The following is a 72,089-nucleotide window of genomic DNA, read 5'->3' on the forward strand; positions in this document are numbered from 1 at the left end:
AGTGTAGGGTTCACAAATTCTCTGGACTTCTTCCGGCATTCTGCCCCTCCAAACAGGCGCTGCCAGTATGGCTGAAACCTGCTTCACTACACGCTGTTTAAATTTGTGAGTGTCCCGGTTGGGCTGTCTTCCTATTGGGTTGTTGTGAACTGTCTTTGCTTTATTTCAATGCAAGTTTTTACATTGCACCTTGACTGTGTATTGCCGCCGCACCATGCTGCACCCCACCTACACCTGGCAGCAGGATATGTCCTTTGCAGCAGGTGTGGAAGATCGACTGTGCTCTAACATGGCTCTGCTAGGATCAGCCTTAGCCCTAATATTGACATTTAATGGCGCTAACATTCCCCTGGCAGAGCGGGAGGAGAAGCTGGAGAGTGCCACCCACCTGGTGGTGTTGCTGGCCATTAAACGCCTTAGAGGCTTTTTTTTTCAATAAATGTTCTTTACATTGCACCTGGAGGACTGTGTGTGTTATTGTACCTCTCGCCTCGACTACTGCAACTCCCTTCTCATTGGCTTACCTCTACATAGTCTATCACCTCTTCAATCCATTATGAATGCCGCTGCCAGACTCATCCACCTTACCAAGCGCTCGGTGTCTGCCACTCCTCTCTGTCAATCCCTCCACTGGCTTCCGCTCAGCCAAAGAATTAAATTCAAAATACTAACAATTACATACAAAGCCATCCACAACTCTGCCCCCAGCTACATCACTAGCTTAGTCTCTAAATACCAACCTACTCGTTCTCTTCGTTCCTCTCAAGACCTCCTGCTCTCTAGCTCCCTCATCACCTCCTCCCATACTCGTCTCCAGGACTTTTCCAAAGCCTCTCCAATCCTATGGAATGCCCTACCCCAATCTGTCCGCCTATCTCCTACTTTATTAGCTTTTAGACGATCCCTGAAAACACTTCTCTTCAGAGAAGCCCACCCCACCCACACCTAACTGTATTTTCATTTTCTCCATCAACTCACCCCCCCCCCCCCACAGTTATTACCTTTTGTTTCAACTTGACCCTCCCTTCTAGATTGTAAGCTCTAACGCACAGGGCCCTCTGATCCCTCCTGTATTGATTTGTATTGTAAGTGTACTGTCTGCCCTCATATTGTAAAGCGCTGCGCAAACTGTTGGCGCTATATAAATCCTGAATAATAATAATAATAATAATAATAATTGTTGGTGCACCATGCTGAATACCACCTTCAGAAAAAGAAGAAGTGTGTGTGTGTATGGGGGGGGGGGGGGCATACAGCGTATGGGTACCCATATATACCCTCAGTTCAATTACCCACTCACTAAATATTAAAGTGCGGCTCTATGGCCAGAGTTAAAGTGGTTGAAAAGGCAGAAGGTCTTTTTTATCTTTATGCATTCTATGTACAGCAGCCCCCTTAATACTTACCTGAGGTCCCTCTCTGTCCAGCGATGTCCCCAAGTGTCTCAGCCATCCCAGATTCTTCTTCCTGATTGGCTGAGACACAGCAGCGGTGCCATTTGCTCCCACTGCTTTCAATCAAAGTCAGCTAGCCAATCAGAGGAGAGAGGGGACGAGGCCTGGCCAGGGCTCCGTGTCTGAATGGATACAGGGAACTGTGACTCGGCTCGGGTGCCGCCATAGCAAGCTGCTTGCTGTGGGAGCACTGAACTGGAGGGAGGAGCTAGGATCACAGAAGAGGGACCCGAGACGAGAAGGATCCAGGCTGCTCTGTGTAAAACCACTGCAACAGAGGAGGTAAGTATAACATGTTTATTATTTTTATAGAAAAAAAATAGACTTTACAATCACCTGATGAGCACGTGCTATATGGTTTTTGAAAATGAATATTCCTAAAACCATAGTTGGGTTTTAGGGCTAATTTTTCCAAACGATGGTTTCAGTGCCAGTCTAGCTGGAGTTCTCCTTGGCTGCGGGTGTCGCTGTCACTGCCAGCAAGTGGTAGAACGCAGTCTAGTTGGGTGTATTGAGTACCATCATTGTCTCGGAACCAGCCTAGTGGGAGTGTTTTCCTGCTGTGCATTCTGGGAGGTGGTATTTAAGGTTCTGCGATCACTTGCTTCATGGTTCCGGTCCAGAAGAGATTTTCTATCTGTTTGGTCCTGGTCCTCCTGAACAGCCCACATGGCCCATCTGGCATGGGGTGCAGATCCATGCAATTCCGAGCCTCGGGGCTGGATAGCCCGAGGCGAAGCAACTGCAGGGACAGGCCTGAATGGATATGAGGCCATAATGATTCAAAGGTGGTCCGGTGCCGTCTCATCTAGGGAGAGGCCCAGCAACTGGAGAAGCATCCAGGGGAGGACTCTTCGGGAGAAGACCATGCGCAAGGCTGGTTTCTCAGAAGGAGCCTGGAGGCTCAGCTGAAGGACACTTTGTGGATCTATATTCATACGGTATCGCCGGATTGGCTGAGAGATACTGGTACCGTATGATAGTTCTCTAAATTTCTCTACGTCCCTCAGTTACATCAAAGTCTGTGGCAGAGACTTTGCTTTACTTAACGCCCTACTGGCTGCTAGGCCTAGTGAGAGGAGGTCTATCCAGAGGTTGTGAGAATCCAGCTGTGAAACGGTTATTCTCTGGATTTTGCAGTTCCAAAAGTACCTGAACTTCTTTTCTAACCCTCTAAACTTTTATTAAGAAACTGTTGTTATCTTCTAAAATAAATAACCCAAAAGAGGATCCAGTGTCAGTTTCTGCATTTCTTTGGACTATCTACCACGGGAACCCCTTGACGGAGGCGAGGTCAAGAAGGTAAAGGTGAGCAAACAACACCATCTGTGTGTGTGTGTGTGTGTGTGTGTGTGTGTGTGTGTGTGTGTGTGTGTAAACACACAGATCACGGTTCTCTCAGGGGAGAGGAGACAGATCATGTGTTCATACTAAGTATGAACACCGATCTCTGTCCTCCCCTCGTCAGTCCCATCCCCCTACAGTTAGAACACACACAAGGAAACACATTTAACCCCTCGATCGCTATCCTAGTTTTAACCCCTTCTCTGTCAGTGACATTTATACAGTAGTCAGTGCATTTTTATAGCACTGATCGCTGTATAATTGTCATTGGTCCCAAAAATGTGTCTAATTTGTCCGCCGCCATTACTAGTAAAAAAATAACTAATAATAAAAATGCCATAAATATATTCTCTATTTTTAGATGCTATAACTTTTGCACAAACCAATCGATATACGCTTATTGCGATTTTCTTTACCAAAAATATGTAGAATACATATCGGCCTAAACTGAGGAAATTTTTTTTTTTTTTTTTTTTTTAATTGGGATATTTATTATAGCAAAAATGAAAAGATATTGTATTTTTTTTCAATACATATATAAAATGTTTACTACTTCTATATATATTTATTATGTACTTTGTTGTCTTTATATGTGGTCATATTGATGAATTTCAAACACATGTAAACAAAAAAATCTTTTTATAGCACCCCAATCTTCTAAAGAAGAAATGGTGGGGTCGAAATGTGAATCATCTTACCCCAGCGCTTAATTATTTTGTATCACTGTGTTTGGTTGTATTTGTGTTATTGTGTTCTTATCTACTTTATTCTTTGTAATACAGCTCATATTTTAATCTTTGCTGTCAATTTTTGAGATCTTGTCTTAATAATGCCATTTAATCCCAAATCACACGGTACAATTCTTCCACCTTTTTGCTGCCTTGAAAACCCCATTTGGGGGACAATTCCCTTTTTTCGATTTTGACACCCTTTTTGAACTCCTCTGGTCTAAAACACATTTCTCAGATAAGGTCAGTACCTGACCACTAAGGATAAATAAGGTTTAGACAGAACTCAGAAGTTTGGCCTCAACCCACGATGAAAGTGTGACCTGATCGCAGGTCATCTGCCCAATCAGCTACCGCCATAGAATTCTCTGCACTGTTGACCCAGTTTGGCTACATGGCCCTATTTGGTCATACCATTGTCCAAATGTGGTCACATTTGGTCAATGATGTCTCCAGCATCTCTGACCCTTTGTTATGAGCAGTTGTGGTGCAGGGAATTCCTTGGCTGATTTGGCTGGCGGCCTGCTATCAGGTGACAGTTTTCTATGTATTCAGGCCAAACTTTATCCCATCCTTGCCTACCACATGCATCATCTCAGCTACCTGACCTCTAAAGAATATAAGTTAGTCGTAACTGGCAACAAAAACTGACAAAGCCCACATCTCAGCATAGCAGCGTTTTTTAATGAAACAGCACAAAATATAAAAAGCTGCCACCAACACATCCAAAATTTAAATTTGTAACATTGTTCTTTTGTAAAGAAAACTACGACAAGGGAAATATATATTTAGGGCACCAGCATTGACCATTCTTAGGGTCTGTGTGGTCATCACTTGAGTCCAAGGGATGAGGGTTGAGTTGATGGGATCAGATCCTTCAGAACTCATTGACAGATGCATTTGGCTTTACTTATTTTCTGGAGTTAATTAGCTGCAACTTCACTGGCTGCATGAAAATTTTTACGCCAGAAGATCAGTATAACTGTGATGCCACGTACACACGATCGGAAATTCGACCAGAAAAAGACTGATGAGAGCTTTTGGTCGGAAAATACGACCGTGTGTATGCTCCAAATTCCCGCCAGCAAAAGATTGATAGCAGGTTCTCAATTATTTGGTCGGAATAAAGTTCCGATCGTAAATTCCGATCGTCTGTACCAATTCCGACGTGCAAAATTTCTACGAATGCTTGGAAACAATTTGACGCATGCTCGGAAGCATTGAGCTTCTTTTTCTCGGTTTGTCATAGTGTTATACATCACCAAGTTCTTGATGGTCGAAAGTTCTGCAAACTTTTGTGTGACCATGGGTGTGCAAGCCAAGCTTGAGTGGAATTCTGTTGGAAAAAAACATCCAAGATTTTTCCAACGTAAAATTAGGTAACTATCATTTTTACAAGGAAGCCTACGATGTGTTTCAGTGGGCTCTATTTGTATTTTTTTTTTTTGTAGCAAGAAGCATGAGAAGATCATCAGATGGAGATACAGTAGGTGGTGTTTCCTGAGCTTCAGCAGAACAATTTAGAGTAATCTCTTTTCACAGATGTACTTATGGTGCTGGGAACAGTAACCATTGGTAAGGCCAGTTCCATGTTTTAAATAGTTGCAATCTTCTCCTTTGAGATCCTGACTGGTACCATTATTGAACCTGCAGGAAAAAAGTGCCATTAGTGACCATGGTTGAAGTCCATACTCAACAGAATAAGAGCGGGTGATTCGTAAAATAGAACTTGAATAAAAATGTGGAATTGAGTGAAGGAGCTGCTGGTGACATTTTCAATGTGTAGACAAATGAAACAGATGACATGTCTGTGACTTGCTGTTTCTGGAGCAATTCCACCCAGTATCTTACCATGTTGTGTTATCGGAAGTCCTGTCCACCCAATCTTCAGGCTTCACCTCTCTGAGACCAATCCACCAGTCCTGATTATTCGAAAATGTATTCAGAAAATGCTTTAAAAAGATAAAAAAAAGTTTTTTTTTTATCATCATCTGTTTTAATATAATTGACATACCACAGTGCTGTACAGAGAACACAACGCCATTCAAAAATATTTACAATAAAGGATTTTTGGGGGATTTTTTCATAGTAGTAGACTTGTCAAACAGTCTGGTGTCTTTATTTATAGGTTATATCTTTTACCCCATACTTGTTCACACGATTGGGGGGGGGGGGCAGTATCTGTGGGGCTCCTTCTTATTTAAGGGAGCTTCCAGATTCCAATAAGCCTCCCACCCACAGGTGCCCACAATCACCGGCCAGGGTTGTGGGGATGAGGCTCTTGTCCTGATCAATATAGGGACAAGTTGCTCCAATGTCAAGGGCATGTGACCTGATATGGTCCGGGGGTGGAGGGCATGCTCATTCTTTTTTTTCCTGTCCAGTTAGGCTGCATGTTCTGCTTCGTAATTCATGACATTTCATTGCTAGCTTCTTAAATACCAAAGCAGAAAATAGACCCCTCCAAAGATCCTCCAAAATACATCCTGGTCCTGATTTAATGAGTGCTGTCTTTGTGTGTGACAACATCAGTGATGTTCCTGCTATAGAGGCCATCACTTCCAGGTCATACATGAGTCCCTCTATTCACCATAATGGTTCCTGGTACTCTTACCATCTCATCATCTCCATTAATTATAACCAGATCAGCCTTCATTTTCTTACAGTCTTCTTTGGCAGAATCCCATGGTTGTGTAATTGTAGACTTGTAGTAACAACTGAGGTTATAGAACTTCCAGTCTTTACCACACAACAGACCGGCAGTGCCTGAGAGAGGGATAGAGAGAGAGAGGATGATGAGACTTGTACTGAACTGTCACCTTATCCCAGGTGGACCAATTTATTAGGATTGTCAAAACCAAAAACAGCTATTGAAGTGGTCACACCTCAAATTAATGGGGGTCTTTTCCTACTGAAACAATCACCATATTCCGAACGCACACATCCCTGGAAATGGCTGTTTGATGTCAGCGGGTGCTGCAGTGACTATTGGCTGGAAAGTGAAGATATTTAAAGCAGAAAATATGTCACCAGCATGGATTCTCCAAACTGGTCCAAAGATTTATTCAGAAGTCACATAATCTTTACAAATGCAATTTTTTTCAGTGCCGCACAGGGCCCTTTCAGGGCTGGTGTCTGATGAAGAGACCTTGCTTACACTTGTGACATATGTTCTGCTTGTTTTCCTACTGAAAGGAACTGCTCAAACTATGCTCTGCATAAAGTACTAGTTCTGTTTCAAATTCCACTTTACTCATTGACATACCTCCGAGTCCTTAGACTCAGTCTGTCCAGACAGTATGGTTACCTGCTGACTTGGCACCATCCACAGACAGTTTAACACAGAGGTTAGACCACAAAATCCTATCCTTCTCATATTCCACATAACACAGAGGAACAAGGATTTCGGGACCCAGATCTGAACCTGCAACCTTTGCTGTGTCTCTTTTTACTGAGCTACCTGAGAAGCTGGACAGCTTCCTGGGCAATTCCTTGGACAATCTTGCCTTGTACCTTTTTTCTGGCAAACTATGAACTCTTTGCTCCTCCCATGAACTTCCTATTTAATCCATTCTTTTGTACTTCCTGTTTTGCCAGACTACTGTGCTCTCTCCAGCCAATATCTCACTCTGTTAACTCCTACCGCCATCCATATGTTCACTACCAATCATTACCAACCTTTGGCTTGTTCCTGAACTACGTTTCTGCTTGATCCCTACCTGCTATATCTGCTACTGGACTAGCTTGCTCACCTCCTGGTGAAACTCTCCTGAGGACCACAATCTGGTACTAGAACGCAATAAATTCCAACTCCACCATCAGGATCTCTGTTGAATACTGATTAGTGTTTAGAACCCCCACCCCGGATGAGCCCTCGTCATCTGCTCGGGTGTCCTGCTTGTATGCGTATCCAACTGATCAATGGGAGCCTCTCTATTGCTATAGCTGCTGGACTCTGAGCCTGACCCCTGATGGTGACAGCAGTTCTGTAATCATTAGAATTGTCTCAGAATATATTGTAATTGATAACAGTCAGCAGGATAGAAGGTTATCAGCTCACCAGCTTTCTAGCAGGATCATCAGGTCATTTCTTATTTGGAGCTGATCAAACAGATATAACATAACACTACAGTATATTTAACTTCTTCAGATCTGCGCTATAGCGGAATGACGGCTACAGCATGGATCTGCTTTGCCGGGAGGCCATTAATAGACGTCCTCCCCTTTGCAGTCTTGCCAGCCCCTTACCACATGATCAACTGTCAGCCAATGACAGCTAATCATGTGATGTAAACAGAAGATCGGTAATCATTTTTTTTTTCTGCTCACGCTGACCGCATTAGGAGAAAAAATGCAGATCACCGGCTTCTGTTTGAAGGGACATTGGTCCCTAGGAGGAAGAGGCAAAGCCGCCTTATATGTGCCCACCAGTACCGCCTGCCAGTGCCACCTGCCAGTGCCACAAATCAGTGCCCACAGTACATAAGTGCCAGCAATCAGTGCCACCTATCAGTGCCCACCAGTGGTGCCAATCAGTGCCACCTAGCAGTGCTGCCTATCACGGTCATCTACCAGTGCCGATCAGTGCCCATCACTGCCACCCAGTGCCTATCACTGACACCCATCAGTGCCCATCAGTGCCAGCTATCAGTGCCACCTATCAGTGCCCTTCAGTGCCACCTATAAATGCCCATCAGTGCCACCTATCAGTGCACACCAGTGCCACCTATCAATGCCGACCAGTGCCACCTCATCAGTACCCAACAGTGCCCCCTATTAGTGGCCATCAGTGCTGCCTTATCAGTGCCCATCAGTGTTGCCTTATCAGTGCCCATCAGTGTCGCCTTATCAGTGCCCATCAATGCAGCCTTTTCAGTGCCCATCAGTGCAGCCTATCAAAAATTTAATTTGGGTACATTGTTGTATGGCCGCGCAATTGTCATTCTTATGTCGCGTACACACGATCGGACATACCAACAATAAAATCCTGGATTTATTTCCAAAGGATGTTGGCTCAAACTTGTCTTGCATACACACGGTCACACAAATGTTGTTGAAAATTCCAAACGTCAAGAATGCGGTGACGTACAAGATGTATGACGAGCCGAGAAAAATTAAGTTTGATGGCCAGTGTGGCTCTTCTGCTTGATTCCAAGCATGTGTGGAATTTTGTGCTTCGGAATTGTGTACATACGATTGGAATTTCTGACAGCACATTTTGTTGTCTGAAAATTTGAGAACCAGCTCTTAAATATTTGTTGGAAATTTCAGACAAAAAATGTCCGATGGAGCCTACACACGGTCAGAATTTCCGACAACAAGCTTCCATCGCACATTTGTTGCCGGAAATTCCAATCATGTGTACGCGGCAACAGAGTGACAATGCTAAAAGCTGGAAATTGGTCTGGGCAGGAGGGGGGTTTAGGTGCCCAGTAAACAAGTGGTTAACAAACCAAAAGAGACCCAGTCAGAGAATTTTTTAGAATTTAAATATATTTTAAGGTCACCTTTCATATATATGGTTTTTGGAAAACAGCTTATTTTGCCCTGTGTCTCCACATATAATTATAATTGAGCTGCCATCAAATTGTGGTGCCCCTGTGGAGTACACAATTATACCTAAGAGCTCTAGCATTTATTTCTTAGGAATGATGGTGCCTCAAATCTCAAAATTTAGGTCAGTTGGTGTCACCTGAAATGTAGTGTCACAGCCCAACTTCTACCCACCATGCTTCCATCATTATACTGGAGAACTGAATCACTAGTCTTTAAAAACAATTAGGGATATGGGGTGGGTGCAAAGAAATTGGAGCTGTGATATTTCTGGTGTACCTGAGCCCCTCTATTCTCCTTAATGGTTCCTGGTACCTTTTCACCATCTCCATTAATGATCACAGTCTTCTTTGGCAGGGTTCCCATGGTTGTGTAATTGTAGACAAGAGATTTTAGAACTTCCAACTGCCACTTTTTACTTATCCAGCTTACACACGACCAGTTTTCTCATCCCCTTCAAATGACCCCTTTTTGGAAAACAGACATTCCAAAGTATTTAGAAAGAGGCATGGTGAGGTTTTTGAAGTTGTAACTTTTCCCATGATTCTTTGCAATATCAAGTTATTTTCTTGTTTTGTTTTTCACAAAATTGTCATATTATCAGGTTATTTCTCACACACAGCATATGCATACCACAAATTACACCCCAAAACACATTCTGCTACTCCTGAGTATGTCGATGCAACATGTGTGAGACTTTTACACAGACTGGCCACATACAGAGGCCCAACATGCAGGGAGCGCCAGCAGGCGTTCTAGGGGCATAAATTTCAAGGCTAATTTGACTATCTAATTACACTTTGAGGCACTGTAGTGGCATGGATGAGCCATGGATGTGGATGTCTGGGTGGGTATGGGCAGAGTATGGGCATAGTATTGACAGAGTATGAGCAGAGTATGGATGTAGCTGGAATGGGCACAGAGCAGTGCTGTGGGCACTACACATCCAGCCCACAGCGTTGCTGCAAACAATCTCTCTCCCTCTTCCCTCACACTGTACCGATCGGTACAGAGAGAGGAGAGAGGAACCGGACATGACGTTGATTTGTTGTTGGTGTGATAAGGTCATTTCTCACACACAGCATATGCATACCACAAATTACAGCCCAAAATACATTCTGCTATTCCTCCTGAGTATGGCGATACCACATGTGTGAGACTTTTACACAGCCTGGCCACATACAGAGGCCCAACATTCAGGGAGCGCCAGCAGGCGTTCTAGGGGCATAAATTTCAAGTCTAATTTGACTATCTAATTACACTTTGAAGCACTGTAGTAGCATGGATGCGAACTGACGTGGCATGGATAAGCCGTGGATGTGGATGGCTGGGTATGGCTGGGTGGGTATGGCTGAGTGTGGGTGGGATGGCTGGGTATGGCTTAGTAAAGTTAGGTATGGCTGAGTATGGATGGGTGGATGAATATTGCAGAGGATGGATGAGTATGGGCAGAGTATTGTCAGAGTATTGTTGTGGGTGGAATGGGCACTGAGCAGCGCTGTGGGCACTACACATCCAGCCCACAGCGCTGCTACAAATGATCTTGCCCCCTCTCCCTCACACTGTACAGATCGGTACAGAGTGGGGAGAGAGGAACCGGAAGTGACTCCGGTTTGTTATTGTGATCACTCTGTCATTTGATGGAGAGATCACGTGGTAAATGGCCGCTATCAGTGGCCATTTACCATTATCCATGATGCACCAGGTCTTCTGGACCCAGCGGTTATGGATATTTCCGAGTGCATGCCCCACGGGGCACGTGGGAGCAACATTCTTCGAGGACGTCCATGGACCCCCTCCCAGAATAAGCCGAGCACGCTGTAGCCGTCTCTATGGCCCGGTCGGCACGTGGTTAATGCACAATAAAATAATTGTGTAGAATAATACTTGGCTATGTGTTTTACTTCAAATGACAGTTTGGGAGTAGGCAGTTACATTTTATAAAATAAAATACAATGCAAAATTGACAAGGGACACCAACATAGTTGTATCTTTGATCTTAAAAACTACGGGATAATGGTGTTGTGGTTCAGTTTACCGTTTGCCAAAATATAATTCATGGTGGTATTGATCTCGGCCAGTTTATTGGTCATATTGAAATCTGCAGAAACAGGAAAACAAATATCATCTATAAAGAAAATCACCAAAATCATTGATCAGTCTATTAACTATACACATGGTTCTTTTATGTTAAAGAGGGGCTTTTTTTTTTTCTTTAAGCAGATCTTCACCACATCTGAGCACCAAAATCCAAAAACAGCATTTAGTTAATTTTTAATATTCAACGCAAACTCCCCCATCTATCCAAATCTCCATTATTTATTTTGTTGAGAAATCGTTTTGAAAAATACTCCCCCCTAGCATTTCTAGTGAGTAAGGGCAGATGATTAATTTAGCATTTACTTCTTGGAACCCATCTGCCCTTAGCTCCACATGCATGCAGAAGGGCGTGCTTAGCTAAGAAAACCCCTCCTTCTCTCCTCCCCTCTTGAAGACTCCAGGGATGGATGACATAATTGACCTTGGCAAAACCGCAAATAGTTTAAAACAAGTAGATACAAGTAAACATTTTCTCTAAACCCCAACAATATATAAATAAAATTGATATAAAGTGAATATTAAAAAAGGTGCAGCATCTTAAAAAAACAGAATATCCAGCTCATAAAAATGTACAAAAAGAAAAAATGCGCAAACCAAAAAAAAATTGTGAAAAAGGGAGAATTGAGTAGTGAAAAAAAACACAAAATTATTTTTGCAGTTAACTACGGCAATCAAATACTGTGATTAAATAAAAGGAATGTTCAAGTGATAAAATATCCCATATAGTATAGTCCACAAAATGCTGAAAAACGTAGCACACGAATACAAACGTCATAGGACATCAAAAAAATTATTTTTGTGGTGAATGAGTAGGGATATCATGTACTGTACCTCTTACTTTCAGTATTCATGCTAAGAGGGATGGTATTTTGGGGTCCTCCTCTTTTCCAGATTTTGATAAGCTTCTTATCTGAAAACCCCCACAACTCCCAGCCTGGGTGGTAGGGAAGAGACCCTTGTCCTCATTGGAAAGTATCCTCCCTGTGTTGGGAACATGGGGTCTGTTTAATGGGGAGGAGGGCACATGCTTGTGGTGAGAGGTAGGTTCCAGGGACAGTGGTGGAAAAAGGTAGTGCAGGTGGCGAGAGACAAGGAATGCAGGTGTGGAGACCAATGCTATGCATGCACAGTAATGAGATATACTGTAGGTCTCCATTCACACGGGTTCTCTTTGAAGCTCAATGAATATGGCGGGGAAATCTCGTGAGTATTCAGGAGTTTAAAACCAGTCCGGCACATGTGTAGGATCTTTCTGGCACACAAATAGGTTTGAAAAATGGTGGAGGTATATTGTGAATGCTTGTGAGTGTCTCTGCCCTACCACATATGTGTGAGATCTAGCCACAATATTCATCCACGGGTCAAAGAGGGCGGAAGCATCAAGATCAATGAAGCCACAATGTAGTACCCATGCATGGGGATCTATAAAGGGTGGGACACATTGTTCTGTCATTGGGCCATACTACTGCTGGAACATATCATTGTGTGATGTATGTAGGGATGGGCCGAACAACTCCCCCGGTTCGGTTCGCAGCAGAACATGTGAACAGGCAAAAAAGTCTATGGGACACGAACATGAAAAATCAAAAGTGCTCATTGTAAAGGCATATTTGGAAGCTATTGGCATAGAAAGTGTTTGGGGACCAGGGGACATGTATCAATGCAAAAAAAAGTGAAACAATAAAAATGAAATATTCCTTTAAATATCGTGCCCGGGGGGTCCCTTTAGTCTGACTGTAAAGTAGTGCATCTTTCCGATGTTTATTACAGTACTGCAGCAAAATGACATTTCTAAAGGAAAAAAATATAATTTAAAATTGCTTGCGGCTGTAATGTATTGTCAGATCCCAGCAATGTAGATAAAAAACATTGAGAAAAATGGCACGTGGCCCCATCCCACGCCAAAATGTGGAAAAGAAAAATCGCGTGGGGTTCCCCCCAAAATCCATACCAGGCCCTTCTGGTCTGATAATACATTTGTAAGATTTATACAATTGGTACAAATATAAGTATAGGTATAAGTGCTCTCCAAACGTATGGCATTGATATTAAAATGACCGCAGCACCAAGAAGGGAGTGAAGATGAAACACCCTACAATGATTGTGCGGTGAAGCCAGATTCATGAGCTTGGTCTGATGGACGTCAATTGTATAAATCTTATATATATATTATGAATAAATGAATTGATATTGATACTAATGGTATAGTAACGGTTGAAGAAGCAGACAAGAAGTCTGAGAAATGCGTAATTTTTTCACATATACATGCTGCCTTGTATATTGATTATCAACTATGGTCAACCATTAATGACCAAATGTTACTGTATCTCTATTTTTAACTTGAACATTTTGTAATAAATCGAAAATGTTATGAACCTTTCTGTGGTTGTGCTTACCTTAGTAACAGTAAAACATATCCGTTAAAATAAGGTGATGGGAGTGGTGCGCTCTCACCAATCTTTCTCTATATATTTACTAGGGATGTGGATGTGTTAATCTGTCCCTAGAAAGTTTCCAACAAACTGCATATATATACCCTGCCTAATCTCTCTCCACTATATCACTCTATATACAGCCGCCGTTGGAAGCAGCCTTATATAGTGTGGGGCGTGGACTTAGCCCCTGAGCCATGATTGGCCAAAAGCACCCTGCCTTTGGCCAATCATGGTTCTGACAGTACATCGCGCTGTGATAGGCCAAAGCATAAAGGTGAGGTGCATGCTTTGGTCAATCAGCAACCATCAATGCACTTGTGGTTCTGTTCTAAGAACAAACGAACACCTGATGTCCGAGTCGAACTTAAGTTCAACTCAAACATCGGGCCCATCCCTACAGATTGCGGGTAGGTGAAACATGCTAGGTGAGCGGGACCCCTGGAGGAAACAAGCTGAAGCCATTTCTTCATAGACCTTGTGACAGACCTAGCTGGGGCTGAGGCTCTTGGAGGGGACTGAACGCGAGCCTCTTGCCTTGTGATTATGAACCCCCGCATTTGGGGGAACGGTGCTCTTTGTGAGCTGTATGCCTGGGGACCCCTGAGGTGGTGTTACTTGGATTCAGGTCCGTACTCCCCCAAGACGCACAGACTCTGGATATGTAAATGCCATGTTAGCAATAGACTGAATCACACTATTGGGACACAAACTCTTAGATGCTAATATCATCACCTCCAGCCACCTTCTGTGTCTTGTCTAATGTAAATGAGTCTAGTTTGGCTTGACACAGATTCTAAAGAGTATTTCACCTATTGTTGTTTTGTTGTTTGTGCTAATTAACCTGCAATTGAATTGTTAGTGAGCTAGGAGCTGAAAAGTCTTATCCCTCAGCCAACTAGTGTGTTGATTTAGATAATTAGCTCATGCTAATTAGGTTAGGTTTTAGTCTTCTACTGTATTATAAATACTTGGCATTTTGGTTCTAATAAATGAGTCCATGTTGAGCAGCTAAGCTAGTGTTGTCTTGCTTTGTGCTTGTGAGCGGTTGGAATATCTGATCTCTATATTCAGACTTAGGAAGCGGTATACTGACGGAAGCACTCATTCGGAGTGTGGGATCGGTTCCGTCACAGACCTTAACTGGGCTGAGCATCAGTTGGGCAGCTTTCCACATCCTTCGTTAGTGCGACCAACAAATGTTTCACAAGTTTTGTTGGGCTGGGATGTCTGTCTGTCTATCAGCAAGCAAAAGATAAAATGGGGTGTGTACTGTAGATGTTTGTAGAGGCCAAATTACCCCTGTGAAGCCCCTAAATATAACAATCTGCCATGCCCTAATATTGGATGTTTTCAGAGTGTTACGGTATGTGATATTCACTATACAGGGAAATTAACCCAACACCACACTGTGAGCTATTGGCCTCTCCATACATCCAGCTCTATTGGACACATATGATATCTCAATGCTACGCCACTCTGAGGGCATTGCTTTATGATAAATGATATATAGAAGAAGAAAGAAATACTCACAGAATGTGAACAGAAGACTTGTGGAGAGAAATGTCATGAAGAACAGAAAGATTAGGTGGACCATCAGGAACTGAATAACCTGACCTAGAAATATTAAAGATAAAGAGCATTAAGCCTACACATATTAACTGGTATAGCAGTGTAAAAATGCTACAATAACATTATGCATGTATAAATCCCTGTGGTAGAAACTTAGAGAAATCTACCTTGCATGCTAAAATATTTTACCAAAATTTTTTCTCTGTGACAATGTGAAACAGCTATACATATATACATGCTAATAAACAGCAAGGAAATAAAATGTCTTTGTTGTTTGTGCATTCCGATACACCCTCTCTATAATCCTTACATCTTACAGGGGAATGTTTTCATATGGTTTTTATACATATATGCATTGCTATATGAATCCGTCTTATATCCAGACATTATTTTACAAACCGTATGAAACTCATGCAGAAGCATGGGTCCTAGAGTACTACATATAAAAGACATAAGTTCTTGTATATGGCTGCACCAAAAAAAAGGGGGTGTTTTTCCTGCATAGGTGCCCTATAGATTTTCATATCATCATAGTTTAGTATGGAATTCACAAATCAAGCTTAGATGCATGTGTATCTATATGTGCCGTATTGATTCACACATCATTTTAGTTTAGAATATAATTTACATATGGTGCTTGGATACACATGTGTCTATAATCATTTCTATACTACATTATTATTGAGGCTCATGTATGTCCTTGGATGCACATATTTACATTAAAGCTATCTGTTTATACATAACTATGAAGGACAGTACACATGTTCACACTGATACACTTCCAAATTGACTGAGTTTCCTTCTTTCCTAGAATAAATTCATTTTTAGAACCTATATTGAGGTGCTACACATGTTAGAATCGGCTTGAGATAGAGCAAGGATGTGCTCTCCATGTTGTCGTCTGGTTAGTTGCTTCTACTTTTAATTTTATGGGCTTTTAATCTTTTGATTTTTGTGGAAGTGCATATTTCATTGCCTGTAAGGGTTCTGGGGTTTCTTTTTCTTTCTTTTTTGTTCGGCTGTTTTCACTACCTACATTATACATATTGTTCACGTATACAATACCGATGTCCACCTTGATTCATGGTCTTTGGATATTTTCTGAGATGTTCTTGAGGCATTTGTATTATTCACATGCTTGGTGGCTAGAGTCTACAGCCGAATAATATTAAACCTGATTTAGGATTGTTTTGAAAAATGTATGGTTTTACATTTAATGTGTGTTTCACTTAATTTTGAAAAATATAATGCTTTTTCTATTTTTTGTATAATAATGAGTTGTCTATTATTAATTTATTTCCTCACTTTAAATGTATTTATGACTATAACAGGGCGAATTATTTATCCGCTTATGCTTGGTCACATCTATCACCGATAATTGTTTAAGGTCGGTTCGTCTACGTGAGCCTCTGTTAGTGATTGCCGATTGCTGTTCGCCCGGAGTTTCGGGATCTCCAGATATGTGGACAACTCACTTTAATGATAATTTTCTTATACTTTACTTGAACCGGTCATCACACTATACATTACCATTTGGTAGTTCATACAAGTAACATTTAATGAATGGCATTTTGGAGACGTGCTTGATTTTCTCTCTATGTCTTATTTTATAGGACCGGTTCAGGAAATTGTTATTATTTCATTTAGTTTAGATTCCATCACTCTGTATAGGAGTCTCTACGAGCACTTCCAAATTCACATATATTTTTCACTATTGGTTTTATATATATATACTGTATATATATTTTATTATCACTCATCTCTATATGAATAACTCACACTTTTTACATATTTTTGATATTTCACAATTATTTACCATTCTCGTTGACCTAAGACCATTTATATTTAATAATTTCTTCTCACACACATTGTCTATTTATTTTTCACACATATATCCACATAATTTATTCTGATTTTATTTTTTTTTTTTAACTTCACTCTTGTTTATTTTTAACTACTCAGTGATTGAGTGTAGGAGTCACATGTGTGGAGATTCCATGATGATGGGTTGCCGGCTGTCACGGTTTTTCACTCTTGATTATACCATCACATGATGACACCTATATAGTATATATTTGTTTCTCACTTAGAACAATAACTAGCTATGAGTAAGCGCTAGCTTTAGCGTGAAATGCGTCATAGATTTTGTTCTATTTGTTCTCCTTTGCTGCTGTGATTTGTGTGATGTGAAAGTTTTTTATTCGAGAAAATAAAGGCACAATTTACTTTTTATTCAATCCGGAGTGCGGCTGTCCAGAGTATCTTCATTCCTCATTTATATTACCAAAAATGTTTGGGCAGCCAGCCAACATCACAGATCTGGTGGACAAATTTCTGGGAGGGGCTGGGGAAGACCCAGCTGTCATGGTGCACGTTGGCACCAATGACAAAGTCAGAGGCAGATGGAGTGTCCTAAAGAATGATTTTAGGGACTTAGGAGCTAAATTGAGGAAAAGGACCTCCAAGGCAGTATTCTTGGAAATACTACCGGTACATCGAGCCACACCAGAAAGGCAGAGGGAGATTAGGGAAGTAAACAAGTGGCTGAAGAGCTGGTGTAGTAAGGAGGGGTTTGGGTTCCTGGAGGACTGGACCGACTTCTCAGTCGATAACCAGTACTATAGAAGGGACAGACCGCACCTAAATGAGGAGGGTGCAGATCTGCTGGGAGTAAAGAAGGCCAAAAAGTTAGAGGGTCTTTTAAACTAGGCTATAAAAATAAAAAATGTAATCAAATAAAAATAGTCCATATACTGTGCCAAAACAATTGTAGCCAAAAATCGTAGTCACAGGTAATGTAAAGATGTATTAAAGTCTCTGAATAATGAACACCACAGTGCACATGCATGAAATCCAAAAGTGTGCCCGATCACCATGGAAGTAGATTATGCTTATCAAATAGCAAGCATTTAAAGGTGATTGGCTAAACCCAGCCTAGGGCCTCTAAGCTTGCAGATGTCCACACCTCGGATCAGGGCCACATATACTTAAAAACTGCGTCCACCAAACAAAGTCTGTGTGCTGTCATGAATGGCTCCCGAAATAGAAAGGGACTATCATAGCATAATACGTTCAAGATATTAAGAAAATTTATTCTTAAAAGTTACACTTACAAAAGCAGATCGATAAAATGCAGTTTCAACGAAAATGCCGGCTGGCATACACATGGAGCCTGTGCTCCTACTCGGATGGCGTGGTGACGTCACTATGTGCCTTCCTCCCGACGCATTTCATCATCAACCAGACGTTTTCAATGGGGAACAGGCAGGGTAGTGACTCACCATCCTAAATAGAGGATCCAAACCTCGTTCTGAGTCACAAGTAAATGTATCTATACACGCCATGTTGAATATGGGAAAAATTTTCCATTACTGCCGGAGGCAAAGACAATTAAGTATGAAGTGCCTACACAAGCAGGGTGAGAAAGAAATATAAAATTAAAATTAAACTGAATTATAATGTACAAGGGGTAAAATATCATTCTACTAATCACCGTCCAACTCCAGAACAATATTAACCCCTCTTGAACACGAACAAAAAAAAAAAAGAGCAGAAAAGAGAACGAACCTAAATAAATCTGGTAAGCACAGTGAAAAATCATAATAGGTGCATACACTTTACTTGCCGCTACCATTCTCTATATTATAGATATAATTATTTATATCCATAGAGACTCTAGTAAAAAAATTCCACCAATACATATAAAATAATTAGTGAAAATTAGAAGTGTATATAGAAGTACTGAAACCCATAATATGCAATATATATATATATATAATTCTATGTTTATTTTCATACATCCATTTTTGTATTTTTTATTTGTATTGATAAAAACAAATGAATGTGTAAAAAATACCATAATTTAAAATAAAATTAATTAATGATAAAGTGTAATAAGTGAAAAATGTATTATTATAAATCTTATGAAGAATAAATTTCATATATGAAAAATTATATAAAAATACAATTAAAAAATAAATTCAAAGGGACTTCCACCCTATGTTGAGAATTAGTGCATCCAGTGTCACTAAATATATATATATATATAAAAATAAATAAAAATAAAATAAAATAAATCCAAAGTTTACATATATAATCATAAAAACAGGATAATATTATGAATTGTCTATAAATGCATTGACATTAGTATCAATATTGAGCCCATAAGGCGCATAGGTTCTCAATCTATGGATCCAAGCCATTTCTAATTTTGATATTTTCCTCACTAAAAGACTGCCCCTCCAAAGGGCCTTGTACTTATCAATTCCTAGAAAAATTGTTTTAGAGGGGTCTTTATCATGCATCAATAAATAATGCCTGGATACTGAATGGTTTTTGAAACCTGTCTTAATGATAGTGATATGTTCATTAAGACGCACTTGTAAGGGTCGCTTGGTATGGCCCACATATTGCAAGCCACAAGGGCATTGCAACATGTATACGACCCCCTCAGTGGCACAAGTAATGAAAGGCTTAATCGTATATGATTGTTGCGTACTAGTGGAAATGAAAGTGGTAGTGCGTCTATGGGTACACGCACTCAGTGCACACACTCTGCATCGTTTGCACTGATAAAACCCAGTCAGCTGATTAAAAAAATGGATTTGACAGTGGATTTGACAGTGGGTTGATTTAAAATATTGGGAGCGATAGGGTTTTTCAAGGAGGGTGCCCCCCTAAAGATGACCCGAGGTTTTTCCGGCAATACTTTATTCATTTATTTTATTTTATTGGTATTTTCTGTGTTATCGCACTGTATTGCTGCTGCTTTCCATAGGTTTCTCTCTTTTCTGCTAGTGCAGTTATATTCTTGTTTCTCTTTTAAACTAGGCGATGGGGGCGTGTCCAGAGGTAGAGATAGTCAGCGCGGAACATATTCCAGAGGGTAGTATTGGGGGCATTAGTGGTAGGTTGACTAAAGCACATAAACCGGAGGTAAGTATAGTAATTATAGTCCTATTTGCAATCTCAGAACACCCAATAAGAGGACAGTATGTGACCGGTCTAAACTGCGTAGTATGTTCACCAATGCCAGGAGCCTGGCGGACAAGATAGGAGAATTAGAGATACTGTTGTACGAGGAGGATTTAGATTTTGTGGGAATTTCAGAGACTTGGTTTAACAGCTCTCATGATTGGCTGGAAAACATTCAAGGGTATTCCGTTTATTGCAGGGATAGAGAGGGTAAAAAGGGGGAGGGGTATGCCTATATATAAAGAATAATGTACAAGTGAGTGTGAGAGATGGCATCACTAAGGGAGCTAGGGAGGAGGTGGAATATGTATGGGTAGAGCTTCAAAGGGATGAAACTAAAGGAAAAATAATACTGGGAGTAAGCTATAGGCCCCCTGAGGGAGAAGGGGAAGATGGACCTCCTATCACAATTTGGATTAGCAGCAAGGATGGGAAGTGTCATCATAATGGGGGATTTTAATTATCCAGACATAGACTGGGTGGAGGGAACCGCCCATTCGTCTAAGGCTCGCCAGTTCCTAAATGTCTTGCAGGACAATTTCATGAGTCAGATGATAGACGTACCAACTAGAAACAAAGCGTTACTGGATCTACTGATTACCAACAATACAGACCTGATCACAGATGTGGAAATAAGGAGCAATTTAGGTAACAGCGATCACGGGTCAATTAGCTTCAGTATAAATCACACAAATAAGAAACATAAGGGTAATACAAAGACAGTGAATTTCAAAAGAGCCAAAAAAAGAAAAAGAAAAAACCGCGCTGTCTAAAAAAACACCCAATAAAAGACTGCATGCAAGGTGCTACAACCACTAAAAGACTGTATGCAATAACAAAGTATCTGTATAAATACAGTGATAATCAAATAAACAAAGTATCTGTGTAAATATAAACAGTGATAGTCAAAATATGAATGTAATTAAACAATAATCAATAATGATATACAGTGTGCAAAGAATATTAAGTCCCATCTGTACACAGAAAAGCCAACTTCCCTAAACTACGAGCCTTGCTAGAGGATATAACTTGGAATAAAATCTTAGGAACAAAGAACACGGAGGAGAGACGGGTTCACTTTAAGAGCATATTAAACAAAGGCATTAGCCAATGCATCCCATTGGGTAATAAATTTAAAAGAGCGAACAAAAGCCCTGGATGGCTTAACTCCAATATAAAAATGCATATAAAGGCAAAGGAGAAAGCCTTCAAAAAATACAAGGTTGAGGTCATCATCAGCATTTGGACTTTACTAAGAATGCCGTGTACACATGATCAGAATTCTCGTCAGAAAAAGCTATGATGGTCTTTCCAACGGAATTCCGCTCAAACTTGGCTTGCAAACACACGGTCACACTAAAGTTTGCTGAACTTTCGACCAGCAAGAACGCATGTGACGTACAACACTACGACGAGCCGAGAAAATGAAGTTCAATGCTTCTGAGCATGCGTCAAATTGTTTCCGAGCACGCACAGGAATTTTGCGCATTGGAATTGCTACAGGTGATCAGGATTTCCGATGAAAACTTTTTCTGTCGGAAAAAAGGAGACCTGCTCTCAAATTTTTACTGGCGGAAATTCGGCCAGCAAAATTCCGATGGAGCATACACGCTGTCACTTTTTCCGATAAAAAGCTCTCATCGGTCTTTTGCTGGCCGAATTTCTGATTGAGCGTACACATCGTGAGGGTGCAATTAGGGCGGCTAAGATAGAACACGAAAGACACATAGCTGTGGAGAGCAAAAAAAAATTCCCAAGAAATGATTTAACCCCAGAAGACTCAAATATTGAACAAAATTGCAAAAACATTTTTTCATATTTTAGATATTATTGTAAGAGGCCTCTAATGCAGAAATCAATGGGTTTTAATTTTTTTTTAATTTTTGAATGTTTTTAGGCTAATGTTGTAATTTTGCAACATTGGGCCTGTTTGGTAGCAGAATTTCAGTAATTTTATTCATGCTGTCAGAACAAATGTAGAGACCAACAAAGGGTTTATTTGAAGGGCTTTCTGCTTATTAAAGTGGAAGTAAACCCACTTTTTTAACTTTTACCTACAGGAAAGCCTATAATAAGGCTTACCTGTAGGTAAAAAAAATATCTCCTAAACCTGTACGGTTTAGGAGATATTCCCCTCGGTATGCGCCGCTGACTGCGGCATGCGCACAAGGGGGTTCTCTCCGCGAAAATCCGGCAGCGCTCGTCCGGCCGGATTTAAATCTCCCGCGCGCATGCGCGGGAGTGACGATATCGCGGCTCCGGCCACTCACAGCGCCGGAGCCGCGATACCCGGAAGAGACGCCGAGGGAGCATGTCGGCTTCCTCGGCGTGGATCGGGCGAGATGTCGGGGCCTCGTTCTAAGGTAAGTATTTCATAATGAGCTAGTATGCGGTGCATACTAGCTCATTATGCCTTTTGCTTTGCAGGTTTTAAAAAAAAAAAAAAAAAAATGCGGGTTTACTACCGCTTTAAGTCCTTCAACAGTAGCCTATATATCTATAAACTAATTATCAAAAAATAATAATGATACAAGTCATATTTTTTATTAATAATCAATTATTATAAAACTATGTTCAAACTTTTTTTACAAAACCTACTGCATTGAATGAAAACGTTGACATTTATTATTAGAGATGGCCTTGCGGTTCACCCGGTGGTCGGTTCGCGGCGAAATTTTTCGAGATTCGAGATTCGCCAAACCAGCGGACTTCTGGTGCTGTTCGCGGCGGCCATATTTGTTTACTTTGTGAAGAACTTTGATCCATGACACATCCATCATGGGGTACAGCCAATTGAGACATTTCAGCACATGGACATACTCCCTACCTTATAAATAGACCTGATCTGGCAGCCATTTTACATTCTGTCTTTTGTCAGTGTAGGGAAAGGACGCTGTGTGGAGCAGGGACAGTTAGTCTGTAATCACTAACTATTACTATTATGTCCACAAAAGTCCTTTTAAGGACTGGTATAGGTGTACAGTATATAGGGTTGTAATACACTTATAATATATTTTCTTTCAAATATAGAAAGCATATTATAGTGCACTGCAGTGCTGACTGATTCTGCAGCTTTGTGTTCTCAGTGTAGGGATAGAGTTTGCTGTGTGGCACAGGGAAAGTCTGTAATTCACTAGCTACTATTAGGTCCACAAATGTCCTTTTAAGGACTGGTATAGGTGTACTATTTGGTGTGCAGTATATAGGGGTGTAATACACGTATAAAATACTTTTAAATATAGAAAGCATAGTATAGTGCATTTCTACTGTGCAGCATTGTGACTGCTGAGCAGGTCTGCAGCGATACTACAAAGAGGGACAAACGCAATTAGAAAAAAGTATTATAACTGGTGTGATAGACCAGTGGCCCCTCAAAACGACAGATTGAAGTGGGGTGTTATATACCTACTTCCACATATACTGCACTTCTCTAGAGACTTTTGTCACAGGGTCATTTAAAAAAATGACAGACAGAGGAAGAGGCAGGCCCTTCCGCAGGGGTGGTAGGGGTAGGGCAGGGGCAACAGGCTTGAGCCAAAGTGGCAAATTGCAGAAGGTGTGTTCGATTACGTCAAAGGACGCACCAGACCTGGTTGAGTGGCTCACTCAGCCTTACTCATCTGCACTCTTCTCATCCTCTCGATCTGCACCCTCTTCACTCCCTGCTGTGTGCACCCCAAAGACACTACCACCAACACCACCACCAGCATATACCCTCCGCTTGAGTCACAGGAATTATTTTCCGATCCATCACAAGACATTTCCGATGCACAGCCATTTTTGGCATTGGATCAGGAAGAGGAGGTAGCAGCAACCGCCACTCAGTCTGACAACAGTACCCAGATAAGCCCAAGGAGGTTGGTCCCCGCTGTTGCTGCCTACTCCGAGATCTCCAATTATAGCGGTGGGGAAGGTGACGTCGATGAGGACGTGTCTAGGGACGTCACATGGGTGCCCACAAGAGAGGAAGAGGAGGGGAGTTCAGAGGGAGATATGGACCAGCAGATAGGGAGGAGAAGCAGGCGGAACTTACATTGCACAGGAGGGACAAAGCAGACTGCTAATGTATCAGGAGCGAGGCATCAACCATGTACGGTCACATCTGGCATTCCCAGGGTGCTGGCACATGGCTCCGCAGTGTGGGCTTTTTTTAACGTGTCCGCTGCTGACAATAGTGTTGCCAACTACAGCCTTTGCAGTCAACGCATAAGTCGCGGTAAGCCCAACACTCACCTAGGGACGACCGCCTTTAGAAGGCACATGAGCTGCCATCATGAGCCCAGTGGGAGCAACGGAAGCCACAAAGCCACACTCCAGGCTCTCACCATCCTGCCCCTTCTACTTCTCCTTCTCCTCTCTCCTCAGAATTGTCCTCCACTCAGGGCCGGTGCTACCACTAGGCAAACTAGGCAGCCGCCTAGGGTGAACTGCTACCTAGGGGCGCCTGGCCGCTGGTTTCCCTCCATTTCTGCATGCTCTGCAAGCTTCAGCATGTAACTCAGTCTCAGGCAGCTGCTCTGTCCGACCGGTAGTGTAATTAGAGGTGCAGCGCTAGCGGAAGAAGATCCAATGGTTCCTGTATAGCGACACCTTCTGTCACATGGACAAGGCAAAGGGGGTGTAGTCAGGAGTGGAGCCAATGGGGGCGGCAAAATTAGGTTTTGCCTAGGGTGTCAAAAATCCTTGCACCAGCCCTGCCTCCACTCCACCTTTCATCATGTCGTCCTCATGTTTTTCTGGACAAAGGCAGGCTTCCGTGGGCCAAATGTTCGAGCGTAAAAAAATGATGACGTCGGATAACCCTCTTGCCCAACGGCTGACCGCTAGCTTGTCAGAACTGATATAGAAAAAAGAAAAAAGAAAGAACTGCGCTAACCATGAATACCCAAATGTGAGTAGGGTATGTATATGTGCCAGACCCACGATATGGGTCTTAGTATCTTAGTGTCTCCAAGACCACCTCCAAAATATAATGCAAACCATATGCAAATAAGTGCAATTTAAATGCAAAAACAAACCATAAATACGTGTCAAGAGTGTGAATTCCCCAAACACAATATGAGTAAATCAGACTCAGTGCATATACCTCTAAAAATAAAAAGTTAAAAAATAGAATAGAATATGAAGAAAAATATTTGCAATTTTTTTACATAAATGAAATATCAAGAAAAAAGATTATATTTAGAGACACCCTATATAATGTCCATATAGTCATATGTCAAAAAATAATAAAATGTCCATATAGTAAACAAACACCAGTGAAGTAAAGCTACAAGTGGAGTGCAGCAGTGAAGGATGAACTTCAAACAGCTGAGTTATAAGTACACAAAATAAAATCTTCTCCAAAGATGTACTGTGCTTTTCCCAACACCGAATGAGTGAATTGGCTTCTTACCAGATCCAAGCGACCCCCCGTCACAGAGGGTCACCACAGGCGACAATAGTCAAAGGGTATCCGGATAGCGATTCCTCCTCAAGCGATCCTGAATCTTTCACGCGGTAGGGTTATGGCTGTTATTCCACATATCACTCCCAACTCAACGTGGTATCACATAGGGAAAAACATAGGCTCCAGATAGTGTAAAACCAAAAGACTTTAATTTGCAAAAACGAACGTATACACTTACATAAAAGACTTTAAAAGCAGGTTCAAAACAGAAGCGTGCACCGGCCGGATGCACGCCAACGCAGAGACCGACCCATCCTTCCTGGTCCAAAAAGCACGAACGCGACTGGGGTGACGTCGACACGTTCGCACCGCCCTACGCGTTTCGTAATAATTTACGTCGTCCAGGGGCACGGGCGGCGTGCGACGTCACCCCTTTTATAACCATCAACTTAACCAAGCCTCGCTTTGGGTCAGCGGCCATCTTAGATATCACTTAAGCATTAGGAATCAATGACCATGGGCCAAGCCTCACTATCAATCACGAACGTCAGATATGCGTATCTGCAACGAACGTCCTATGATTATAGACCATACCTCGTTTCCATGCGAACGTCATATGGTCATAAACCAAGCCTCACTTCCAGGTAATGACCCTATTGGACGAGAGACGTGGCGCCACGTCTCTCGTCCAATAGGGTCATTACCTGGAAGTGAGGCTTGGTTTATGACCATATGACGTTCGCATGGAAACGAGGTATGGTCTATAATCATAGGACGTTCGTTGCAGATACGCATATCTGACGTTCGTGATTGATAGTGAGGCTTGGCCCATGGTCATTGATTCCTAATGCTTAAGTGATATCTAAGATGGCCGCTGACCCAAAGCGAGGCTTGGTTAAGTTGATGGTTATAAAAGGGGTGACGTCGCACGCCGCCCGTGCCCCTGGACGACGTAAATTATTACGAAACGCGTAGGGCGGTGCGAACGTGTCGACGTCACCCCAGTCGCGTTCGTGCTTTTTGGACCAGGAAGGACGGGTCGGTCTCTGCGTTGGCGTGCATCCGGCCGGTGCACGCTTCTGTTTTGAACCTGCTTTTAAAGTCTTTTATGTAAGTGTATATGTTCGTTTTTGCAAATTAAAGTCTTTTGGTTTTACACTATCTGGAGCCTATGTTTTTCCCTATGTGATACCACGTTGAGTTGGGAGTGATATGTGGAATAACAGCCATAACCCTACCGCGTGAAAGATTCAGGATCGCTTGAGGAGGAATCGCTATCCGGATACCCTTTGACTATTGTCGCCTGTGGTGACCCTCTGTGACGGGGGGTCGCTTGGATCTGGTAAGAAGCCAATTCACTCATTCGGTGTTGGGAAAAGCACAGTACATCTTTGGAGAAGATTTTATTTTGTGTACTTATAACTCAGCTGTTTGAAGTTCGTCCTTCACTGCTGCACTCCACTTGTAGCTTTACTTCACTGGTGTTTGTTTACTATATGGACATTTTATTATTTTTTGACATATGACTATATGGACATTATATAGGGTGTCTCTAAATATAATCTTTTTTCTTGATATTTCATTTATGTAAAAAAATTGCAAATATTTTTCTTCATATTCTATTCTATTTTTTAACTTTTTATTTTTAGAGGTATATGCACTGAGTCTGATTTACTCATATTGTGTTTGGGGAATTCACACTCTTGACACGTATTTATGGTTTGTTTTTGCATTTAAATTGCACTTATTTGCATATGGTTTGCATTATATTTTGGAGGTGGTCTTGGAGACACTAAGATACTAAGACCCATATCGTGGGTCTGGCACATATACATACCCTACTCACATTTGGGTATTCGTGGTTAGCGCAGTTCTTTCTTTTTTCTTTTTTCTATTTCTGTTTGGTGTATTCTTGGTGTACATTTTGAATTGCAGCTTCCGTTCAATACCATTTGTATTCCGTAGCGCAGTTTTTTTCCCCTTTTTTTCGCTGTCAGAACTGATAGCCTGCCAACTACTGCCATATAAACTGGTGGACTCGGAGGCCTTTTGAAAATTTGTGGCCATTGGAACACCACAATGGAAGTTCCCAGGAAGGAAGTATTTCTCACAGAAGGGCATCCCAGAGCTATATGGCCATGTTCAGCGGCAAGTGAATGTATCTCTGGCACACAGTGTCGGTGCCAAGATACATCTGACCACAGACACTTGGTCTAGCAAACATGGGCAGGGAAGGTATATAACTTTTACTGCCCACTGGGTGAACATTCTGACGGCCGTCAAGCATGTAACTCGTGGCACCCGTGTAGATTTGGTTTTACCGCCACGGATTGCATGCAGGCCTGCCTCTTCTTCTCCTCCTCCTACTCCATCCTCCCTCTCTCCTCCTCGGCTGACTCCTCCTTTTCCGCTGCTAGCGTCTCTTCCGCTGTGCCGCCCAAGATCCCCAGAACCTATTCGACATGCCAGGTGAGACGTTGCCATGCTGTGCTTTGTCTGTTGTGCCTGGAAGCCAAGAGCCACACTGGCCCGGCACTCCTTTCAGCTTTGTGTTCACAGGCAGATCAGTGGCTAACACCGCTCAATTTGACAGTTGGTAAAGTGGTGTGCGACAACAGTGCCAATCTGCTTAGCGCATTGAAACAGGGCAAAATTACACATGTGCCATGCATTGCACACGTCTTAAACTTGGTCGTGCAGCGATTCGTTGTCAAATACCATGGGGTCCAGGACATCTTGCGACAGGCAAGGAAAATCTCGGCCCATTTCAGAAGATCTGGCTTGCCTTGCTGACATTCAGCGGCGACGCAATCTGCCGGTCAAACGTCTTATTTGTGATTGCCCAACGTGATGGAACTCAACCTTCTATATGCTTGATAGGCTGCTCCAGCAGAAACGTGCAGTTAAGGACTACCTGTACGAATTCTGCGGCAGAACGGGTTCTGGGGAGCTTGGTTTTTTTTCACCGCGCCAGTGGCTGCTCATGCGCGACGCATGCAGACTTCTGCGGCCATTTGATGAGATCACCAAACTGGTCAGTCACAGCCATGGCGCCATCAGTGACATTGTACCTTACGCCTTATTTATGGAGCGTGCATTGCATTGTGTCATTGATCAAGCCGTGGAGGAGCAGGAGCAGGAAGATGAGGAAGTCGCAATGCTGGATGAATTCCCGGGGGGGTTACTCTGAGACAAGTCAACAACAGGAGTCTGAAGAGGAGTCAGAGGAGGATGGTGCCGGGGCGGATGAGGAGGAGCAAGAAGAGCATGCTTTAAACCTCTCTGGGATCCCTGTTGTTGTCCGTGGATGGGGGGAGGAGAATGAGGAGGACGACATTGTCCTGAATGATGAGCAGGAGCCAGGCCACCACAACGCTTCCAGTTTAGTGCAAATGGGGGCCTTCATGCTCCAGTGTTTTAACAGAAACCCCTATATAAAGCATAAGGGTCAAGGACCAGTACTGGGTGGCAACGTACTTAGACCCCGGTACAAACACAAAATGGCGGAAATTTTATCACCATCACAGAGGGCTGAGAGAATGGAGCACTTACAGGCCTTGCTTAGAGAAATGCTGCATTCTGTTTTTGCATGCGCTGGCAGTGGAATTCCCACTCCCAGAGAAAGAGTTGCGGGTACCAATCCAACGGCGCCTGCAAGAAGAGGGCGGTTTGAAGATGTGTTGGTCACTTCTGATATGAGATCATTCTTTCAGCCAACCTATCGACAGGTGTCATCCGGATCCAGCATCAGGGAACGCCTAGACCGACAGGTGTCCGACTACATCGGGTTAACGGCCAATGTGGACGCTCTGAGAAGTGATGAACCCCTGGACTACTGGGTGGGCAGGCTTGACCTCTGGCCAGAGTTTGCCCAATTTGCAATGGAACTGTTGGCTTTCCCCTCCTCCAGTGTCCTGTCCGAAAGGACATTCAGCGCAGCAGGGGGGATCGTGACCGATAAGCGCACTCACCTAGCTCACGACAGTGTTGACTACCTCACATTTATAAAAATGAATGAGGCATGGATCTCGGAGGAATTCAACACATGTGACCAATAGACTATGTATATGCATAACTCTATAAACGATTTATATAATCTAGCACATGGACCTTTTTTCTACCTTTGGCTCACTTGTACAAAAAAAAGCACACCGTACTATATGGCCGTACCCTCCTGTTTGAAGAGGTTGAGCAGTGTCATATTTTTGGGTCCCTCAGCGAGTTGCTGGTGTCAGTGCTCTCTATCATGGTGCTGGTGTCAGTGCTCTATCTCGGTGCTGGTGTCAGTGCTCTCTATCACGGTGCTGGTGTCAGTGCTCTCTATCACGGTGCTGGTGTCAGTGCTCTCTATCTCGGTGCTGGTGTCAGTGCTCTCTATCATGGTGCTGGTGTCAGTGCTCTCTATCTCGGTGCTGGTGTCAGTGCTCTCTATCTCAATGCTGGTGTCAGTGCTCTCTATCTCGATGCTGGTGTCAGTGCTCTCTATCACGGTGCTGGTGTCAGTGCTCTCTATCTCGGTGCTGGTGTCAGTGCTCTCTATCTCGGTGCTGGTGTCAGTGCTCAGTCTCTATCACGGTGCTGGTGTCAATGAGGGAGATAGCAGCGGAGAAGCCAATCAGCAGGCAGTGCCAGCACCATGGCTGAGGATCAGCACTGGACTGTCACCTCCGGACCACCACAGTGGAGCCCTGCATAGGCGGGGGTAAGGGCCGGGCAGAGGGAGGGGTCAGGGGCTCAAGAACAGGTTGGCACACTGGGACAATGGCACAGGACTGCGCTGCCCTGACTGTGGCACTGATCATCTCCTGCATCCCCTTCATAGGCTGGCCTGACCTTGCCTCTCCTCCATGGCCTTCATGCGCTCCTGAATTGACAAAATTTCACAGGTAAAAAAAGAATGCTTGTCGATCCCAGATTCACTTTATACTTCTGGTATGTCAGTGTCCATGTTGTGGGACTATGTGTGCACAGCTAGTATGTATTTTGTGGCTGAAAATATGACCTGGAGGTTTTTAAGGCACCTGCCATTAAAGTGAATGGGGTCCACCGCGAACCTGTGGTTCGCAAACATTTGGGCACGTTCGTGGATCGCGTTCGCGAAACGCCCCGTTGAAAGTTCGTCCATCACTATTTATTATGTTTATAGCCATGCTCAGTTATATTAGTCCCAAAGGCAGTTCTTGACCTCTGAGAAGCAGAGGTGGTCATTGTACTTGCTGCAAAGTGTGTTGGTATATCCTTGACCAAAGTGTTTTTAGCACCCTCTACATGTTTTTTATAGACAAATTTCCATACGTGTCCTTGCAAATGTCTTTTGGTGGGTGTACAGTTGACCTCTCTTCATGTCAAGTAAGGGGCTCCTTCTGTAGAATTGGGCTCCCATGGATTAAACCTGCTCGCCCTCTCTTTAATTTTAGGACGGTTCACAGGCAATTTCATATTCTTCTTCATCATTTATATCAGTGTCCTCTGAGTCTATCTCAAAGTCACTGTCCCCATATTAAATAGCATTAATGACATGGAAAACATTGTGTCTGGGCTGGGCTCAGCCCTTCATTCTCAAAGCTGGCCTCTCAGCTGTTGGCCAATTTCCAGCTCCTATCTCTCCACAGATACTCAGCTGTTGATGATATCCTGATTGTCAGTCCTGCCTACTTAGGCTATTCAGCCAAGTGCATCTCTGCCTTCGCCTTGGTCAACATCACAGAGACTATTTCCTGCGTTCCTGTTCAAAGACTTGCTTTGCTGACATCCCTTCTGGCTCCAGATCCTGCTTGCTATTCCACTACATTGATCCCTGACTTCTGGCTTGGCTAATTATTCGTTCCGGTTACCAAACTTTGGCTGTGTTTTGACTACGTTTTTGTTCTTTTTACTTTTATTATTAAACAAGTGTGATTTAACTGTACTTTTGTCTCGGTCTGATTTCATGGTTTCTGAAACATTGTAGATATTGCCCTTGCTTGGTGATATTCTAAGATGGAAACACTAATTATTTTCCAGGCTAAACAATCTCAATGTAAATGAATCCTAGTCATACATAAACATTCAAAAGACCTAACACATTCCAATCAATTAACACAATCCACACAATACTGTCTGTTTAGCCTATTGTGCCCTCTGCTTATTATACGGTTAGAACCTATACCCCCTCCATATACCATAACATGATCACCTGTCCCTCATGTAGCAAGCAGATATTTAGCCAATGGCCATAAAACACAACCGGACCAGTTACGTATATACAGTACAAACATTAAAAGATAAATACTGGTAATTAATTCCTTAATTTAAACTTGATTTTTTTCTCGTTCAAAGCTTTTTATTGAAAGAACAACATATGGTAGTATAATGTATCAATTAAAGGTATTTTAGTAGTTACATGTAAAATAAAGAGGCAGGTTATGGCATTGTACTAATATAACACAGAGATGGTAAAATTATTGTTAGATAAGTTCCCTATTTATCAAAATGATACAGAGTTTTCAGACTGTTTCAATATTAACCACTTGCTTACTAGGCACTTAAACACCCTTCCTGCCCAGACCAATTTTCAGCTTTCGGTGCTCTCACACTTTGAATGACAATTACTCAGTCATGCAACACTGTACCCAAATGAATTTTGTGTCCTTTTTTTCCCACAAATAGAGCTTTCTTTTGGTGGTATTTGATCACCTCTGGGGTTTTTATTTTTTGCGCTATAAATGAAAAAAGACCGAAAAATTTGAAAAAAAACGCATATTTCTTTGTTTCTGTGACAGAATTATGCAAATTATTAATTTTTCTTCATAAATTTTGGCCACAATTTATACTGCTACATATCTTTGGTAAAAATAACCGAAATTAGTGGATATTATTTGGTCTTTGTGAAAGTTAGAGAGTCTACAAGCTGTGGTGCGAATCGCACAAAATTGATCACATCTGATGTACTGGTGACCTATCTCGCTTCTTGTGACCCGAACAAGTCAGGAAAGTACAAATACCCCCCAAATGACCCCTTTTTGGAAAGTAGACATTCCAAGGTATTTAGTAAGAGGCATGGTGAGGTTTTTGATGTTGTCATTTTTTTCCCACAATTCTTTGCAAAATGAAGATTTTTCATTTTCTTTATTTTTCTCCACAAAATTGTCATTGTAATAGGTTATTTCTCTCATGTGGCATGTGTATACCACAAATGACACCCCCCAAAAAATTCTGCTACTCCTCCTGAGTATTACAATACCACATGTGTGGGACTTTTTCACAGCCTGGCCACATAGAGAGGCCCAACATGCAGGGAGCGCCATCACGTGTTCTAGAAGCATAAATTACACATCTAACTTGTTGACTACTTATTACACTTTTGAAATACCAGGACAATGACACGTGACACTGATGACAGATGGCACTGATACGTGGCAATGATGACACTTATACGTGGCACTGATGACACGTGGCACTGATGACAGATGACACTAATATGTGGCACTGATGACACGTGGCACTAATACGTGGCACTGATGACACGTGGCACTAATACGCGGCACTGATGACACGTGGCACTAATATGTGGCACTGGTGACACGTGGCACTAATACGTGGCACTGATGACACGTGGCACTAATACGCGCCACCGGTGACAGATGGCACTAATACGTGGCACCAATGACGCGTGACACTGATGACAGATGGCACTGATAAGTGGCATTGATGACACGTGACACTGACAACAGATGGCACGTGACACTGACAGGTGGCACTGATGACAAATGCCACTGATACGTGGCACTGATGACAGATGGCACTAATACGTGACACTGATGACAGATGGCACTATGTGGCACTAATAACACGTGGCACTAATGACAGATGCCACTTATACGTGGCACTGATGACAGATGGCACTGGGGACAAATGGCACTGACAACAGGTGGCACTGGGGACAGATAGCACTGCGGGCAGGTGGCACTGGGGTGGGGTGGATTGCACTGGGGTGGATGGCACTGGGGCGGATGGCACTGGGGCGGATGGCACTGGGGCAGGATGGCACTGGGGCGGATGGCACTGGGGCGGATGGCACTGGGGCGGATGGCACTGGGGCAGGATGGCACTGGGGGGGGGGCATGGCACTGGGGGGGGGGTGGCACTGGGGGAGGATGGCTCTGGGGGAGGATGGCACTTTTTTTTTAACTTTTTTTTTACTTTTTTTTTCTTTTTTTTCTTTTTTACACTGACGGCTGCTGCAGCCGTTCTTCTCTCCCCTCTCACACGCTGTCTGTGTGAGGAGGGAGAGCGGCGCTGAGAGATGATCTCATATGTTTACATATGAGATCATCTCCCATTGGACACGCCGATCACGCTGTAAACGGCCGCTGTGATTGGCCGTTTACAGCGATCTGTGTTTGCCTGTCCCCGGGGGACACGGCAAACACAGAACTTCCGCGATGCGCGCCCGCGGCGGCGCGCATTGCGGAAGTAAACACCAGGCCGTCCAGGGACGGCCAGGCGAGGGAAGCCGCCCGCCCTAAGGCTGTCATTCGGCTATAGGGCGGGCAGGAAGTGGTTAACTTACATTAATATTTAGGGGATAATTATCAGTTAATGAAAGAAAATAAGGTCTATTTGTGTCTGAGTTCTTATGTGTGTTATACATTTGAATAAAGTATATGTATCAAACTACTGAGTGTGATATCTGAAGTCTATGGGACATTAACATTTTAAAGGCTTATATGCAAATTATTGTCATGAAAAGTGTTTGGCCCAGGGACATGTATCAATGAAAATGTTTATTTTTTTTAAACTGACGTTTTTTCGGGAGCAGTGATTTTTTTTCTAATGCTTAAAGTGAAACAATAAAAATGAAATATTCCTTTAAATATCGTGCCTGGGGAGTGTCTATAGTATGCCTGCAAAGTGGCCAATTTTTCCCGTGTTTAGAATAATACCACAGCAAAATGACATTTCTAAAGGAAAAAAAAAGTAATTTAAAACTGATCACGGATGTAATGAATTGTTGGGTCTTGGCAATATAGATAAAACTCATTGAAAAAAAGAGCATGGGATCCCCCCCAGTCCATTACCATTAAGGGGAACCCCCGAACCAAAATTTAAAAAAAAATTGCGTGGGGGTCCCCCTAAAATCCATACCAGGCCCTTTGGGTCTGATATGGAAATTAAGGGGAACCCTGCACCAAATTTAAAAAAAATGGCATGGGGTCCCCTCAAAATCCATACTAGGCCCTTATTCGAGCACGTAACTTGGCAGGCTGCAGGAAAAGAGAGGGGGACAAGAGAGCACCCCCCCTCCTGAACTGTACCAGGCCACATGCTCTCAACATTGGGAGGGTGCTTTGGGGTAGCCCCCCAAAAGCACCTTCTCCCCATGTTGATGGGGACAAGGGCCTCATCCCCACAACCCTTGCCCTGGGTTGTAGGGGTATACGGGCAGGGGGCTTATTGGAATCTGGAAGCCCCCTTAAACAAGGGGACCCCCATATCCCGGCCTCCCCTCTGTGACCCTGCCCCCTCTGATGGCACAGGGACTTCCCTATGGCTTTCCCGTGGTGTCAGAGGTGGGCGGGGCCACTCGTTTACCTAAACAGGTTACCCCTCTGATGCCACAGGAAAGCCATAGAGAAGTCCCTGTGGCATTAGAGGGGGCGGGGTCACCATGTGGCCCGCCCTCAGTTATATAAGAACCGTCATAAGCACAGAAGCTTCACATGGTGGGAGCCTCCCATTGAGGCGATTCATCCGGAGGATGAAGCAGGGAAGAAGAAGCCCGGAGGAAGAAGCAGAGGAAGATAGAGGAAGAAACGGGGTAAGAGGAAGATGGAGGAAGAAGGAGAAAAACGAAGGAAGACCAGAAGAAGATGGAAGAAGAAGCAGGTAAAAGAAGAAGACATTATTAAGAAAGGAATTGTTAAAAACCGGCTATTGTCTTTTTTTACCATTTTGATATTTTTTTGTGAAATGGTAGGGGTACATCGTACCCCCTAACCAATTCATACAGGGGGGAGGCTGGGATCTGGGAGTTTTCTACTCTACTCCAAAGCACCCTCCCCATATTGAGGGCATGTGGCCAGGTACGGTTCAGGAAGGGGAGCGCTTTCTCATCCCTCCCTCTTTTCCTGCGGCCTGCCAGGTTGCATGTTTTGATAATGGTCTGGTATGGATTTTGAGGGGGACCACTACGCAATTTTTTAAAAATTTGACGAAGGGGTTCCCCTTAAAATCCATACCAGACCTGAAGGGTCACAAACATTCTTTTGGCTGGTTGGGCACAGATTCCCACAGACACACTCCAAAATTTGTGGGAAGCTATCCCAGAAGAGTGGAGTCAGATCCACAAAGAAAATGGTGTGAACACTTTTCTGCAGAGGAACTTTAATGTCCTGCACAGACCCCTAACCTCAACCCTACTGAACAGCTTTGGGATGAATTGGAATGCCGATTGTGAGCCAAGTCCTCTCCCCCAACATCTCATACGTTTTCTTTTGTCTGAACACAAATTCTTACAGGAACACTCCATAATTATGTCAGAAGCCTTCACAGAAGAGTGGAGCCAGCTCCATAAAAACATGCTTTGATGGGTTTGGTGTGGAGAAACTCAAGTGTCCTTCACTAAGCTCTGACCTCAACATTACTGAACACCTTTGGGATGAATTGGAAGGCCAACTGTGAGCCAGTAGGGCAAAACTGCTTTGGTTTGATTTGAGGCAAATGGAGGTCAATGGAAGTCAATGGAAAGCAAATTTTGAAAATAGTTTCTATTTTCAAGGCTAATAAGCAAGGGATTTTGACATAACGGGCAGAGGAAGCTTGGCACTGCCAGGGAGGACATCTGCCAATACAAATGTTTTTGAATACCATTCGTCAGGTTGCAGCTCTTTTAATAGGGCTTAACGTGATGATGATCAATTGATCATCAACACTTGCTGGGTTTGCAAAGCCTATATTAATGTTAAAATATACACACCCCAGAAATTGATGAGTGTCTTGAACACAATAAAAGGTTATACCTTGTGATGGTGAAAGCTTACGTTGGGCCTTTGGTTCATTCTTCTGCCGTATGTTGAGATCGCAGACATTGTTGTACATTTCTTCCTCACCAGAGACCCCTGCAGACAGAAATAGACCTAAAAATGTGATCCCAGGCAATGTGTGCAATCACTCAGCCCCATGTACTGTACACTACAGAAATAAAACAAAACAGTTGCTTTTTATGTGTGCTGGTGAATATTTTGGTGGGTAGTGGTGTGTTTTTCCTGCACATTTAATGCTCACACTTTTACCATCATTAAAACACAAAAAACATAAAATGCATCAAAATGTGTATCAACATGGTAACGTTTGTATGACATATTTGTTTTAGCATCACCAAAGCCATTGTAATGTAGAGTAGAGTTGGGCGAACGGTTCAGCCCGAGCATGAGTTTGGGCTGAACATTGGCTGTTTACCCCATTCCGCGAACACCTGAATTTGAAGTTCCCCCGATTTGTGTTCCACCGCGGAATGCCCTGCGATGCACAATGTATTCTGCGCCCTGATTGGGCAAAGATTTACTCGCAGTAAAAGCTGGTTATTAAGGAGCTGGGCCAGGAAGCCGGGCCACAGCCTCCTTAAAGTGTACGTTCACCTTTACAGAAAAATCTGTAAGGTGAACTCACACAGGACCACCTCCTCACCCCTCCCCCTGTCCCACTGACCTGGAGCGCGGCGATCCCCCGTTCTGAGCCCCGGTATAGCTGCCTCAACAGACCGGGTCTTAGCCCTTGTACACATGGTCGGAGAGTTCGTCGGAATGTGTCCAATCAGACCGTGTTGTCGGATAATCCGACTGTGTGTGGTATGCATCAGACTGATTCCATCGGAATATCCGTCGGACCCACTTTTCCAACTTGTTGGAAATATTTTCCGACAAACTGGTCCGATCGGACATACTCCGATCACGTGTAGAGAATTCCGATCGGACAAAGTGCCACGCATGCTCAGATCAAATTCCCACACCAAAGCTATTGGCTACTAGCCTGAACGTAGTCCCGTCGTAACGAAATAACGTCATCACGTTCTGAATGATCGGATTTTCCGACAACTTGGTCAAACCGTATGTATGCAACAGTTTCGGACACAATCCGTCGGACAAAATCCAATGGATTTGGTTGGCAGAATGTCCAACTGTGTGTACAGGGGCTTAGAATCCCTCCATCAGCAGGGACGTTTCAGAGCATTATAATTGGTCGGCCAATTAGACCAATCATATCCCGCGTAGCCCGTGCTTTCAGTGGGGAAGAAGTAGAGAGAATGCCGAGGGGATTTCTAAGCCCCCGTCTAATGAGGTGGCTATAGCAGGGCTCACAACGGGAGATCGCCGTGCTGCAGGACAGCAGGACGGGGGCTGCGGAGGAGGTCCTGTGTAAGTTCACCTTACAGATTTTTCTGTAAATTTGAACTTACACTTTAACCACTTGCCAATCAGCCGCTGTCATTTTACTGCGGCAGATTGGCACAAAACCCCGTGAACCGTCGTAGCTATACGTCGGCTCGCAAGATCGAGGTAGCAGGCGCGCGTGCCACCAGAGGCATGCATCCATTGCACTGCCGGGTGCCGATGCCTGTGACCAACGGTCGGGATGACCGCCGGCCGCAAGCGATTACGAGCACAAGGGGCAGAACACGGAAGTATGTGTACAAATCCCTGTTCTGTTCTGACAGGAGTGACAGATGGTGTGTTCCTATTAGCTAGGAACCATGATCCGTCACTTCCTCTAATCAGTCCCCTCCCCCTTCAGTTAGAATCACTTCCCAGACAACACAGTTAACGCCTTGATCGCCCCCTAGTGTTAACCCCCTTCCCTGCCAGTGACATTTTTACAGTAATCAGTGCATTTTTATAGCATTGATCGCTGTATAAATGCCAATGGTCCCAAAATGGTGTCAAAAGTGTCTGATGTGTTCGCCATAATGTCGCAGTCCCAATAAAAATCACAGATTGCCCCGATTGCTAGTAAAAAAAATAATAATAATAAAAATGCTATAAATCTATCCCCTATTTTGTAGACGCTATAACTTTTGCGCAAAGCAATCAATATACGCTTATTGCGATTTTTTTATACCAAAAATATGTAGAAACATACATATTGGCCTAAGCTGAGGAAAAAAAACTCTTTAAAAAAAATAAAAAGGGGATATTTATTATAGCAATAATATACCGTATATACTCGAGTATAGGCCGACCCGAATATAAGCCGAGGCCCCCAATTTACCCCCAAAAAAACTGGCAAACTTATTGACTCGTGTATAAGCCGAGGGTAAGACATGCCTGTCCATCCCTGTGTGTGTGTCCGTCCATCCCTGTGTGTCCGTCCATCCCTGTGTGTCCGTCCATCCCTGTGTGTCCGTCCATCCATCCCTGTGTGTGTGTGTGTGTCCATCCATCCATCCCTGTGTGTGTGTGTGTCTCCATCCATCCATCCATCCATCCCTGTGTGTGTGTGTCTCCATCCATCCATCCATCCCTGTGTGTGTGTGTATCCATCCGTGTGTGTGTGTGTGTGTGTGTGTGTGTGTGTGTGTGTGTGTGTGTGTGTGTGTGTGTGTGTGTGTGTGTGTGTGTGTGTCCAGCCTACCTGTGTCCCAAGCCTTTGTCCCGAGCCTCCGTCCCGTGCCTTGCCTCCTTGCCTCCGTGCCTCGCCGCCGTGCCTTGCCTCCGTCCCGTCCCGTCCCGTGCCGTGCCGTGCCTTGCCTTGCCTCCGTCCCGTGCCCTCTTCGTCGGCGCCTCGGCGGCCATTGTAAAATTCAAAAGCTGCGCCGCCGCCTTCGCCTGTGATAGGCGGAACACTGAATTTCCCAGCAGCCTGTGTTCCGCCTATCACGTACATCGTATCATCCTCGTCCGTAGTACGAGGATGATACGATGTCCGTGATAGGCGGAACACAGGCTGCTGGGAAATTCAGTGTTCCGCCTATCACAGGCGAAGGCGGAGCCGGAGGCGCGGCTTTTGAATGATAGAATGGCCGCTGTCTGTCTGCTCGACACGCTGATCGAGCGGGCAGACAGCGATGACTCGAGTATAAGCCGAGGGGGGCACTTTCAGCCTCAAAAAAGAGGCTGAAAATCTCGGCTTATACTCGAGTATATACGGTACTGTAGTATTTTCAAAATGTATGTTTTTTTTTTTTTGTTTATAGCGCAAAAAATAAAAACCACAGAGGCGATCAAATACCACCAAAAGAAAGCTCTATTTGTGGGAAAAAAAGGACGTCAATTTTGTTTGGGTGCAGCGTCGCACGACCGCGCAATTGGCAGTTAAAGCGTCGCAGTGCCGAATCGCAAAAAAATGTCCTGGTCATTCAGCAGTCAAATCTTCCGGGGTTGAAGTGGTTAACAACCGATGAGTCATCAACTCTCAATGGGCTTCCCTCTGACAGCTGAATAAAAAAATTATACAAAAAAAAAAAAAAAGAAAAAAAGGTCCCCGTTGTAAATCCACTGCCAATCACACTGCTCGCCACATCTGCAAAAAAAAACAAAAAAACGCCCCCACCGTTTATGAAGTCTGGCCCTCTACTGTAGGCTCTGTTTGACAGTGTCGTTTGACAGTACCTTTATAGGTAAGGGGATGAGGCCCTTGTCCCTGTCAACATGAGGACAAGGTACTTTGGGGTGGGGAAGACAGTGCCCCCCTGCCCCAAAAGCACCCACCCCCCTATTTTGAGGGCATGTGGCCTATTATGCTGAAGGGAGGGACTCACTCGTTCCTGCCACCTTTCCTGAACTGCCTACATGCTCAGAGAAGGGTCTGGTATGGCTTTGGGGGGCACCCCACTGTTTTTTTTCTTTATTTTTTTATTATTTTGGTGTGGGGTTCAGCTTAAAATCCATATCAGACCCTAAGGGCCTGGTATGGACTGGGGAGCACTGGGAGGCACCCCACTGTTTTTTTTTTTCAATAGCCGGGTGCTGGCAATTGAAACCATGAGTAAATTTCAATGTGATTTGACTTGTTTCTTTAAAAATGTTTGTTTTGCTGCAGCAGGTTCTATACACAGTACAGATGTGCCACTTTACAGGCAGACTAAGGGGACCCCCAAGGCACTATATTTAGTTAAGGGTTTCCTGATTTAAAGGGCTTCGTGATGATGACCCTTCCTAGTATTGAAAAAGCGTTGAGGCTTGAGCACATCATCGTGACATCAGATCCACCTGAAAAATGGACTACCGCGGACCGAGCCTCACTGCAACAGAACAGTGACCGACGGAAATTGGCTGGATAACCCTTCTATTTTAAACACATGCTGATCACTCCGGGTGCAGGCACAGGCACCAAATCATGTGAGTGCATCCCATATGTTTTACTTTCTATCATTTTAATAAAAAATGGTTTTACACTATGGGTGTCCCCCTTCTTGGCAGAGAGGGTGTGTTTTTTTTTTCTCCCCATCCATGGGGGATCATCCTAAGCACAGCTGATTCTGTAATTTACCCACTAGCTTTATTCCTCACAAAGTGCAAGTAACCACTCTAGTGATAGGTGGTCAGCTTGTAGGGGTGAGTGTACATCCATGTGGGGCACCTCTGTCTGAACACTAAATATTGGAGCACCGAATATTTATCTACGCACGAGCACTTTATTTCACATACATGTGATGTTTCTAATTGTTTCTAATTAATTGAATATTTAATTTACATGTTTATGTTTATCATGTTTAAATTTTGTACTAGCTAAGCGCGGTGTCCAACCACTTCATTTCACAGTGACGCTAGTCAGCTCACATTTACACACCTGCTGGCAATTGTTTGATTGATTCCATTTTATAATTTTCTTTGGCGCAAAGTTTTTTTGTTCATTATATTTAAAGGAAATTTTCATTTTTATTTTTGCACTTTAACCACTTCAGTCCCGGAAGCATTTACCCCCTTCCTGACCAGAGCACTTTTTGCGTTGCCTTAACTGACAATTGCGCGGTCGTGCAACGTTGCACCTAAAGAAGCTTGACGTCCCTTTTTCCCCTCACAAACCAATTGGTGGTATTTGATCATCTCTGCGTTTTTTAGTTGTTTTTTTTTTGCGCTATAAACAAAAAAAGTGCAATTTTTTTTTTTTTTTAAACGCATTATTTTTTACTTTTTGCTACAATAAATATCCCCAAAAAAAATATAAAAAAGTATTTTTTTTTTCCCTCAGTTTAGGCCAATACAGTATGTATTCTTCTACATATTTTTAATGAAAAAAAAATCAAATCAAATAAAATAAAAAAATCGCAATAAGCGTATATTGATTGGTTTGCGCAAAAGTTATAGCGTCTACAAAATAGGGGATAATTTTATGGCATTTTTCTCTCTCTTTCAATTGTTTTTTTATTAAATATTCAACAGACAAACATAATAACATTTGCATAGTACAAAATACAAAGTACAAAGAACAAAGTAGAGAGTCACTCACCATTACATCTTATATGTTGCATGTTGATGTATGTCTTACATCATTACATCTTATATATTGCATAATAATCATGGAATACAGCCATGTCTCCCAATAAGTATTAAATGTATCCGTATTGTGTGTTTTAATGGCAAAGAATTTTTCATAAGTGTACTGTGTTTGAACTCTATGAATAACCTCTGATACAAGAGGGGTGTCTTTGGATTTCCATTTGGAGGTTATGGTTAATTTAGCTGCTATTAGTATATGTGTAGCTATAGTTCTGCGATTTTTTGGGAGTAAGTGCACCCCCTACGTTAAGAATTGCCAGCTGAGGGGTAGGTACCAAGTTTATTCCTGTTGCCCTGTTTATTATGGTGAGGACCTGTTTCCAGGAGTTTTGGATTACCGTGCAATTCCATAGTATATGTAGGATGCCACCTCTCCCCCCCACACATCCACCAACAGTCAGGGGAGGAACCTGGATAAATCAGCCTTACTGGAGTTAGGTAGGTTCTATATATCACTTTAAGCATTAATTCCCAGTGATTTACACAGTGGGAGTGTTGGAAGTGGGATCGAATAGCTTTCTGCCACTCCTTTTGCACAATTGTAATTCCCAATTCCCTTTCCCAATTTTGCATATTTGTGTTTTTCTGGAAGTTTCCACTATACTGTAGCCTGTTGTAGAATCAAGACAGTCCTTTTGTTCTGTCTCGGTCCGACCTCAAGCGCGACCATGATTCCCTATGTATGTAGTAGTGGAGGGATGGGTTGTTTTTCTGAAAGTAAGTTAGTTGTATATAGGAGAAGGAAGTAGGTTGTGGATACTTATTTACTAGTTCTCTATAGGTCTGGATTCCTTCCCTGGTCCAATGGTGTATGTTCAAATTTGGTATAATATGATCATAGATTAGTAGGGGTAAGTCCGTGCATTTAGTCATAGTGTCTGTAGGTACTATACTATGTAGATAGTTCCAAGCTGCTAATGTGGCATCTATAGATGGAAAAAGGTTTATGGATCATTCCCTTGTGGGTCAGACTCGACAAGAGCAGTGCGGACAAATCACTATTGCCCACCACACTCCCCTCAATCCCGACCCACAGCTTATTTTATGGCATTTTTATTATAATTTTTTTTTTTTTTTTATTAGTAATGGTGGCGATCTTCGATTTTTATCGTGACTGCAACATTATGGCAGACACATCGGACACTTTTGACACTATTTTGGGACCATTGTCATTTATACAGCGACCAGTGCTATAAAAATGCACTGATTACTGTGTAAATTTCACTGGCAGGAAGGGGTTAAACACTAGGGGGCGAACAAGGGGTTATGTGTGTCTTAGGGAGGTATTCTAACTGTGGGGGGGTGGGCTACCTCTCACATGACAGCAATCACTGCTCCCGATGTCAGGGAGCAGTGATCTCTGTCATGACACAAGGCAGAACGGGGAAATGCCTTGTTTACATAGGCACTTCCCCGTTCTGCGGCTCCGTGACATGATCGCAGGGACGCCGGCGGTCTTCATGTCCTGCGGGGACGGTCACCCTGTACGCGGCGGGTGCACGCACCCACTAGCCCCGCCAATTAAAGGGTAACGTACAGGTACTCCCATTTGCCCAATGCTGCCATTGTGCTGACGTATATCGTCCTGCGGCGGTCGGCAAGGGGTTAAATATATTTTATGGTAAATATATGGGGGTGCACAAAATACAAAAACATTGGAAAAAAATAACAGGAAGATGCTATTTTATGGTAAATATATGGGGGTGCACTAAATACAAAAACATTGGAAAAAAATAACAGGAAGATGCTTTATTTTTCAAATTTTAGACTATTTATTCTCAATAAAAGCCAAGGAGATAAAATAGATGTATCCAGATTTGTTTAACATATAATAACACATAGTTAGGTTGAAAATGTCCCTCTAGTTCAGGGGTCTCCAAGCTGCAGCCCAGGGGCCAGATGCAACCCTTCCCTTTCTTTTATCCAGCCCTTGGGGCACTATTCCTTCCACTTGAGGCACTTTTTCATCCACTGATACCAACAACAGGGTATCATTTCTCCCAATAACACAAATGATGGGGAACAATTCCTCCCACTGACACTAGCGAAGGGTAACAATTTCTCCCAATACCAAAAACAATGGGGTCCACTGACACCAATGATTGAACCCAATTACTCCCACTGACACCAACAAAGGGTAACAATTACTCCCTATGACAACAACAATGGGGGGTCCACTGAAACCAATGATGGGACATCATTTTTTTCCACTGACGTCGGGACCTTTTCTACTCCCAATGGCCACTGTCCAGCCCTTCTAAAGTCTGAAGGACAGTAAACTGGCCCTTCATTTTGAAAGTTTGGCGACCCCTGCTCTAGTTCAACCAATAGAAAGAAATAGTTCACCAAATTTTGAGTAATATTTGCTAAACCGTTGATGATTTGAACCCGGGTGGAATCACCTATCTGTACCTGACACAGTTCATTCCTAATGAACATAATACAGTCACATATTTAGGTCTTACTTGTCCCCATCTGCAGATCTCTAGGGGGTCCTCGTTATGTTCTGTGGACAACCAGGATTCCGTGTGCTCTGTGATTTGTCTCTTCGGGGACCCCACTCGTCTTCTGCTCTGATTGTGTGAAAAATAGGACATCCTATAGCAGAGTTTTGTTTCAGGAACTGAAAATGACCACAAAAGAGGGGAAGTGTATGCAGTTATATCATATTGCTATTATTCTGATTATTATTAAAGCAGAACTATAGGCAAAGCTTTTTTTTATAAAATTTTTTTTTTATTTTGGCATAGGGTTATGTTAGATTTTTTTTTTCACCATCTGTGATCCATTGCAGAGTAGGGATGAGCCGACCACCCTCCGGGTTCGGTTCGCACAAGAACATGCAAAAAATTTGGCAGAACACACAAACACCATTAAAGTCTATGGGACACAAACATGAATAATAAAAAGTGCTAGTTTTAAAGGCTTATATGCAAGTTATTGTCATAAAAAGTGTTTGGGGACCTGGGTCCTGCGCCAGGGGACATGTATCAATGCAAAAAAAAGTTTTAAAAACTAAAGTTTTTTTGTTTGGGAACAGTGATTTTTTGCAAGTGAAACAATAAAAATGAAATATTTCTTTAAATATTGTGCCTGGGGGTGTCTATAGTATGCCTGTAAAGTAGCGCATTTAGAACAATACCACAGCAAAATTAAATTTCTTAAGGAAAAATTGTCATTTAAAACTGATCTCGGCTGTAATGAATTGTCGGATCTCGGCAATATGGATAAAACTCATTGAAAAAAAAGAGCATGGGTCCCCTCCCCCAGTCTATTACCAGGCCCTTTAAGGGGAGCCTCGAACCAAAAAAAATAAAATTGAGTGGGGGTCCCCCCAAAATCCATACCAGGCGTGTCAGGTCTGATATGGAAATTAAGGGGAACCCTGCGCCAATTTTTTTTAAAAAAAGCGTAGGGTCCCCCCCCCAAATCCATACCAGACCCTTATCCCAGCACACAACCTGGCAGGCTACAGGAAAAGAGGGGAGGGGGGCGAGAGAGCAGTCTCCCCTCTCCTGAACCGTAACTAGGTCACATGCCCCCAACGTGGGGAGGGTGCTTTGGGATCTGACCCCAAAGCACCTTGTCCCCATGTTGATGGGAACAAGGGCCTCATGCCCACAACCCTTGCCCCGTGGTTGTGGGGGACTGCGGACGGGGGCTTATCAGAATCTGGAAGCCCACTTTTACAAGGGGACCCCCAGATCCCGGCCTCCCCCATGTGAATTGGTAATGGGGTACACTATATCCCTACCATTTCACAAAAAAAGTGTCAAAAATGGTAAAAAAGACAAGACACAGCTTGGGTCCTTTATTAAAAAATAAAAATGTCCCACGATATACATTCACACTGCCCGATGAACCAAAAAATTAAAAAATTAAAAAAGCTGCAAATGTTCCGCTTCCATGAGAGGCTCACGCCAACTGACGTGTCTTCTCTGTGACAGTTCTTATATAGCGGAGGGCAGGGCCACCCGGTCATGTAAATGGGTGACTCCGCCCCCTCTGATGCCACGGGGGCTTCCCCGTGGCATCAAAGGGAGGTGGGGTCATCCATACAGACTCCTGGTGACCCTGATGGTGACAGTGCCTGGGGTGTCTCCTGTCTGGGATGGAACTTTCCTGCGGACTTGGGACAGGCTCACAGGACAGCATGACATCGTGCTGTGCTGAGCCCTGTGAGCCTGTCCCAAGTCCACAGAGTACACCGGCTGTCACTGCAGGAAAGTTCCATCCTAGGCAGGAGACACTGTCAACATCAGTGGGAACAGCTTTGGGATGGTCTACTCCTGTTCCAACATGACTGTGCACCAGTACACAAAGCAAGGTCTATTAATACATGGATGAGTGAGTTTGGGATGGAGGTACTTTACTGACCTGCACAGAGTCCTGACCTCAACTCAATAGAACACATTTGGGATGAATTAGAGCAGAGACTGCAAGCCAGGCCTTCTGATCCAACATCAGTTTCTGACCTCTGGAAGAATGGTAAAAAAACATTCCCACAGACACATTCCTAAACCTGGTAGACAGCCTTCCCAGAAGAGTTGAAGCTATTATAGTTCTAAAGGGTGGGCCAACTCCATATTGAACCCCTACAGACTGAGATGCTATTAAAGTTCATGCGAGAGTAAAGGCAGGTGTCCCAATACTTTTGACAATACAGTGTATGTTCTGCTACAGTGTGTCTCCTCTAGTCTTGATTACTTCCTGTCTGTCTGGCAGAGAGTTATAAATTCAGGAGGAAGGATGGTGTGGTGGAGTGTTGTGGTTGTCAGGGTTGGATTCTACCCATGAGAGGTAGTCGTGTGCTGTCATTAGATTCACCCCAGAACAAGACCCCTTGAAGGGATGGACTAATGTTCTATGCAAAGGAACAAACCCTGATGCATTTCACCCCACCCATCCTATGACTAAGCTCCAGTGGTGCGAAATGCATCAGGGTGTGTGGTTTGGTGGAGACATATAGGCTGAGGCTACACCTTGTTTATTCACGTGAGCTGATTGGGAGCAATCCTTTCTTCTTTACATTGACAAGCCCTCTGCATTGGTTTTAGGACAAGCCCGCACCCCATGTTCTGGGATACAGGTGTAGCGCACCCCCTAAGGAGCCGCAGTTAAACTGGGATTCTCCACCCTACCCTTGAGGGCCACCGACAGCCTCCTTCGCACTCCATCTCCATCTTCCACCTGACTCCCCCTGCTGGCATGACTCATGCCTATTTATGAGGTGGCCTGCCCCCTGCCAGCCCTTTTACTGGGGATTGGCTGAGACCCTAATAAATATTCCAAACAGCCCCTCCTAACCTCCTCCCACTATGTCTAGAACATTCTCCAATGTCCCAGAAAGGCATCAGAGAGGCTGCTAGCATGTGTCATCCAGCCCTGAGTCATTGAACTCTGACCCAGATTCACAGCTCAGGCTTAGCCCTGAGCTGAACTAAATTTTCATACACTAACAATTCTACGCTAACAAACCTAGCTCACCCTAAAGGGTGCTACACAGGGATATACTTTCATCTCTACTTTAAGGCCGGGTTCACACTGCTGCGGGGGGAGATCCGGATGTGATTCGCACCGCACTGCAGTGCAAATCACATCCGATCTCCGTAGCGATGCGAGTTCAGCCATACAGATAGTATGGCTGAATTCGCATCGCTCCTGCAGCAAACTCGCACGGGACCCTTTTTTTGGTCCGCAACAGAATTGGATCGCATGGGGGTTCACACCATGCGATCCGATTCCTGTGCGAGTCTGCAGATCGCACTGCGATATGCGGATGGATCTGGGGGTGTCATTAACTTTTCATTGACACTCCCAGCCGTTCGCATAGGGCAGTGTGAACTGCCGGCGGGAGTCATGCGATGCGGGAAAACGCAGCGGATTCGCAGCGTTCCCGCATCGCTGTGGTGTGAACCCAGCCTTAGTGATGCCAAAAGCAATATATAACAGTTTGTACTGTATATGTTTGGACTATAGGGGGCATCTGGATCTGGAAAAGGTATATGCACAGCAGAAACCATGTGGAGCGTATGAAAAGGATGTTTTACCATATTGTAAATGTTCTACCACTTACTCTGAATACCACGTGTCAATGTTTCGGCGAGCAGAGTAAGTGATGTTATTGTTATGGAAATAAGGAGCAGCCAGCTCAGTAGCAGGAGAGGTGGTGTCCAGGAGAGGAAGGTCCTGAGGGTGAGGTGATCCAGCAATCCAAATGCACACCCCTGAGCAGCTGAAAACTATTTTACAGGGACCTGTTGCAGCACAGGGCTAGTTCTAGGGACCCAGTCTGGAGCCACGGAAGGCAAGGCCGTATGATGTTCTGCCAAAGCTCCCTTCCTAGCCTTCAAGCTCAGTTGGAGAGTAACTGAGTTGTGGTAAGAGCTGGCATGAGGGACAGTGCTCCACACCATTATTCCCAAAATGGGTGAAAGGACAGGGGTCACTAGCAGGGAAGATGCTGTCCTTCCATTTGTGGGGCCCCGGGATGGTAATATGGCCTCTAGACACAAGGGGGCACAGACCCAAATGCTAACAAGGTAGTATGGTTCAGGAGAGGAATGTTGAAAGTGTGAGAGGGGGAAGAATGTGAGGAGAGGAGTGTGGAGGATATGCCAGTGGGTAATATATACAGGAGAGGAGTGTGGAGTAGATGACAGTGTGCAGTATGTATAAGAGAGGAGTATGGAAGGTATGACAGTGTGCAGTATGTATAAGAGAGGAGTATGGAAGGTATGACAGTGGGCAGTATGTACATGACCAGTGTAGTTCAGAGGTACCCAACTTGCCTCTTACTGCTATACCACTTGTACTCCAACATCCCCATTTCTTACCCTTCTAAAATGATGAGACCACACCTTAATTTTGGAGTATAAATGGCCATAGCAGCCTATTTATTATTCACACCATATAAATAACTGCAATATCAAATATATACCAAAATATCACCTCCGTAACAACTTGTTTAACTCCAGTCTGTTGGTCTTTGACGGCACCCCGGAACTCCAACACTCCACCAATACACTGCGGGACCTTTTTCCACACGATAGGCCTCCAGCGGATAATCAGCTCGGAGACAACCCCCTTCCCGCAGTGCAACCATTACAGTATTCCAGCTAACCTTTCACTTGAATACACAGGAGGGGCACATACTACCGATGAGCCCCCATCCCTTTCCATCACATATTTTTACTGCCACCGTCAAAGACCAACAAAACACAGCCACAGCCCGCAAGGATGACACCTTACCCTTAAGGGCTCCCCCACACCCCCAGGGCCCGTTGGATCCCATCTTGCAGCCCCAGTGCCCAGCCAACAATCACCACTACAGAGAGGTGTATGCCAACGCCCTCAATTACAGGCCCATGTTAGTTTCCACCTCTACTTGCCTGATCACCATGCCCCCATTCTGAGCCACAAACCTCCCCACCACCTGATAAACTTCGATGCAGGCCTTGTTACTTTTCGCCACGGACCATGCCATGAGCTTCATCGTCTACAGATCCATGTCGGACCCCAGCAGCATAGTGTTAGAAAAACCATCCGAAGTTTTAAAATTTCTGACATTACGTCCGAGATAATCTCCCTGATCGTCCCTAAAGCATCACCACCTGCATGCATACCCAACCAACCGGCAGTCTATCCCGCCACGCCTAATGTTCCACTTCCGATACCATCTTGCTCCACCTCAACCCGTATACCCCTAGCCAGTGAACACATGTCTCCCTCCTTTAGATACCCAACTGTCTGCCAACCAGTCTCACATCTGCTCTCTTGGCCCCCCAACAAACATACAAATGACCAAGAAATCCAGACAAGGCATATAAGACCTCCATCTGGACGAAAAACTGCCAAACAAAGGCAGCACCAACTTTAATCTAAACCAACTTACCCCACTCCTCAAACAACACAGCTTGCATGTACAGCCAATCCCCCACCTCCTCTTACTTTTTTTTTTTTTTTTTTTTGTTTTTTTATATATTTATTCCACCACCAAGTGAAGGCATATGTAAGTACGGAATCTCCTCGCTTCCCACCTACCAGTCCTCCTTACCACTGCCTCATCCAACCCACATCTGGCAGCTTCCACAGCCACCCCTATGCGGAAGGAGTGTGAAGTGTATTCTGCACCATCCAACCTTGCATCCCAGTGGCATTTTCAGAACACCCACATGAACTGGAACCTCGACCAATACTTCCCAGCCTTGTGCTGCATTAACCGCCCCCCCCCCCCCCATTCCATCTGTTCTAAAACCTAGAAACTCCTTTGCCGTTTTCCCAGAGCATACACTGCAACCTGGTACCACAAACCACAGCACCTCCACCCCTCTAACCCTTTGATCCTCATTCATTTTTTTTGTTTTTTAAACTGTCCAACCCAAACTCCTTTGTTCAATCCACCCTGCCCAGCAGCTTAAACAAAAGCCACAAACCCGTCAGTTTCCTCTCAATGCCAGACACCAACCTCCCCGTTTACCATGTTCCTGGAACCAAAGTACCAAACCAACAACCTTACCCCCCACACGGCCATGTTTGACCTCAGACTCCTGCACCAAAAAAACACCCTTCCTTTCATACCTTCACATAAGCTGCCCAAGTGGACTCACTGACTGACTGCCCGGGTACCTCCTGTGCTTACTCCAATGCCATACCCCCTATCCAGCCTGAGTAGGGAACTCCTCCCTTCTCTGTGGCCAGCTAACTCTCTGAACCTGTCCCACTGAAAATAGAGGCAAGGAGTAAGCCCCTGTGTTTTCGATGTCCGTAATATAATAGCATAGAGAAAATGTTCAACTGCACTCAGCGCAACCCCAAATGGCATAGCCGCCGCATGATTAGTTGTGACAAAGCGAACATGCTATTGCCCACGTGAACCACATCCACGTAATCACAATTCAGCTCCATGTCAGGTTCCTGCATGACCCTTACCACAGCTCCATAGCCAGAACCACTGGAAAATTCCAATAGCCCCAGTTTGTGAATGAACACCCCACTTCCACCCCACAAAACTTGGGGCCAAGGTTCTGCACCACTTGCCCCTAAAAGAAAAAAACAAAACTCATTGACCACGCCGTGTTTATGACCCCTTCCCTATCGAACTTACTCACCGGGCTGGCATCCAAACCGATCATCCATTATATGCGGCTAAAAACTTATATCAAACCTTCTAACCATCCCTATGTTCCCCGTTCAACCGTTTAAATGGGTAAGGGTCCTACATACAAAACATCCCATTCATGTATGGTTGAATCAGGGACCAACAGGTCTCTATCCCCCCATTCCAGTAAAGAACTAAACATCTAACCATGGCCCGGTAACTTGAGCAACCCATGGGCTGGCACCGATCCAAATAAAAAATCCTCTTGTCAGCATCTATCCCCCAGCCGAAGCTCTCTGAATGACTGTAAGCAAGCGGAACACGGATTCTATGTCCGATTAGACCATAAATGCCCCCCCCCCCTTATCCGTCACGCCTAACCCACCATAAAGTTGTGTACCTGAAGTATGGGCAGGCCCGGATTGGCCATAGGGCAAACCGGCATTTGCCCGGTGGGCCGGGGCCGCCGGGCCGCATGTCCTTGCTTGTAGGGCCAAGGCAGGCTGCTCTTTAAGCCCGTGCCAGTCCCCTAACCTTTCCGCGGCTGCCCGGCTGCCAGTTCAGCTCAGGCTCAGCCATTGGCCTGAGGCATGAAGGGGGGAGGAGCTAGAGGAGAGACCTCTCCACGGCCACCAGTAGAGTTAAGCCGTTGGTGCCTGGGGGCGTGACCACGAAGGGGAGAGGAGCCTGATGCAGCCCCCGGATCAGAGAGAAAGTAAGTGTGGCCACCTGTAACCTGTACAGGAGGAGCAGTGGTGGGGGGGGGGGCTGCATATAGAAGAATCATTCTCTCCATCTTCCTCCCACAGTCTCTGAATGCCTGCTTCTACTCCTCTCCCTCTTGCAGGCTTTCAGGTACTGCGGGAGGAAGATGGAGAGAATAATTCTTCTATATGCAGCCGCCCCACTGCTCCTCCTATCCTGCTTATCTCTACTGCCCCCACAGGGCTCTCTACCCCCCACAAAGTGCTCTCTAACCCACCCAGTGCTCTCCACCTCCCCCATGCTCTCTGCTGTGCCCTCTGCCTCTCTCTCTGCTGTGCCCTCTGCCTCTCTCTCTGCTGTTCCCTCTGCCTCTCTCTCTGCTGTGCCCTCTGCCTCTCTCTATGCTGTGCCCTCTGCCTCTCTCTGCTGTGCCCTCTGCCTCTCTCTCTGCTGTGCCCTCTGCCTCTCTCTCTGCTGTGCCCTCTGCCTCTCTCTCCCTGTGATATGCACCTCCCCCATGCTCTCTGCTGTGCCCTCTGCCTCTCTCTGCTGTGCCCTCTGCCTCTCTCTCTGCTGTGCCCACTGCCTCTCTCTCCCTGTGATATGCACCTCCCCCATGCTCTCTGCTGTGCCCTCTGCCTCTCTCTGCTGTGCCCTCTGCCTCTCTCTCTGCTGTGCCCACTGCCTCTCTCTCCCTGTGATATGCACCTCCCCCATGCTCTCTGCTGTGCCCTCTGCCTCTCTCTGCTGTGCCCTCTGCCTCTCTCTGCTGTGCCCTCTGCCTCTCTCTCTGCTGTGCCCTCTGCCTCTCTCTCCCTGTGATATTCACCTCCCCCATGCTCTCTGCTGTGCCCTCTGCCTCTCTCTCTGCTGTGCCCTCTGCCTCTCTCTGCTGTGCCCTCTGCCTCTCTCTGCTGTGCCCTCTGCCTCTCTCTGCTGTGCCCTCTGCCTCTCTCTCTGCTGTGCCCTCTGCCTCTCTCTCCCTTTGATATCCACCTCCCCCATGCTCTTCGCTGCCCCCTGTGCCTTCCACTTCTCCCCCAGTGCTATCCAGCCCCCCGTGCTCTCCTCCTCCCTCCTGGGCTCTCCACCAAACCCCATGCTCTACACTGTCCCCCTGTGCCCTCCGCCTCTCCACCCTGTGCTTTTTTACCTCCCCCTGTGCTTTTTTTGCTTGCTCCCTGCTGCCCGGATAGGCCCCGCCCACTTGTGGAACTGCCGACCTCATCCACTACCGGCCCAACATCCGTGCCTGCCGTGGCTTCTTTGTCCCCCACCGTGCATCCCCCCTAGTAGCAACCGAAGCGGGGGGGGGGCGAGTGTCCCTCAATCCCACAATGTACAGATGGGAAAGAGGCGCCATGGCGGGCTGTGACCCCACCCACCGAGCTCGGCTGGCGGTGGTGTGTCTGCCCGGACCCTCGCTGCAGTGGTTGGATCAGGGCCGTTTTTAAGGCAGGGCAAAAGGGGAAGCTGCCCTGGGCCCTGTCATTGTTGTGGGGCCCAAAGCAGCTGCCTCATACTTGCCAAATATTCTGGTTTAAATTCCCTTGAAGTTTTAGTCCTGTGCTGTGTCCCGATATCTCAGTGTGAAGTGCTTCTACTCATGCTGCCCAGCTCTGCCCTATTGTTGTGTAAAGATGACTCAACTGCAGACGATGTGTTTACATGTACATTACCGGCATTCATATGTAAATAGGGGCGGCCAACGGTATTGATATGTATATCATGCTCCCCTCAGGTCATATCCACAGTAATCTCTAGCAACCAATCAACAAGCAGAAATCATGTGCTGTAACCTCTAGCAACTAATCAGTGAGCCGTAATGTGTGCTGTAACTTCTAGCAACCAGTCTAGCTGCTATTTATTGTATGTCTCAGAGCAGGTGGAGAGCAAGACTGCATGGGGGGCCCCCAAGAAAAGTTTTGCCCAGGGTCCAGTCAATATTAAAGATGGCCCTGGGTTTGATGAATCAGTTTTTTGCTGGGGGAGGCTGCCACCTGCATGTGGGCACCTCACCTCCATTCCGCGGTCCGCTCGCCTGATCATCAATCCCTGCTGCCACCCGGCTGTGCCGCCCTCTGGTCCCCTGCTCAGCGCCATTCCAACAGTGTAAAATAAGCTGAGACAGCCATAATGGAGGAGCAGTGAGGGAAAAACCTCCTTTCTTTCTCCACAACTTTGTTCCCCAGCCCAGTCCCGCCTCCTTCTTATATAGTACCACTCCCACCTGGACTTTACTCAATGTCCCCTCCCCTCTTAGCTCTTCATAGTAACCCATGCATTGTCTCCCCTAAACACACTGTCATTCCCGGCCTTGCAGTACTTTCTCTTTCTGTCTTTTTCATTCTGGGCCTCACTGGAGAGGAGTGAGGGGGTATGACAGTGGACAGTATGTACAGGAGAGGAATGCGGAGGGTATGACAGTGGACATTATGTACAGGAGAGGAATGTGGTGGGTATGACAGTGGGCAGTATGTACAGGAGAGGAGTGTGGAGGGTATGACAGTGGACAGTATGTACAGGAGAGGAGTGTGGAGGGTATGACAGTGGACAGTATGTACAGGAGAGGAATGCGGAGGGTATGACAGTGGACATTATGTACAGGAGAGGAATGTGGAGGGTATGACAGTGGGCAGTATGTACAGGAGAGGAGTGTAGAGGGTATGACAGTGGGGAGTATGTACAGGAGAGGAGTGTGGAGAGTATGACAGTGGACAGTATGTACAGGAGAGGAGTGTGGAGGTATAACAGTTGACAGTATGTACAGGAGAGGAGTGTGGAGGGTATGACAGTGGACAGTATGTACAGGAGAGGAGTGTGGAGGGTATAACAGTTGACAGTATGTACAGGAGAGGAGTGTGGAGGGTATGACAGTGGACAGTATGTACAGGAGAGGAATGTGGCGGGTATGACAGTGAGCAGTATGTACAGGAGAGGGTTGTGGAGGGTATGACAGTGGACAGTATGTACAGAAGAGGAGTGTGGAGGGTATGACAGTGGGCAGTATGTACAGGAGAGGAGTGTGGAGGGTATGACAGTGGGCAGTATGTACAGGAGAGGAGTGTGGAGGGTATGACAGTGGGCAGTATGTACAGGAGAGGAGTGTGGAGGGTATGACAGTGGACAGTATGTACAGGAGAGGAATGTGGAGGGTATGACAGTGGACAGTATGTACAGGAGAGGAATGTGGAGGGTATGACAGTGGGCAGTATGTACAGGAGAGGAGTGTGGAGGGTATGACAGCGGGCAGTATGTACAGGAGAGGAGTGTGGAGGGTATGACAGTGGGCAGTATGTACAGGAGAGGAGTGTGGAGGGTATGACAGTGGGCAGTATGTACAGGAGAGGAGTGTGGAGGGTTTGGAGTGTGGAGGGTATGACAGTGGACAGTATGTACAGGAGAGGAATGCGGAGGGTATGACAGTGGGTAGTATGTACAGGAGAGGAGTGTGGAGAGTATGACAGTGGACAGTATGTACAGGAGAGGAGTGTGGAGGTATAACAGTTGACAGTATGTACAGGAGAGGAGTGTGGAGGGTATGACAGTGGACAGTATGTACAGGAGAGGAGTGTGGAGGTATAACAGTGGACAGTATGTACAGGAGAGGAGTGTGGAGGGTATGACAGTGGACAGTATGTACAGGAGTAGTGATGGCCGAACGGTTCGCCCGGCGGTCGTTTCGCGGCGAATTTCCGACTTTCGCCGTCCGCGGGTTCGAACGCCTTTTTCCGTCGTTCGCCCCGGCGGACTTACGTGTTTAATGTATGCAAGAACTTTAACCTTTCGTGACACGTTTATCATGTGTTACAGGACAACCAATTGAGACATGACAGCTCATGGACACTTGGACATTCCCCCTAACCTATAAATACACCCGATCCGGTGGCCATTTTACATTCTTTCTTCTGTCACTGTAGGGAAAGGATCCTGTGTGGAGTAGGGACAGAGAAAACGCTAGCTATTTGGTACACAAAAGTTCTTTTCAGGACTGGTATAGGTGTTAGGTCAGCAGCCTGAGTTTCTTTTGTCAGTTTAGATAAAGGGACAGAGCGCTGTATGCTGCTATTTTAGGGACAGCTCAGCCAGATTAGTCTTTCTTCATCATCATCATCATCATCATCATTAGCTGTTACTATCAGGTCCACAAAAGAGCTGTTCCAGCTAATCGTTCCAGCCTACTCTTTTTTGCCAATTTGTATAGGGACAGGCAGGAAGCAGTGTGTCAGGCAGTGAGGATAATTTTAAAGACTTGCTGTTACTATTAGTTCCACAAAGGTTCTTTTCAGGACTGGTATCAGTGGTACGGTAATAGGCTTGTACACGTATAATATTCTTTCTTCCAAATATAGAAAGAATATTATACTTGACTGCTGCCCTTCTGCTGCAGTCTGCTAATCATTCACAACTCACTTGTTCCACAAAAGTTCTTATAAGGACTGGTAACTTGGTCTGTCTAGGGTGCTACGGTACATAGGCTTGGGTGCGGTACAGTCTGCTGTTCTGTAAGGACCGCTATCGGTCCACAATAGATAGGGTTGCCGTGCACTACTGCTGACCGCTGCCCTATACTGCAGCAGTCCTTCAGCGGTATAGGGACTGACGCACAGTCTGCTAAACACTAATACACAACCTGCTTGGTCCACAAAAGTTCTTATAAGGACTGGTAACTTGGTATAGGGTGCTACGGTACATAGGCCTGAGTGCGTTACAGTCTGCTGTTCTGTAAGGACCGCTATCGGTCCACAATACATAGGGTTGACGTGCACTACTGCTGACCGCTGCCCTATACTGCAGCAGTCCTTCAGCGGTATAGGGACTGACGCACAGTCTGCTAAACACTAACACACAACCTGCTTGGTCCACAAAAGTTCTTATAAGGACTGGTAACTTGGTATAGGGTGCTACGGTACATAGGCCTGAGTGCGTTACAGTCTGCTGTTCTGTAAGGACCGCTATCGGTCCACAATACATAGGGTTGCCGTGCACTACTGCTGACCGCTGCCCTATACTGCAGCAGTCCTTCATTGGTATAGGGACTGACGTACAGTCTGCTAATCACTAACACACAACCTGCTTGGTCCACAAAAGTTCTTATAAGGACTGGTAACTTGGTATAGGGTGCTACGGTACATAGGCCTGAGTGCGTTACAGTCTGCTGTTCTGTAAGGACCGCTATCGGTCCACAATACATAGGGTTGCCGTGCACTACTGCTGACCGCTGCCCTATACTGCAGCAGTCCTTCATTGGTATAGGGACTGACGTACAGTCTGCTAATCACTAACACACAACCTGCTTGGTCCACAAAAGTTCTTATAAGGACTGGTAACTTGGTATAGGGTGCTACGGTACATAGGCCTGAGTGCGTTACAGTCTGCTGTTCTGTAAGGACCGCTATCGGTCCACAATACATAGGGTTGCCGTGCACTACTGCTGACCGCTGCCCTATACTGCAGCAGTCCTTCAGCGGTATAGGGACTGACGCACAGTCTGCTAAACACTAACACACAACCTGCTTGGTCCACAAAAGTTCTTATAAGGACTGGTAACTTGGTATAGGGTGCTACGGTACATAGGCCTGAGTGCAGTACAGTCTGCTGTTCTGTAAGGACCGCTATCGGTCCACAATACATAGGGTTGCCGTGCACTACTGCTGACCGCTGCCCTATACTGCAGCAGTCCTTCATTGGTATAGGGACTGACGTACAGTCTGCTAATCACTAACACACAACCTGCTTGGTCCACAAAAGTTCTTATAAGGACTGGTAACTTGGTATAGGGTGCTACGGTACATAGGCCTGAGTGCGTTACAGTCTGCTGTTCTGTAAGGACCGCTATCGGTCCACAATACATAGGGTTGCCGTGCACTACTGCTGACCGCTGCCCTATACTGCAGCAGTCCTTCATTGGTATAGGGACTGACGTACAGTCTGCTAATCACTAACACACAACCTGCTTGGTCCACAAAAGTTTTTATAAGGACTGGTAACTTGGTATAGGGTGCTACGGTACATAGGCCTGAGTGCAGTACAGTCTGCTGTTCTGTAAGGACCGCTATCGGTCCACAATACATAGGGTTGACGTGCACTACTGCTGACCGCTGCCCTATACTGCAGCAGTCCTTCATTGGTATAGGGACTGACGTACAGTCTGCTAATCACTAACACACAACCTGCTTGGTCCACAAAAGTTCTTATAAGGACTGGTAACTTGGTATAGGGTGCTACGGTACATAGGCCTGAGTGCGTTACAGTCTGCTGTTCTGTAAGGACCGCTATCGGTCCACAATACATAGGGTTGCCGTGCACTACTGCTGACCGCTGCCCTATACTGCAGCAGTCCTTCATTGGTATAGGGACTGACGTACAGTCTGCTAATCACTAACACACAACCTGCTTGGTCCACAAAAGTTCTTATAAGGACTGGTAACTTGGTATAGGGTGCTACGGTACATAGGCCTGAGTGCGTTACAGTCTGCTGTTCTGTAAGGACCGCTATCGGTCCACAATACATAGGGTTGCCGTGCACTACTGCTGACCGCTGCCCTATACTGCAGCAGTCCTTCAGCGGTATAGGGACTGACGCACAGTCTGCTAAACACTAACACACAACCTGCTTGGTCCACAAAAGTTCTTATAAGGACTGGTAACTTGGTATAGGGTGCTACGGTACATAGGCCTGAGTGCAGTACAGTCTGCTGTTCTGTAAGGACCGCTATCGGTCCACAATACATAGGGTTGCCGTGCACTACTGCTGACCGCTGCCCTATACTGCAGCAGTCCTTCATTGGTATAGGGACTGACGTACAGTCTGCTAATCACTAACACACAACCTGCTTGGTCCACAAAAGTTCTTATAAGGACTGGTAACTTGGTATAGGGTGCTACGGTACATAGGCCTGAGTGCGTTACAGTCTGCTGTTCTGTAAGGACCGCTATCGGTCCACAATACATAGGGTTGCCGTGCACTACTGCTGACCGCTGCCCTATACTGCAGCAGTCCTTCATTGGTATAGGGACTGACGTACAGTCTGCTAATCACTAACACACAACCTGCTTGGTCCACAAAAGTTTTTATAAGGACTGGTAACTTGGTATAGGGTGCTACGGTACATAGGCCTGAGTGCAGTACAGTCTGCTGTTCTGTAAGGACCGCTATCGGTCCACAATACATAGGGTTGACGTGCACTACTGCTGACCGCTGCCCTATACTGCAGCAGTCCTTCATTGGTATAGGGACTGACGTACAGTCTGCTAATCACTAACACACAACCTGCTTGGTCCACAAAAGTTCTTATAAGGACTGGTAACTTGGTATAGGGTGCTACGGTACATAGGCCTGAGTGCGTTACAGTCTGCTGTTCTGTAAGGACCGCTATCGGTCCACAATACATAGGGTTGCCGTGCACTACTGCTGACCGCTGCCCTATACTGCAGCAGTCCTTCATTGGTATAGGGACTGACGTACAGTCTGCTAATCACTAACACACAACCTGCTTGGTCCACAAAAGTTTTTATAAGGACTGGTAACTTGGTATAGGGTGCTACGGTACATAGGCTTGAGTGCGGTACAGTCTGCTGTTCTGTAAGGACCGCTATCGGTCCACAATAGATAGGGTTGATGTGCACCACTGCTGACCGCTGCCCTATACTGCAGCAGTCCTTCAGCGGTATAGGGACTGACGTACAGTCTGCTAAACACTAATACACAACCTGCTTGGTCCACAAAAGTTCTTATAAGGACTGGTAACTTGGTATAGGGTGCTACGGTACATAGGCTTGAGTGCGGTACAGTCTGCTGTTCTGTAAGGACCGCTATAGGTCCACAATAGATAGGGTTGACGTGCACCACTGCTGACCGCTGCCCTATACTGCAGCAGTCCTTCAGCGGTATAGGGACTGACGTACAGTCTGCTAAACACTAATACACAACCTGCTTGGTCCACAAAAGTTCTTATAAGGACTGGTAACTTGGTATAGGGTGCTACGGTACATAGGCTTGAGTGCGGTACAGTCTGCTGTTCTGTAAGGACCGCTATAGGTCCACAATAGATAGGGTTGACGTGCACCACTGCTGACCGCTCACCTATACTGCAGCAGTCCTTCAGCGGTATAGGGACTAAGAGTTTTGTCACAGGGTCATTTAAAAAATGACATGCAGAGGAAGAGGCAGGCCCTTCCGCAGGGGTGGTAGGGGTAGGGCAGGAGCAACAGGCTTGAGCCAAAGTGGGAAGTTGCAGAAGGTGCGTTCAATTACTTTAAAGGATGCACCAGACTTGGTTTAGTGGCTCGCTCAGCCTTACTCTTCTGCACCCTCCTCATCCTCTCGATCTGCACCCTCTTCTTCACTCTCTGCTATGTGCACCCCCAAAGACACTACCACCAACAACACGACCACCACCACCACCACCACATACCTTCCGCTTGAGTCACTGGAATTATTTTCCGATCCATATCAAGAGGACATTTCTGATGCGCAGCCACTCTTGGTATTGGATCAGGAAGAGGAGGTAGCAACAAGCGCTACTCAGCAGTCTGACGCCAGTACCCAGATCAGCCCAAGGAGGAGGTTGGTCCCCGGTGTTGCTGCCTACTCTACTTATAGCGGTGGGGAAGGTGACGTTGATGATGACGTGTCTAGTGATGTCACGTGGGTGCCCACAAGAGAGGAAGAGGAGGGGAGTTCAGAGGGAGATATGGACCAGCAGATAGGGAGGAGAAGCAGCAATGACTTACATTGCACAGCAGGGACAAAGCAGACTGCAAATGTATCAGGAGCGAGTCATCGACCATGTACGGTCACATCTGGCGCTCCCAGGACACCGGCACATGGCTCCGCAGTGTGGGCTTTTTTTAACGTGTCCGCTGCTGACAATAGCGTTGCCATCTGCAATCTTTGCAGTCAACGCGTTAGTCGCGGTAAGCCCAATACTCACCTAGGGACGACCGCCTTAAGAAGGCACATGAGCAGCCATCACCGAGCCCAGTGGGAGCAACGGAACACACAAAGCCACACTGCAGGCTCTCACCGTCCAGCCTCGTCTTCTACTTCTCCTTCTCCTCTCTCCTCACAATTGTCCTCCACTCCACCTTCCATCACGCCAAGCTCACATTTTTCTGCAAAAAGGCAGGCTTCCGTGGGCCTAATGTTTGAGCGTAAAAAAATGATGACGCCGGATAACCCTCTTGCCCAACGGTTGGCGGCTGGCTTGTCAGAACTCATAGCCCGCCAACTACTGCCATATAAACTGGTGGACTCGGAGGCCTTTCGCAAATTTGTGGCCATTGGAACACCACAATGGAAGGTCCCAGGAAGGAAGTATTTCTCAGAGAAGGGCATCCCAGAGCTATATGGCCATGTTCAGCGGCAAGTGAATGTATCTCTGGCACACAGTGTCGGTGCCAAGATACATCTGACCACAGACACGTGGTCTAGCAAACACGGGCAGGGAAGGTATATCAGTTTTACTGCCCACTGGGTGAACCTTCTGACGGCCGTCAAGCATGTAACCCGTGGCACCCGTGTAGATTTGGTTTTACCGCCACGGATTGCATGCAGGCCTGACTCTTCTTCTCCTCCTCCTACTCCATCCTCCTCCCTCTCCTCCTCAGCTGCCTCCTCCTTTTCCGCTGCTAGCGTCTCTTCCACTGCACCGCCCAAGCTCCCCAGAACCTATTCCACATGCCAGGTGAGACGTTGCCATGCCGTGCTGCGTCTGTTGTGCCTGGAAGCAAAGAGCCACACTGGCCCGGCACTCCTTTCAGCTTTGCGTTCACAGGCAGATGAGTGGCTAACACCGCTCAATTTGACAGTTGGTAAAGTGGTGTGTGACAACGGTGCCAATCTGCTTAGCGCATTGAAACAGGGCAAAATCACGCACGTGCCGTGCATGGCACACGTCTTAAACTTGGTCGTGCAGCGATTCCTTGTCAAATACCCTGGGGTCCAGGACATCTTGCGGCAGGCAAGGAAAATCTCGGCCCATTTCAGAAGATCTTACACGGCCATGGCTCGCCTTGCTGACATTCAGCGGCGACACCATCTGCCGGTCAGACGTCTTATTTGCGATTGCCCGACGCGATGGAACTCAACCTTCTATATGCTTGATAGGCTGCTCCAGCAGAAACGTGCAGTTAACGTCTACCTGTATGAACTCTGCGAAAGAAACGGTTCTGGGGAGCTGGGTTTTTTTTCACCGCGCCAGTGGCTGCTCATGCGCGACACATGCAGACTTCTGCGGCCATTTGAGGAGATCACCAAACTGGTCAGTCGCAGCCATGGCGCCATCAGTGACATGGTACCTTATGCCTTCTTTCTGGAGCGTGCATTGCGTCGTGTCATTGATCAGGCTGTGGAGGAGCAGGAGCGGGAAGATGAGGAAGTCGCAATGCTGGATGAATTCCCAGGGGGGGCTACTCTATCTGAGACAAGTCAACAACAGGAGTCTGATGAGGAGTCAGAGGAGGATGGTGCCGGGGCGGATGAGCAGGAGCAAGAAGAGCATGCTTTAAACCTTTCTGGGATCCCTGTTGTGCGAGGATGGGGAGAGGAGAATGAAGAGGACGACATTATCCTGGATGATGAGCAGGAGCCAGGCCACCACACCGCTTCCACTTTAGTGCAAATGGGGGCCTTCATGCTCCAGTGTTTTAATAGGGACCCCCGTATAAAAAGCATGAGGGTCAAGGACCAGTACTGGGTGGCAACGTACTTAGACCCCCGGTACAAACACAAAATGGCGGAAATGTTACCGCCGTCGCAGAGGGCTGTCAGAATGCAGCACTTCCAGGCCTTGCTTCGAGAAATGCTGCATTCTGCTTTTGCGTGCGCTGGCAGAGGAGCAATTCCCACTCCCAGAGAAGGATTTGCGGGTACCAATCCAACAGCGCCTGCAAGAAGAGGCCGGTTTGAAGATGTGTTGGTGACTTCGGATATGAGGTCATTCTTTCAGCCGACCCATCGACAGGTGTCATCCGGATCCAGCATCAGGGAACGCCTAGACCGTCAGGTGTCCGACTACATTGGGTTAACGGCCGATGTGGACGCTCTGAGGAGTGATGAACCCCTAGACTACTGGGTGGGCAGGCTTGACCTCTGGCCAGAGCTTGCCCAATTTGCAATCGAACTGTTGGCTTGCCCCTCATCCAGTGTCCTGTCCGAAAGGACGTTCAGCGCAGCAGGGGGGATTGTGACCGATAAGCGTACTCGCCTAGCTCACCACAGTGTTAACTACCTCACATTTCTAAAAATGAATGAGGCATGGATCTCGGAGGAATTCAACACATGTGATCAGTAGACCATGTATATGTCTATAAACAATTTTTGGAATCAAGCACACAGACCTTCTTAATTCATTTGGCTCACTTCCCTGACCCAAAAAAGCACACCGTACTATATGCCCCTACCCTCCTCTTTGAAGAGGTTGAGCGGTGTCATATTTCTACTGGGGCTGCTTATTATGAGGGGTTCCCACCATCCCTGTGCTGTGCTGACTTCCTCCTGGGTGTTCTTATTATGAGGGGCTCCCACCATCCCTGTGCTGTGCTGACTTCCTCCTGGGGGTTCTTATTATGAGGGGATCACACCATCCCTGTGCTGTGCTGACTTCCTCCTGGGGCTGCTTACGGTGCTGCTGTCAGCGCTGTATGTCACGGAGCTGCTGTCAGCGCTGTATGTCACGGAGCTGCTGTCAGCGCTGTATGTCACGGAGCTGCTGTCAGCGCTGTATGTCACGGAGCTGCTGTCAGCGCTGTATGTCACGGAGCTGCTGTCAGCGCTGTATGTCACGGAGCTGCTGTCAGCGCTGTATGTCACGGAGCTGCTGTCAGCGCTGTATGTCACGGTGCTGCTGTCAGCGCTGTATGTCACGGAGCTGCTGTCAGCGCTGTATGTCACGGAGCTGCTGTCAGTGCTGTATGTCACGGAGCTGCTGTCAGCGCTGTATGTCACGGAGCTGCTGTCAGCGCTGTATGTCACGGAGCTGCTGTCAGCGCTGTATGTCACGGTGCTGCTGTCAGCGCTGTATGTCACGGAGCTGCTGTCAGCGCTGTATGTCACGGAGCTGCTGTCAGTGCTGTATGTCACGGAGCTGCTGTCAGCGCTGTATGTCACGGAGCTGCTGTCAGCGCTGTATGTCACGGAGCTGCTGTCAGCGCTGTATGTCACGGTGCTGCTGTCAGCGCTGTATGTCACGGAGCTGCTGTCAGCGCTGTATGTCACGGAGCTGCTGTCAGCGCTGTATGTCACGGAGCTGCTGTCAGCGCTGTATGTCACGGAGCTGCTGTCAGCGCTGTATGTCACGGAGCTGCTGTCAGCGCTGTATGTCACGGTGCTGATGTCAGTGCTCTGTATTACGGTGCTGCTGTCAGTGCTCTGTATCTCCTGCACCCTCTTGTTTGCCTACCCTGGTCCCTGACCTTCCCTCTCCTCCATTGCCTTCATTAGCTCCATAGTCCTGAATTGTCAGAACAATTTCCCAAATAAAAAAAAAATGCTTGTAGTTATCGATCCCAAATTCACCTCATACATGTATTATGCTATTGTCCAGGTGGTGGGACTACGTGCTACCCCCTAATAATTACCCCGTGGCCGCAAATTCGACCTAAAGGTTTGCGAAATTCGCCTCCCATTGAAGTCAATGGAGCCCGCGGCGAACGGTCGTTTTCGCGAACGTTTGTGCCCGTTCGCGTTTCGCGTTCGCGAAACGTCCCGTCGGAAGTTCGTCCATCACTATACAGGAGAGGAATGTGGCGGGTATGACAGTGAGCAGTATGTACAGGAGAGGGTTGTAGAGGGTATGACAGTGGGCAGTATGTACAGGGGAGGAGTATGGAGGGTATGACAGTGGACAGTATGTACAGAAGAGGAGTGTGGAGGGTATGAAAGTGGGCAGTATGTACAGGAGAGGAGTGTGGAGGGTATGACAGTGGGCAGTATGTACAGGAGAGGAGTGTGGAGGGTATGACAGTGGGCAGTATGTACAGGAGAGGAGTGTGGAGGGTATGACAGTGGGCAGTATGTACAGGAGAGGAGTGTGGAGGGTATGACAGTGGGCAGTATGTACAGGAGTGGAGTGTGGAGGGTATGACAGTGGGCAGTATGTACAGGAGAGGAGTGTGGAGGGTATGACAGTGGGCAGTATGTACAGGAGAGGAGTGTGGAGGGTATGACAGTGGGCAGTATGTACAGGAGTGGAGTGTGGAGGGTATGACAGTGGGCAGTATGTACAGGAGAGGAGTGTGGAGGGTATGACAGTGGGCAGTATGTACAGGAGAGGAGTGTGGAGGGTATGACAAAGGTTAGTATTTGCAATAATTCAGCCTAATGCTCACACAGATCGTGCATAGTTTAGAATCACCAGAGACAAGTGGGTCATCTCAGACTGTGTGTAGATAACCTCAAACCATGGTAGATGTTTCTACAGAAAATGAGGACAATACAGACAATATGATCCATCAAGACAAATGTGATGTCAAATAGTTCTGGTGTTTCTTATTTTTAGTTCCATAAGAAGAGTGGCTTGTCTATGGTGAAGGTTTTGATCTGATATTGTAGAAAGCAGACAAGGAAATACAACAATCAGATCTAGATCATTTCTGAATAAACCGCTGAAGTAACTTCACTGCTTGTGAAACCTTCCATTTACTTAATTATCAAAGAGTGTCAGCTCAGCTGGGGAAGATCACGGCTCTAAAGTTGGAGTATATATTATCATGTCATGCATGCATAGGAAAGGATGGTTATCCAGAGCTGAGCGTCTATTACTATCAATTTTATATCTTGGGCTTTGAGAGACCCACGGCGGTGGCCACTGTCTGAAAGCTTCAACCTGGACTAGACCAGAGTGAAGGAAATGTAAACAGGTATAAGGTCTGGTTCTGCTGCTGCCATGGGTTTGCGGCAGATCGAGCGGGTTTGAAATTTGCTATCCTGGCAAATTGATGTGGAAATATACTTTTAGGCTGGGTTCACACCGCTGCGGGGGGAGAACCGGATGTGATTCGCACAGCAAATCACATCCGATCTCCGTAGCACTGCGAGTTCAGCCATACAGATAGTATGGCTGAACTCGCAGCTGTCCCGCAGCAAACTCGCACAGGACCCTTTTTTGGGTCCGCAACGGAATCGGATCGCATGGGGGTTCACACCATGCGATCCGATTCCTGTGCGAGTCGGCAGATCGCACTGCGATATGCCGACGGATCTGGGGGTGTCATTAACATAACATTGACACCCCCAGCCGTCCGCATAGGGCAGTGTGAACTGCCGGCGGGAGGTGAGCGATGCGGGAAAACGCCGCGGATTCGCGGCGTTCCCGCATCGCAATAGTGTGAACCTAGCCTTAAAGTGGTTGTAAACCCTAATGCCGCGCACACACGATCGGAATTCTCGTCGGAAGAAGCTCTGATGGTTTTTCCGACGGAATTCCGCTCAAGCTGTCTTGCCTACACACGGTCACACCAAATTCCGATAGTTTAGAACGCGGTGACTTACAACACGTACGACGGGACTAGAAAAAGGAAGTTCAATAGCCAGTAGCCAATAGCTTCCGTCTCGTAGTTGAATCTGAGCATGCGTGGTTTTTGGCGTGTCGGAATTGCATACACACGATCGGAATTACCGATAGAAAGTTTTTCCGTCTGGAAAATTGAGAGCATGCTATCAATTTTTGGCTGGCAGAAATTCGGACAGCTAAATTCCGATGGAGCGTACACACGGTCGCATTTTCCGGTGAAAAGCTCTCATCGGCCTTTTTCTGGCCGGAATTCCGACCGTGTGACACATAATGGACTACTATGCGATGCGATGCATAGTAGTCCATTATGCTTTACCTTTGCAGGGAGACAAAGAAGAAGTAAACCCATCACCCATCACCAATGACATATTCAATAATTAGTGCCTAAAAAAACAGTATCAAATTTGAAAAGGGTACCATCATCTAAAAAATTGACAACTAGAAAACAGAAAGAAGGAAGTGTGGCCTCAATTTATGGACAATCTCATGACTACTGGACCTAAGAGGCACCTTCGTGTCCCCCCCCCTCATACTGCGGCCCCAGCGTTACACCCCTTCATATATACCCCTTCTCTTAACCTATAATAATGAGACCACACCTTCTTTGTGGGGTATAACCGGCCATAGCAGCCTTTTATTTATAAATATATAAAATATATACCATATATAACATATAAACATATGAACCATAATAACCAAAATCTCCATTTCTTTTCTCTAACAACAACCCCCCAACTCCGGAACGTCAGTTTTCCACCCGGTGGCTTGTCTGGCACTTTCCCATATAATGTCACACCTCTTTTACACTGCGGGCAGGCTACCGTCCTAGGCCTACAGTCGTGAATACTTCAGCCCGGAGACAACTCCCTACCCGCAGTGTCCACCATCCCATCCTCAGCTAACCCGCGTTAGCTGTCCACCAAAGGAGCCCATTTCCCTAACGGGTCTCCCACACATCCATCTCCTGGGTCAGTTACCACCAGACAAGCCACCACCACCGCCTCCTGACAGCTGCCATGACGACCACTCCAGAACCTGCAAAAAACAAAACATTAGGCCCCGTCGTTCGACCCAAACATAGGGAGGGTGGGAGGGAAACTTCCTACCTCTTCCTCGTGCACTCATCAACTGCTCCTCCTCTTCTTGCCTGGCTAATTTTAAAACCTCCCATCCCCTTTCTTTCCTAGCCACCCTCCTTTCACTCACTACTTGTTCTAAATATTTAACCCTCTCCTGTGCCCTTCTACCACTGTCATGTTGGCCCTCCATTACCCTTCGCTCCTCTCTGTCTCATTCCCGGGCCCTTCTGTAGCCATATACAAGACTTTCACACATGAATTTATTTATTTATTTATTTACTTTTTTGAAATGCAAATTGTGTTACAAACAGCCAATTGAAAAACATGCAACCATTGGACAAGAGATCTGAACACCCTAGAAAGCCTATGTACACAACACGAACCACAAAGACATCTCATCTCCATTCTCTACACATATCTCTTCAGAGACCAATCAGCGTTCTCCAGTAAGCCCTATTCCTCATGGGAGCAAGATCTAGATATCAAACTCTCTGACTCAGAGTGGGAAACCATATGTACTTATATTCTCAAAGGATCCCTTAATGTAGCGGTTCAAGAAGGAGGATACAAAATCCTCTCCAAATGGTACAGAACCCCCTCCCTGCTTCACAAATTCTCAGACACCATCTCCAACTTATGCTGGCGCTGTGGCAAGGCGGAAGGGACCATGATCCACATTTGGTGGTCGTGCCCTGCCCTTCAGAATTTCTGGAGATCGGTCCATGACACCATTCTTGCAGTAACATCCCAAAGCAATAATTTCTCCCCAGCTTCCTATCTACTTCACTATACCAAAATCCCCAAGACACGCTACTTTAAATCTCTCAATATGATCATGATTAACACAGCTCAACAATGCATCCCATGTCATTGGCGTTCCTCTTCAGTACCAACCTTAGCGGAATGGTTCCGTAGATTGAACAATACCGAAACCTTTGAAGAACTAATTAGTATATCCAACGACACAGTCACAAATTTTTCAGCAACATGGCAGGACTGGCGTCGTTTCAAACTTACTGACGCATACTCCTCACAATCTGGCTAAATGATTCTCATACACTAGATTATCCCTTTCTCATTATCCTCCCTCTCCCCTAACTTTATCATCACCCCCCCCCTCCTTCCCCCCATAACGTATATTAGTACTCGATATACTTTCCCATTATATGGTTCAGAAGGCTTTAGATTTCCCTCCTTCCTAGTTAAGGCACCCTTTAGGCCGTTTCTAGACACAACTGTACAAGTAACTAAGATCGTTGATGTGACTTTTTCCATGTTTGGAAATTGGTTAAGCTCTGTAATCAGCTACTGCACTATTATTTGTTTATTTAAGCTTTGATGACTTATTGTGTCATGTCTATTTTGATGCGATATCTTATTCATTGCCTGTATTTTCTTGTATGATTACTTTATCTTAATAAAAATTTTGTGAAAAAAAAAAAAGAAAAACATGCAACAAATGCTATATATATATATATATATATATATATATATATATATATATATATATACACACACATACAGTGGGGACGGAAAGTATTCAGACCCCCTTAAATTTTTCACTCTTTGTTATATTGCAGCCATTTGCTAAGTCCATGTTTTTTCCTCATGAATGTACACACAGCACCCCATACTGACAGAAAAACACAGAATTGTTGACATTTTTGCCGATTTATTAAAAAAGAAAAACTAAAATATCACATGGTCCTCAGTATTCAGACCCTTTGCTGTGACACTCATATATATAACTCGGGTGCCGTCCATTTCTTCTGATCATCCTTGAGATGGTTCAACATCTTAATTTGAGTCCAGCTGTGTTTGATTATACTGATTGGACTTGATTAGGAAAGCCACACACCTGTCTATATAAGACCTTCCAGCTCACAGTGCATGTCAGAGCAAATGAGAATCATGAGGTCAAAGGAACTGCCTGAAGAGCTCAGAGACAGAATTGTGACAAGGCACAGATCTGGCCAAGGTTACAAAAAAAATTCTGCTGCACTTAAGGTTCCTAAGAGCCCAGTGGCCTCCATAATACTTAAATGGAAGACGTTTGGGATGACCAGAACCCTTCCTAGAGCTGGCCGTCCGGCCAAACTGAGCTATCGGGGGAGAAGAGCCTTGGTGAGAGAGGCAAAGAAGAACCCAAAGATCACTGTGGCTGAGCTCCAGAGATGCAGTCGGGAGATGGAAGAAAATTGTAGAAAGTCATCACTACAGCCCTCCACCAGTCGGCGTTTATGGCAGGGTGGCCCGACGGAAGCCTCTCCTCAGTGCAAGACACATGAAAGCCTGCATGGAGTTTGCTAAAAAACACCTGAAGGACTCCAAGATGGTGAGAAATAAGATTCTTTGGTCTGATGAGACCAAGATAGAACTTTTTGGCCTTAATTCTAAGCGCAATGTGTGGAGAAAACCAGGCACTGCTCATCACCTGTCCAATACAGTCCCAACAGTGAAGCATGGTGGTGGCAGCATCATGCTGTGGGGGTGTTTTTTAGCTGCAGGGACAGAACGATGGGTTGCAATCGAAGGGAAAGATGAATGCAGCCAAGTACAGGAATATCCTGGACAAAAACCTTCTCCAAAGTGCTCAGGACCTCAGACTGGGCCGAAGGTTTACCTCCCAACAATACAATGACCCTAAGCACACGAAGGAGTGGCTTCACAACAACTCCGTGACTGTTCTTGAATGGCCCAGCCAGAGCCCTGACTTAAACCCAATTGAGCATCTCTGGAGAGACCTAAAAATGGCCGTCCACCAATGTTTACCATCCAACCTGATAGAACTGGAGAGGATCTGCAAGGAGGAATGGCCGAGGATCCCCAAATCCAGGTGTGGAAAACGTGTTGCATCTTTCCCAAAAAAGACTCATGGCTGTATTAGATCAAAAGGGGGCTTCTACTAAATACTGAGCAAAGGGTCTGAATACTTAGGACCATGGGATATTTCAGTTTTTATTTTTTAATAAATCTGCAAAAATTTCAACAATCCTGTGTTTTTCTGTCAATATGGGGTGCTGTGTGTACAGCACCTTCTTCCACATGTTTGCTGGGCCCCCCACATGACTTCTCACAAACTGCAAACAGGACTTCTTATGACCTTCTTTCACCAATGTCTTTCTTCTTTCCACTCTTCCATAAAGGGCAGATTTGTGGAGAGACGACTAATAGTTGTCCTGTGGACAGATTCTCCCCCCTGAGCTGTGGATCTCTGCAGCTCCTCCAGAGTTACCATGGGCCTCTTGGCTGCTTCTCTAATGAATGTTCTCCTTGCCCGGCCGGTCAGTTTAGGTGGACGGCCATGTCTTGGTAGGTTTGCAGTTGTGTCATACTCTTTGCTTTTTCAGGGTGCTGGACGCATGGATTTCAATGTTTTTTTGTTTTTTTTTAGGAAGCACATGATTAGAGCCAGAGACTCTAATTATCTTCAAAAAGTGCAGGTTCGAAACGCAGAGCACTGCGCCTGGAGCCCACCGTGCTGTGTGACATTATCAAAATATTTCTCCTCCCTGCCAATCAGGAAGCAGGTCCTGAGACCCAATTGGCTGAGAGTCCTAAGTCCTGATTGGCTGGGAGAAGAAGCAACTGTCGGGACTTGGAAGGAAACACAGGGGGGGAAGCCGCCGAAGCCACGACCTGGATGGGGTAAGTGCGGAGCTGGTGGGGGGCCTGGCGTGCGATGGGCGAGTGATGTGGTGAGCGAGCGATGGGGGGTGGGGAAGCAGCGATTGATTGAGCACCAAGGGGGGGGATGTCTGTCTGGCTTTATTTATTTTTACACGGTCATTTTTAACCATTGTGCTTTTTATTACATACGAATGTGTTTCATTGCAGTCAAAAGAGTTCAGTGTAATTCAATGTGATTCAATCACATTGGGCTTGCATACAGTCCATTCATAAAAATTACAAAAGTGTTATAGCTCATTCATTAGAATAGTGCCCCATACACACGGTCGGACATTCCAATGACAAAAAAATATCAGATTTTTTTTCGACGGATTTTGGCCCAAACTTGTCTTGCATACACACGGTTGCACAAAGTTGTCAGAAAATCAGAACGAGGTGACGTAAAACACATACGTCGGACCTATAAAGAGGCCAGTATCCAATAGCTTTCATCTCATAATTTTTTCTGAGCATGTGTGGCACTTTGTCGATCGGAATTGTCTACACACGATCGGAATTTAAACAATCAGATTTTGTTGTCGGAAAATTTTAGATCCAGCTCTCAAACTTTGTGTGTCGGAAATTCCGACCGTGTGTACAGGGCATAAGACTTTCAAGCCCAGTTCTCTGATTCCAGTCAGAGTTATGAAAGTCCACTGTGATGGTCCTAGAATTATTCTTCTCCGTATGTACAGGAATACATAATACATGGTGTGCAATGTTCCAGATGACTACACTGCGCCCATATGACCCTCGTGGCCATCTTGGGCCAGCAGGGTCTATATACTGTAAGTCCCTGCCAACCCGGTTCTGGCCGGCATTTTGCGAGTGGCTAGTGTAGGGAGAGAGACCCGCTTGTTAGGGAAAGTAACAAGTGGTAGGAAAAGGTTTCAGACCATGAGGGACAGGCTATGGACTTGCTATCTTGGGTCTGGATCAGTTGGCATTCTGTTCAATGCAAGTTTCAAGTCTATTACAACCGGACTCTGTGTGTTTATT

General features: G+C 45.5%; 1 protein-coding gene across 1 annotated transcript; it reads right to left on the reverse strand.

The window, feature by feature from the left end:
* Nucleotides 1-6,092: 6,092 nt before the first annotated feature.
* Nucleotides 6,093-44,603, reverse strand: LOC143962516 (C-type lectin domain family 4 member A-like). Its single transcript, XM_077471791.1, has 5 exons — nt 44,487-44,603; nt 36,547-36,645; nt 15,145-15,228; nt 11,118-11,180; nt 6,093-6,292 (listed from the first exon to the last, which is right to left on the reverse strand). The coding sequence occupies exons 1-5, from the start codon at nt 44,494-44,496 to the stop codon at nt 6,093-6,095; spliced, it is 456 nt and encodes a 151-aa protein (XP_077327917.1). The 5' UTR covers nt 44,497-44,603.
* Between the last annotated feature and the right edge of the window lie 27,486 nt (nt 44,604-72,089).

The sequence above is a fragment of the Lithobates pipiens genome, unplaced genomic scaffold (assembly GCF_037356315.1).
Source record: "Lithobates pipiens isolate NorthernLeopardFrog02 unplaced genomic scaffold, aLitPip1_a1.2 Scaffold_8, whole genome shotgun sequence".
NCBI lineage: Eukaryota > Metazoa > Chordata > Amphibia > Anura > Ranidae > Lithobates > Lithobates pipiens.

What these genes read in the sequence shown, in the direction of transcription:
- LOC143962516 (XM_077471791.1), bottom strand. An exon ending in TAAGCTTTCACCATCACAAG is followed by an intron (nt 15,229 to 36,546) that starts GTATAACCTTTT and finishes TAATATTTCTAG; the next exon opens with GTCAGGTTATTCAGTTCCTG. An exon ending in GAATTATATTTTGGCAAACG is followed by an intron (nt 6,293 to 11,117) that starts GTAAACTGAACC and finishes TCCCTCTCTCAG; the next exon opens with GCACTGCCGGTCTGTTGTGT.